This window comes from Trachypithecus francoisi, unplaced genomic scaffold (genome assembly GCF_009764315.1).
Source record: "Trachypithecus francoisi isolate TF-2019V2 unplaced genomic scaffold, Tfra_2.0 Lachesis_group0, whole genome shotgun sequence".
Classification (NCBI taxonomy): Eukaryota; Metazoa; Chordata; class Mammalia; order Primates; family Cercopithecidae; genus Trachypithecus; species Trachypithecus francoisi.
The window spans coordinates 85945412-86017500 of NW_022681453.1; the positions used below are offsets into that span (position 1 = coordinate 85945412).

Genomic DNA, 72089 nt, shown 5'->3' on the forward strand with positions numbered 1-72089 from the left:
AAGACCTAACACTATTACATCAAGTTGGCTGATATGTATGTAGTTTATGGTTCACTCCTACTGAGAAACATAGATATTTTCTTTAAAGCAAATCTGCAGAGAAAGTAATATGTTATCTAATGAAATACATTTAAATGCAGGACCATTTTAAATTTTACTGATGTGCTTAAAATTAGTTATAAGCTGAATTGAATAGGTATTTTGTTTTAAATATTTTGTAAACAGCATATATAAACACATATGTATGCTTTGCAAACACAGCTTTTGAATGATGACAAGACCTTTAGAGATGTCAATCTAATTACTTTTAAAAGGAGAAATAAAATTTTAGAGATGTAGGTTATCCAAGTTCATGTCAATTTTCTAGGATATGGTGTAACCAACGTGTAATGCAATATAGATTGTAAAATAAAATATGTGTATGTATAATAAGTTATAAAATATATTTATGATGAGTTATATTGTAATAAGAAGCTTGATTTAAATTATATATATAATGACTATTTCATAGATAATCATTTTAATTGGTGAATTGCATAGTTGTGGTACATTTTCTCTAGTTTCATTAAAATGTGATCAATGAATAAAAATTGTATATATGTATGGTGCAAAATGTGAAGTTTTGATATATGTACACGTTGTGAAATCATACCACAATCTAGCTAAATAACATATCCATCACCTCACATTTATTATTTTTTTGCAATGAGAACATTTAAAATCTACCTTCCTGGTAATTTTCAAGGAGACAATGTACTGTCATTAACTATAGTCACCAAGATGTACAATAGATCTGCAGAACTTTTTGTCTACTTGAAGCTTTGTAGATTTTGACCAACATTTAACCATTACCCACTCCCACCACATTCCCTGACAACCAACGTTCTATTCTCTGCTTCTCTGAGTTTGATGTTCTTAGATTCAGTATAGAAGTGAAACTATGATGTATTGTCTTTCTATGCCTGATTTATTTCACTTAATCTAATGTCCTCCAGCTTTATCCATGTTGTTAGCAATGGCAAGACTTTTGTCCTTTTAAGGCTGAATAATATTCTTCTCTCTCTCTCTCTCTCTCTCTCTGTGTGTGTGTGTGGTGTGTGTGTGTGTGTAACTTTCCTTTTTTACTTTTTTTTTTTTTTTTAGACAGGTTCTCACTCTCTTGCCCAGGATGAAGTGCACTGCTGCAAACATGGCTTACTGCAACCTTGATTTCCTGAACTGAAGTGATCCTCCCACCTCAGTGCTCCTGAATGGCTAGGACCACAGGTGCATACCTCCAGGTGTTTTTAATTTTTTGACTTTTGGAAGAGGTGGCGCCTTACTTTGTTCCCAAGGCTCATCTCGAACTCCTGGGCTCAGGCCATCTTCTCACCTTAGCCTCCCAAAGTGCTGGGATTACAAGAATGAATCACCATGTCTAACCACATTTTCTTTGTTCATTCATCTGTAGATAGACACAAGATGAATTCCATATCTTGGGTATTGTGAATAGTGCTGCAATAAACATGGGGCTTTTTTATGTAAACTGTTTCTGTTGTAGTATAACTTATATTCAGAAATGTGTTCATCAGATAAGTGCAAACTTTATACATTTTCTCAAATAGACCACATTGAATAATAAAACCACACTTAAAATAAAAGTCAGAAGATTATCAGAACACCAGAAATTCCTTCCTGCTTCTTTAGTGAAGCAACCCCATTCTGAATTCTAACGATATATATATAACGATATATATATATGTGTATATATATATATATGAAATATACATAAGCACTTTTTGACTGGATTTTTTTGGCTCAGCATGAGTTTCTGACATTCATCCATGCAGTTGCATGGAGTTACATGTAGTTGAAACATAATTATTTAAAACCATTTTACTGTTAATGAATATTTCGGTTGTTTCTAATGTTTGGCAATTATCAATAATGCTGTAAAAAATTGTACACCTGGCTTGTGATGACCACAGGTACACATTTCTATTTTGTCTAACTCTAGGAATAAGATGGCCTGACCATTGCCCTTGTTTTAGGTCACCTTTAATAGATAGTGACAAATGGATATCCACAGTACTATGTGACAGAATCCATTGATCTAAATCCTCGAAAAATACGATATTCAGTATCACACTGAATCAACAGGCAAACTTGAAAAAGTATCTTTTAAAAAATATTGAGTCTTCCTAAACACAAGCCCGGCATATGCTTTCATTTTTTTGTCTTTGAAATTTTCTCATGTTCCATAACTTTCACTGTAACTGATTTATACAGGTTTTATATGACTTTTTAAAGCCTTAAGGGTATTTTATATTAGAAATAGCATAATTTATGAATTTACATTTTTATTTGTTGTTGAAACATAGCAAATACAACTGTCTTTATTATGTGAACTTTTTGAAGATAATTATAGATTCAGCTGCATTTGTAAGAATGCAGACAGATTAATATATTCTTTACTCAGTTTCTCCCAAAGAAAACTCCTTGCAAAACTCTAATACAATATCACAACCAATATATTAGCATTTTTCAAGTAGAGGCATATGAAAGTTACAGTACCACAACAATGCTTCATGTTGCTGTTTAATAGCCACGTGCACGTCCCTTTCTATCTCCATCCCTTACTCTTAACAGCAAATAATAATCTGTTCTACATTCGTATAATTTTGTCATTTTAAGAATGTCATATACATTTCTTTTTTTTCTCTCTTTTTTTTTTTTTTTTGAGACGGAGTCTTGCTCTGTCACCCAGGCTGGAGCGCAGTGGCCTAATCTCAGCTCACTGCAACCTCCGCCTCCCGGGTTCATGCCATTCTCCTGCCTCAGCCTCCCGAGTAGCTGGGACTACAGGCACCCGCCACCTCGCCCGGCTAATTTTTTTTGTATTTTTAGTAGAGACGGGGTTTCACCGCGTTAGCCAGGATGGTCTCGATCTCCTGACCTCGTGATCCACCTGTCTCGGCCTCCCAAAGTGCTGGGATTACAGGCTTGAGCCACCGCGCCTGGACTCACAATTAAAAGAACTAGAGAGGCAAGAGCAAACACATTCAAAAGCTAGCAGAAGGCAAGAAATAACTAAGATCAGAGCAGAACTGAAGGAGTTAGAGTCACAAAAAACCCTCCAAAAAATCAATGAATCCAGGAGTTGGTTTTTTGAAAAGATCAACAAAATTGACAGACTGCTAGTAAGACTAATAAAGAAGAAGAGAGAGAGGAATCAAATAGATGCAATAAAAAATGATAAAGGGGATATCACCACCGACCCCACAGAAATACAAACTACCATCAGAGAATACTATAAATACCTCTATGCAAATCAACTAGAAAATCTAGAAGAAATGGATAATTTCCTGGACACTTACACTCTCCCAAGACTAAACCAGGAAGAAGTTGAATCCCTGAATAGACCAATAGCAGGCTCTGAAATTGAGGCAATAATTAATAGCCTACCCACCAAAAAAAGTCCAGGACCAGATGGATTCACAGCTGAATTCTACCAGAGGTACAAGGAGGAGCTGGTACCATTCCTTCTGAAACTATTCCAATCAATAGAAAAAGAGGGAATCCTCCCTAACTCTTTTTATGAGGCCAACATCATCCTAATACCAAAGCCTGGCAGAGACACAACAAAAAAAGAAAATTTTAGACCAATATCCCTGATGAACATCGATGCAAAAATCCTCAATAAAATACTGGCAAACCGGATTCAGCAGCACATCAAAAAGCTTATCCACCATGATCAAGTGGGCTTCATCCCTGGGATGCAAGGCTGGTTCAATGTTCTCAAATCAATAAACCTAATCCAGCATATAAACAGAACCAAAGACAAGAACCACATGATTATCTCAATAGATGCAGAAAAGGCTTTTGACAAAATGCAACAGCCCTTCATGCTAAAAACGCTCAATAAATTTGGTATTGATGGAACGTACCTCAAAATAATAAGAGCTATTTATGACAAACCCACAGCCAATATCATACTGAATGGGCAAAAACTGGAAAAATTCCCTTTGAAAACTGGCACAAGACAGCAATGCCCTCTCACCACTCCTATTCAACATAGTGTTGGAAGTTCTGGCTAGGGCAATCAGGCAAGAGAAAGAAATAAAGGGTATTCAGTTAGGAAAAGAAGAAGTCAAATTGTCCCTGTTTGCAGATGACATAATTGTATATTTAGAAAACCCCATTGTCTCAGCCCAAAATCTCCTTAAGCTGATAAGCAACTTCAGCAAAGTCTCAGGATACAAAATCAATGTGCAAAAATCACAAGCATTCTTATACACCAGTAACAGACAAACAGAGAGCCAAATTATGAATGAACTTCCATTCACAATTGCTTCAAAGAGAATAAAGTACTTAGGAATCCAACTGACAAGGGATGTAAAGGACCTCTTCAAGGAGAACTACAAACCACTGCTCAGTGAAATAAAAGAGGACACTAACAAATGGAAGAACATACCATGCTCATGGATAGGAAGAATCAATATTGTGAAAATGGCCATACTGCCCAAGGTTATTTATAGATTCAATGCCATCCTCATCAAGCTACCAATGACTTTCTTCACAGAATTGGAAAAAACTGCTTTAAAGTTCATATGGAACCAAAAAAGAGCCCACATTGCCAAGACAATCCTAAGTCAAAAGGACAAAGCTGCAGGCATCACGCTACCTGACTTCAAACTATACTACAAGGCTACAGTAACCAAAACAGCATGGTACTGGTACCAAAACAGAGCTATAGACCAATGGAACAGAACAGAGTCCTCAGAAATAATACCACACATCTACAGCCATCTGATCTTTGACAAACTTGAGAGAAACAAGAAATGGGGAAAAGATTCCCTATTTAATAAATGGTGCTGGGAAAATTGGCTAGCCATAAGTAGAAAGCTGAAACTGGATCCTTTCCTTACTCCTTATACGAAGATTAATTCAAGAGGGATTAGAGACTTAAATGTTAGACCTAATACCATAAAAACCCTAGAAGAAAATCTAGGTAGTACCATTCAGGACATAGGCATGGGCAAGGACTTCATGTCTAAAACACCAATAGCAAGGGCAGCAAAAGCCAAAATTGACAAATGGGATCTAATTAAACTAAAGAGCTTCTGCACAGCAAAAGAAACTACCATCAGAGTGAACAGGCAACCTACAGAATGGGAGAAAATTTTTGCAATCTACTCATCTGACAAAGGGCTATTATCCAGAATCTACAAAGAACTCAAACAAATATACAAGAAAAAAACAAACAACCCCATCAAAAAGTGGGCAAAGGATATGAACAGACATTTCTCAAAAGAAGACATTCATACAGCCAACAGACACATGAAAAAATGCTCATCATCACTGGCCATCAGAGAAATGCAAATCAAAACCACAATGAGATACCATCTCATACCAGTTAGAATGGCAATCATTGAAAAGTCAGGAAACAACAGGTGTTGGAGAGGATGTGGAGAAATAGGAACACTTTTACACTGTTGGTGGGATTGTAAACTAGTTCAACCATTATGGAAAACAGTATGGGGATTCCTCAAGGATCTAGAACTAGATGTACCATATGACCCAGCCATCCCACTACTGGGTATATACCCAAAGGATTATAAATTATTCTACTACAAAGACACATGCACACGTATGTTTATTGCGGCACTATTCACAATAGCAAAGACTTGGAATCAACCCAAATGTCCATCTGTGACAGACTGGATTAAGAAAATGTGGCACATATACACCACGGAATACTATGCAGCCATAAAAAAGGATGAGTTTGCATCCTTTGTAGGGACATGGATGCAGCTGGAAACCATCATTCTTAGCAAACTGTCACAAGAACTGAAAACCAAACACCGCATGTTCTCACTCATAGGTGGGAATTGAACAATGAGATCACTTGGACTCAGGAAGGGGAACATCACACACTGGGGCCTATCATGGGGAGGGGGAGGGGGGAGGGATTGCATTGGGAGTTATACATGATATAAATAATGAATTGATTGGTGCTGACGAGTTGATGGGTGCAGCACACCAACATGGCACAAGTATACATATGTAACAAACCTGCACGTTATGCACATGTACCCTAGAACTTAAAGTATAATCATAAAAAAAAGAATGTCAAATAAAATAATGAAGTATGTAGTCTTTCATTATTGAGTGTTTTATTTAGCTTAGTTTCCTGCAGTTGCATCCAACTCCTTGCACATATCAATAGTTTTTTTTTTTCTTTTTATTACTTGAATAATATTACATAGTAGGGATATACCCCACAGTTTATTTAACTAGTGACCCATAGAAAGGCATTTGAATTATTTCCAGTTTGGCGATATTACAAATAAAACTGCTTGGAACACTGATATGCAGGATTGTTACACATCTAATTTTTTATTTCCCTGGGATAAATATTCAAGAGTCCAATTGATAGGTCATATGGTATTTGTATACTTAGTTGTACAAAACTTGTCAAACTATTTCACTGACTGGTTGTACAATTTTACATTTCCACCAGCAATGTAAGAGCGGTCCAGGTTTCCCTGCATCATTGCCATCATTTGGTTTCGCCACTATTCTTATTTTAACTATTCTGATACATGCAGAGTGATATCTCATTATGATTTTAATTTGCATTTCCATAATGGCTAATAATGGTGAACATCTCTTCTTGAACCTCTTTGCCATCTCTATATACTCTTTGGTGAAAATTATTAACTATTAATAGCTAATAAATTAAACAAAAATTTATGTTTTGCCCATTTTTGAATTGCGTGTATTTTCATTTTCAAGTTCTGAGAGTTCTTTATATAATAAAGATACTAGTCATTTATTAAATTTGTGATTTACAAACACTACCAAGTAGTATTTAGCTTTTCTTTTTACCTTATAAACAAGGTATTTTCCACAGCCCATATTTTTGTCTTGTTTTTATTTCATTTGGAGTGGTGGAGAGCAGTATTATGATTTTAATTTTGTTTTCCACGTGTTCTTATTTTAGCACATAGAAATGTAATTGATTCTTATATGTGATCTTGTATCCTGTGAAGTTACTAGACTCCCTTACTAGTTCTAGGAGTGGTTTCATTTCTTTATTTGATATTTTTGTATTTTTGGACTTTGTTTACATGGAAAATCATGTCATCTTCAAATAGGGAGAGTTTTATTTATTTGTATTTTTAATATTCAAATATCTTCTGTTTCTTTTTCTTTCCATATTGCAATGGCTAGAACTTCTGACATTATGTCGGAAAACAGTGGTAAGACAATATATCTAGACCATTTTCCTAACGGTAGAAGTTCTTGATGTACTTGAGAAAGTTTCCCTCTATTCCTAGTTTACTGAACATTTATAATTATGAGTGGCTTGAATTTTGACAAATATTTTTATGCATCAATTAATAGTATTATTAATTTTTAATTTAAGTATGTTGATATGATAGATTACATTAATTACCTTTGAATGCTGATAAGACTTCATATCTGGATTAAGTCCCATTTCATTTTAGTGTATAATTATTTTCATAAATAATTTAATTTTATTTAATATTTATTGAAGATTTTTGTTCTGTTTTCATTAGAGTCTATGGTTTTCTTTTCTTTTCTTTTTTGCACTTTTTGTGGTACAGACTGTGTTTTGGTTTGGTATCAGGGTAATACTAGCTTCATTAACTGAGTTAAGAAGTCCTCTCTCCTGTTCTATAAAATAATTGGTAAAATTGATGTTAATTAATCTTTAAATGTTTAATAGACTTCACTGAAATATTGTGTCTGGAATTTTTTTAGGAGCTTTTGAACTATTCAATTTTGATATACAATTTCTTTTTTTTTTTTTTGAGACGGAGTCTCGCTCTGTCACCCAGGCTAGAGTGCAGTGGCGCGATCCCGGCTCACTGCAAGCTCCGCCTCCCGGGTTCACGCCATTCTCCTGCCTCAGCCTCCGGAGTAGCTGGGATTACAGGCGCCCGCCACCTCGCCCGGCTAGTTTTTTGTATTTTTTTTTTCTTAGTAGAGACGGGGTTTCACCGTGTTAGCCAGGATGGTCTCGATCTCCTGACCTCGTGATCCACCCGTCTCGGCCTTCCAAAGTGCTGGGATTACAGGCTTGAGCCACCGTGCCCGGCCTAATTTTGATATACAATTTCTTAATGTTTATAGGAATATTCAGATAGCAATTTTATTTTGGTTGAGTTTCGGTAATTAGTATTTTTCAAAGAATTGGTCCAAATTCTAATCAGGAAAATTTATGTACTTTTATTTTTAATGCCTGCAGGATCTGCAGTAGTATTTCCTGTATCATCCTTGAGGTGATAATGTCTTTTTTCTTTATGTACTTGTCAGAATTGTTAGAGTTTTGTTCATTTCATTAATTTTCCATAGAATCCGTGTTTTTACTAATTATTTTTAATTTTTTTTCTTTCTACTTAATTAACTTCTTTTATCTTTGTTACTTTTTTTCTTCTTCCTATCTCTGGGTTTATTTTACTATTTTTCCAGTTTCTCAGAGACTTAAATTACTGATTTGAGAGCTTTCCTTTTCCAATATAATTATCTAACGCTATTCATATCCCTTGTAGTACCTTTTTAGATGCAGCCCATCACTCTTTATATGTTGTGTTTTCATTTTCACTTAGTTCTATGAATTTTTAATATTATCTTTGAGATTATTCACTGACACATGCATTATTTCAATATGTGTTATTTAATTTCCAAAAGTTTGTAGATTTCTCCTTTGAATCCATTCTTGTCAGAACACATACTCTGTAATACAGCAATTCTTCTAACTATGTCAAGATTTGTTTTAAGGTACATGATATTGTTTATTGTTGTATATGTTCTATGGATACTTGAAAAGAATGTGATTCTATATTGTTGGGCAGAGTAATTTATTGATTGATGTGCCAATTAGTTTGTATTGGTGGATGGCATTGAGTTCTATATTTTTGCTAATTTCTTTTTAGGTGTTCTATCAGTTGTTGATAGGTAGGTGTTAAAGTCTCCAACTCCAGTTTTGGATTTGTCTATTTCTCTTTTCAGTTCTATCAATTTTGCTTCTAGTATTTTGAGGCTCTGTTATTTTGTGTGTACACATTCAGGATTGTTATTTCTTCTTGGTGGATTGCTCCTTTTATCTTTATGTAATGGTCCTCTTTATCTCTAGTAATTTTCTTTTCTTTGAAGTGCTATGTAGCCACTCCTGCTTCTTTTCTTTGATTAATATTTGCATGGTATATATTTTTCCATTCTCTTACCATCAAACTAACTAGTTCAGTGTATTTGAAGTGGGTTTTTTCAGACAGATTATTGCTGGATGTATTTGTTTATCCACTCTGCCAATCTCTGTAAATTGATGCACTTAGACCATTTAAATATAAGATATTTATTGCTATGCTAGTGCTTAAGTCTGCCATTTTATTATTTGTTTTATTTATCTTCCTCATTCTCCATCTCTCTCATTTTCCTGTCAGCTTTTCTTAATTCCTGTAGGTTACTTGGACATTTTTAAGGACTCTATCTTGATTTTTTGTATAGAATTCTTAAATATATTGCCATATTAATTTCCTAGTAGGTCTCTACGTATTGAGATATACATGTGTAAATTACTACAATCTGTTTTTATCTATGTGTTACAACTTCAACGGAAGTGTAAAACTTTTATTTTCCTTTAGGTTCCTTACCTTAATTTCAGTTATTATATTTTCAGTTCTATAAGTTTTACTTACCTTTCTAAATATCATCTATTTATTTGCTGGTATATTTTCTTTTTAGAACATTGTTTTAAGATAATTTTTGATTTCTTGTTAGAGTATTTTTATAATGGTTGTTTTAAAACTCTGGATAATCCCAATATCTGATTTAATTTGATGTTAGCATTTGTTGTCTCTTCTCATTCATGGTGTGATTTTCCTGGTTCCTGCTATGAGGACTGATTTTAAACTGCATCCTGTCATCCTGAATACTACATTTCTGAATCTTATATAATCATCTATTTTAAGCAGGTAGTTCTGCTGAAGTGCGTTTACAGCTGGCCAAATATGAATGTTCAGTTCCTTTCAAGCCCCAGGGATACCAGAGAGTGGGGAAACAGAAGGCTGACTCCTATTGCTGCACTGCGGCAAGTTAGAGGCAGTAGCTCAGCTCCCTATTAGTCTGTATGAACACCAAGGGACTGAGGGGTGGAAGCAGAGCACTCATAAGCTCTATTTTTCACCACCTGTTTTGCCTCATTGTTTCTGAGTTGGGGTGAAGTCAGCTCAACACTAGATCCTTGCTAACACTGCCCAGGCAGGCAAATCTGAGCATGCCTGCTTTGGGCAAGAAATGGAAGATCAGCGCCCTGCTCAGTCTTGCATATTCCACTTTGTTAGGGGTAATAAGAATACCGGCTGCTTCTTCTGGGTGGAAGATAGATGGCAAACTCCCTACACAGTCTGCCAATACTATTTATCTTACCAGGAGAATCAGGGAACAACCTAATCCTGCCAGCATTGGATGGACATCACCTGCCAGCTCAGTACTGCCAACACTAACCCAGCAGTTGATTTCCACTGACCAGAATATAGAAGGTTAGCTCTTTGCTTGTCACTAAGGACAAGTCAGGTGGTAGAATCTGAATGTTGTATGCTTCTGCCAACAGAGGAACAGAAGATTAGTTCCTTTTTTCATCCTGCCAAAGCCATTCAGTGGAAGGGGGGTATGGAGTAAAAGAACCAGTTCTAGCTTCCAGCAGTAGGTGGGTGGCTTGAAAGATCAACTCCCTACTCAATCCCACTGAAGCCATAGGAGGAAGGCGTGTTTTTTCCTTTGATGTTAGGCTGGAGGAGGGTGAGTGTTCCCCAAAAGGTCTTCTGCTGTTAGATCATTCCTTTCCCAGTGTTTTGGCTGGGAGGACACAAGGTTCCTTGAGATTTCTCTCGCACTCCACCATGCCTGTTGGCAGATCCAGGTTTGAGGCTTCTGCAGTGTCCTGTTTGGGATATATATGGAAGGCAGTAAGAAAACCCAGGGAGCTCATGTCTCGGTCATTCTTAGAGTCCAGGATCCCTAGGCTCCTGGCCTTCTTCATTGCATGTTGGTCTGTTGTGTTAATATCCAGGTATTGTTGTTTTTGTATTTTTTTCGAAGTTGTGAGAGGGAGAAGCTAGGAAAAATAAGGTTGTTACATTGGTAGAAATGGGGAATCTGCAATTGATTTTCGTATATTAGCTTTCTATACATAGACTTTCATAAACTTATTTATTCAAATCATTTATACATTGTTTTGGGTTTCCTATGTATTTATCCATTACATCTGCAAACAATGACAGGTTTTTTTTTTTTCTTTTTTGCTTCTTACTTAATCCATATTCTTTATTTCTTTTACTTAATTTTTTGTTGGCCATTGCAATAAAAATGACTAAAGGTGTTAGTTACGTTTATCTTTGTTCTCAATCTGATAATCTGTGACAGTATTTCACCATCGAATATGATGTTTGCTTTAATATTTTAAAAGTTTTAAATTTTAATTATTATGGATACATATTAGTTATACAATATGGTTATATTTATCACATCTATGTGATATCTTGTTACACGCTTACAATGTACAATGATCAAATCTAGTGTAAATGGGATATCCATCACCTCAAGCATTCATCAATTCTTTGTGTTAGGAACATTTCAAATAGACTCTATTAGTTATTTTGAAATATAATAAATAATTACTATAGTTGCCCTATTTTGTCACTCTTATTTTGTGGTTGCTGCAAATCTCTTCCATTACTAATTGGTAAATGGATAAGGTAATGCTATTTTTTAATATAATTTTTGTGTTAATGGGGTGAAATACATTGATTTTCCTTTTAGCTTTTGTCCTTTTATTTTTAAAGTATTATTTATATACAATAAAGTTTACAGTTTTGTAGGTAAAGTTTGTTGAATTTTGGTGATTGTGTATAACTGAGTAATCATCACTACAACCATAGAGCAGTTCCTACACCATAAAATGTTTTTATTCTTCCTTTGAAATGAATCTCTTCCTCCAAGACCCTACCTCAAGCAATTCTGATCTGTTTGTCAGTATAGTTTTGTTGCAGAATTTCACTTTTGCTACATAGTCTTTCATTGGACTTTTTCATTTTGAATGATGCTGTCAATTTACATCCACATGGTTGACTGTATTTTTTTGTTTGTTGCTGAATAAAATCCAATGGTATGGATATACCACAATGTGGTTACCTACTTACCATTCCATAGACATTTTGGGTTTCTTCTTTTGGAAGCCATAGTAAACATTCTATTATGAATATTAACACAGGAACTTTTTGAATGACAAATGTTTTCATTTTTCTTAGGTAAAGACCTGGAAGTAGAATGGTTGTGTTGTATACTAATGTATTCCACACTCTTTTTTTTAAGGTGACCGTACCTCAAATCCGTGAATCTTTCTTAATAAAATTGATATGGTTTGGATCTGTGTCCCACCAAATCTCATGGTTACATTGTTATCTCCAATATTGGAGGTGGGGCCTAGTGGGAGGTGACTGGATTATGGGGCTATATTCTTCATGGATGGTTTAGCACCATCCACTTGCTGCTGTTCTCCTGATAGAGTTGTCACAAGATGCCGTTGATTAAAAGCATGTAGCGCTTCCTCACTCTACCTTGCTTCTGCTCCCACGATGGGAGAAACCTTCGTACCCCTTCACCTTCTGCTGGAATTTTAAGTTTCTTGAGGCCTCCCCGGAAGCTGAGCAAATGCCAGCGTTACACTTCCTGTACAGCCTGAGGAACTGTGAGCCAATTAAATCTATTTTCTTTATGAATCACCGAATTTCAGGTATTTTTTATTGCAATGCAAGAATGAACTAATATGAAAGTATAAGACAGATGTAGTAGCTCAATATCTCACCAACACCAGATTGTGTCAGTCTTTTTTTTTTTTGTACCTTAGCTATCTATTCGTGTGTGTGTGTGCGCAGAGTTTTCATTGTACTTTCAATTTGTGTTTCTATGATAACTACTGATGTTGAGAATCCCTCAGCTTATTTACCGTTAATTTATCTTCTTTTTTGAGATACTTGTTTAAATATTTTGCTAATTTTTATTGGGTTATATATCTTCTTATTGTTAAAGTCCTTTGTATTTTCTAAATATAAGATTTTGGTGTATACATGTTTTACAAAAAATATTTTCTCTGTAACAGCATTATCTTATATTAACTGTCTTATAAATATCAAAGGTTTTTAATTTTGATGAAGCCTGTTTTATCAATTATCTTCAGGTATAGTTTGTGCTTCTAATATCATTTTTGAGAAAATGTTACAAAGAATTTCTTCTATTTTTTTCTAAAAACATGATAGCCTTTTATATTGAGAACCATTGTCAATTTTAAATTAGTTTATGTGTATGTGTAAAGAGAAGGTTGAGGTTTTTTATTTTATTCTATATAGAGATCTACTCGTTCCAGCAACATTTGTTGAAAAGACTATCTTCTCTCTATTTAATTGCTTTGGCACATCCATGAAAAATCAATTAACCATACATGTGTAGGTCTATTTGAGGACTCTCTATTCTGTTCTACTTGAGTTGCATTTCAATCATTATGCCACTATTACACTGTTGGGATTCATGTAGTTTTAGTTCTTGAGATCAGGTAAGGTAGGAATTCTTTATTAAAATTAATTTAGCTAATCTGAGTCTTTTGTCTTTCTCCATTGATGTTAAAATCAATTTGTTAATTCATTTAGAAAAGAAAATTGATAAAAATTAGCAAAGGCAAAGAAGATTCAAACAAAACTCTGAGTCCATCTGCTATTTATAAATCAATACTTCCAAAAACTGCAATTCAAGTTCATATATAATAGCTGTAATATAGGTCATATACTGGTTCATAAAACATGTAATTACTTGAAAACATTTAGATAGTACACAAATTTTAAATATTAAATGTCAATGACAAAGTAATATTTACTAAATCACCAAACATTTGGAAATTAAGCAACATATCATTTCAAAATAACCCATAGGTCAAAAAAAAGACATTACAAAGAAAAAGGTGAAGTATTTAAAACTGAATGATAATAAAGAGATAACATTTCAAATTTTGTGGAATACAGTTAAAATTGTGCTAAAAGGGAATTTCCTAGGTTTAAAGTTTACATTAGGGAAAAAAGAGTTTTAAAACAGTTACTAATAATTAGAAATTTAAAAGTTGAAAATTAAAAAAAATTAAAATAAGAATATGCAAGTAGAAAATAACATGGAAATAATAATACAAAAGTTAAAAATGGCTACTAATTAACAAGAGAGATTATCAACAATCAAATTTTGCTTTTTGATAAGGGAACAAATTGGTAATGATTGATAAACCCTAGGAAATTGATCAAGTTTAATCAAGAGAGAAAACACAAATTATCAACATTATAATTAAAGGAGAAAACATCTAACAGATATTAAAATGAAAATAAAGAATTTAAAAAGTGAATAACTTTGTGTCAATAAGTCAAAATTTTAGATTAAATATATCAATTCATTTAAAAAACTTACCGTAACTTATACAATGTAAATAGCCCTATTTTTGTTAAAGAAATAAAATTTGTAATTAAAATCATATCCACAAAGACAATTTCTGATTCATATGCTACACAGGTTAATTCCATCAAACATTTCAACAATAAATAAACTATTTCAGAAAGTAACAGAACAAGGCACACTTCCCAGGCATAGTTTTTTGAATCCAAAATAACTTTGAACCCCAAAACTCACAAGGACATAAAAAGAAAATAAATTCAAGACCAGTATTTTTCACAAACATAGATAAACAGCAACATTAGCAAAATATTACAAATCAAATCTAACGACATATATAAAAAATGCAACATCATCACTAAGTGAAGTTTATCCCAAGTAATAAAGTATTAGTTAGAAATATTTAAAATTACATTTAAAAATTTTTTCAAATCCTAACCAGATTAAGAGAATTAAGAAGAAACATTAATCATCTCAATAGATGTAAGAAAAAACATTTGCCCCGGCTGGGCGCGGTGGCTCAAGCCTGTAATCCCAGCACTTTGGGAGGCCGAGACGGGCGGATCACGAGGTCAGGAGATCGAGACCATCCTGGCTAACACGGTGAAACCCCGTCTCTACTAAAAAAATACAAAAAATTAGCCGGGCGATGTGGCGGGCGCCTGTAGTCCCAGCTACTCGGGAGACTGAGGCGAGAGAATGGCATAAACCCGGGAGGCGGAGCTTGCAGTGAGCTGAGATCCGGCCACTGCACTCCAGCCTGGGCGACAGAGCGAGACTCCGTCTCAAAAAAAAAAAAAACATTTGCCCCAAATGCAGCATAATTCATGATAAACTCATAATAATATATATACACAGAGTATTTTAAAATCTGATAAAAATCACCTATAAAGTTCAGCTAATTTAATAGTTAATATCATACTTAATAGTGAAATAATGAACAATTTTTTCATAAAAATCAGAGACAAGGCAAGAATGTACACTTTTGTCATATCTACTAAACAGTTCTGTCTTTCTTAGCTAGTTTATTAAGACAAGGAGGGAAAAATCTAAAGTTTGCAAGAAAGAAATTTAAAACTATTGCTATGGTATGAATGTTTCTGTCTCCTCCTACAAATTCATATGTTGAAATCTTAACTTCAAAGATGATGGGATTATGAGTTAGGGATTTATGGGTGGTGGTTATGTCATGAGGGTGGAGCCCTCATGATTAAGGTTATTGACCTTAAAAAAGATACTCCAGGGAGATAGCTAGCCTCTTCCATCATGTGAGGACACAAATAGAAGACTTCATCTATGAGAAAGAGGACCCTCACCAGACATTGAATTTGACAGCCCTTTGATTTCGAACTTTCTAGCCTCCAGATCTGAGAGCAATACATTTCTGTTGTTTACAAATTACCTCATCTAAAGTATTTTGTTATAGCAGTCTGAATGGACAAAGACAGCATCTTTATCCACAGATGACATGGTTGAGTATGCTGAAAATTACCAAGAATCAACAAATAAATAATTTAGCAAGGTCACTAGATATAAGTTAATAAATAACAATGAATTGTATTTTTAGTTTTCTGCAATAAACAATTGAAAATAATTTTTAGAATAACAATTACATTTGAATAAAATATATAAAATATTTGGGGATATATTTAATGACAGATATGGAAGCTCTCTACACTGAAAATTATAAAATCTTTTTTAGAGAATGTCAAATCTATAAAAAATAAAGTACACTAGGCTTGTGAATTGGAGGACTTAATTTTGTTGATATCAGTTATTCACAAATTCATTTATAGACTCAATAAAATTTTCATAAGATTTTTTGGAAGAATTGAAAATTAATTAGAAAACTTGTATAGAAATGTAAAGAACATAAAACAACCAAAATAATTTATAGAAACAAAATACAAGTTACAGCACTTACTATTTAATTTCAAGTCTTATATCAAGTTACATGTATTAAGACCATATTGAATTGAGCTAAATATAGATCAATAGAGTAAGGGAACAAATCAGTGATTTCAGAAATCAGATCACATATATACAGCCAACTTGTTGTCAGTGAAGAAGCTAAGTCAATAATAAGGACCAATATTATTTTCAATAAAGTGTGCTGGGACTAGTGGATGAACATTTAAACATATGAAAATACAATATTGATTCTTACTTTACATTACAGACAAAAGTTAATCCCTTAAAGTTGGGCCATAATTCTAAAATGTAAAAGCTAAAATTATAAATTGTATGGAAAAAAACACAAGGAAAATATTCATGTGAAGTTGGTGTAGGGAAAGATTTTTAGGTAAGATAAAAGTAATAATTCATAAAAGAAAAAAATAAACAACCAAAATTAAAAGCTTCTGTTTATCAAAATATAAGGTAAGAAAGTAATAAGGCAAGCCACAGATTGGAAGAAAATATTTACATTATAATAAAACAGAGTACGCTGAGAACTCTTACCAATCAAAACATAAAATATGAGTTAAACTTTCTCTCATATCCACACAAAATGGTACAAAATGCTTGAACAAGCAGGCATTCACAAAAGAAGATATGTGAATTGCCAATAAGACTATGCAGTAATGTTCAACATCATTGATAATCTAAGAAACGCTAATGTAATTTTAGGGAATTACATACCACTATAGATAGAATGGCTTAATTTTTTAAAAAAACAACAATATCAAATATTAATGACAATTTAGATTAACAGAAATTCATATGTTTCATCCAAGAATATGAAATAATATCACTTTGGAAAATTGCTTGGAAGTTTTCAATAAAACTAAACATATGCCTATTATATGACACAACAATTCTACTCTTAGAAACTCATTCAAGATAAATGAAAACTTACATTCACCAAAAACTTTACAAGGATATTCTTAACAGTCTTATTCATAATAACCAAAATCTACAAACCACACAAAGGTCTATCAACAGCAAAATAGTTAAACAAATTGTGGTATATTCATAAATAAATAAGCAACAATAAAAGAAATAGACTAACGGCATGTACAAAAACAAAGGTAAATCTAAAAAACAATATTTTGAGTAAAAGCCCTCAGATACAAAGACCACATGCCATGTGACCCCTATTTTCATACAATTCAAGAACAGGTAGAATTTAATCTGTAGGGACAAAAATTATAACAGTTCTAGTCTCTGTGAAGTGAAGGAGACATTGGCTAGTTAGATGCTTAGAGAACTTACTGAGTTGGTGGTAATGTTTATTATTTGATTTGTGTGATGATTACATGGTGGTTACATTTGTCAACCATCTTAAAATGATTTGTATGTTTTGCTGTATTTTAATTAGGCCCTAAAAAACAAACATTCAAAGACGATGGGGATACTTTGTAAACAAAAGAAGACTTGGAGTTCCTATCATTTTATTTCATTATCCATCATAGGCTTAGGCTACTTTGAATAATATATAATCGAGGATATTATGGGGAAATCATGGGTTAATAAAAGTTAAGTCACTGTTACCTGGCAAACCAGATTTGCTAGAATTTGTGTTATCAGGTTGGCACTCTTGCTCTTGTCTAAGGCTGAGAACTTATATTTGCTGGAATCCTTTTTCCTATATGGTTCTAGGTTAGAGTTAGCTGATTAGAAGAACTCATACATGATTTTAAGTCATCTGGGAGGCAGAGGTCGTTTTCCTCAAATGGTTTTGATGGTCATACATGGCGATGAACAAAGTAGTATTCCCGTGTGAGCCTTACCTTGTTCCTGCTCTCCTTCTACCTCATGTCCAGCTTGACTTTCTGGCTACTGGCCCTGCTGGCCAACAGCAGTCCCAAATTTACAACCAGGTGCTTGACTGAGAGCTTACACAGGCAGTGGTTCCCATGGGTCGTAGTTGCCACAGAGGCAGCAATTTTCATTTAGTAGAATTCACGTAGGTGGTAGTTTCCACAACTCTCTACAAGCTCCACTTTTGCGGCACCACTTGAATATCTAGACTGGAATCATTTTTTGAGTTTTTCTTCCAGGTGTATTTTGTCTGAGCATACTCATATGGCGTAGATAATGATTATTTTTCTGATTTGTTGATTCCCACCGCTACGTATTGACTGTCTCATCTTCTCCCACATTCAAGTAATTTGTAATTCCCATATTAAAGCTCTGTTTTCTTTAAACTTGTATGACTATTCTTCTGACTGATACTTAGGAGAGAGAGGAGTACATAATACTAACATTATATTCTATGTTTTATGAAAAAACAATAATTGAGGGTTTTGCATTGTTGGAATTTGCCACTTGTTAGTGGAATACATTCTTAAATGTGGTTATATTATACACCATTTTAATGGGCATTTCTTGCTTTACGTTTTTTTGCTAATGACTTATTACTTGCTGTTTATGTTCATTTTAGACTATGGAAATAATGTTACGCAAAAGCATATTCAAGCAATTTTCTCTATTCAAGTTCAAAATGGGTGATTAAACAGTAGAGTCTGCTTGCAACGTCAACACAGTTGGCCCAGGGACTGCTAACGAATGTACAGTGTGGTGGTGGTTCAAGAAGTTTTGCCTCAGAAGTGATCCAAAAAAAAAAAGAGGTTTTGCAGAGGAGACAAGATCCTTGAAGATGAGGAGTGTAGAGACCAGCCTAGAAGTTGACAGTAACCAATTGAAAGCAATCATGGAAGCTGGTCCTCTTACAACTACACGAGAAGTTGTGGAATAACTCAACATTTACCATTTTGTGGTCATTCAGCATTTGAAGCAAACTGGAAAAATGAAGAAGCTCAGTAAGTGGATGCCTCACAGGGTGAGCAAAAAAAAAAAAAAAAAAAAATTGTTGTTTTGACTGGGTGTGGTGACTCATTCCTGTAACCCTAGCACTTTGGGAGGCCCAGGAGGGTGAATCATTTGAGGTCAGGAGTTCCAGATCAGCCTGGCCAACCTGGTGAAACACTATCTCTACTAAAAATACAAGAAAAGTATCTGGGTTTGGTGGTGTAGGCTTGTAATCCTAGCTAGTGGGGGAGGCTCAGGTAGGAGAATTACTTGAAGCTAAGTCATAATAAGGAGCAATATTATTTTTAATAAATCAGGAGACAGAGGTTGGAGTGAGCCGAGATTATGTCACTGCACTTCCGCTTGGGCAACAAAGCCAGACTCTGTCTCAAAAAACCAAAAACCAAAACAACAGCAACAAAAAATTGTTGTTTTTAAATGTTGTCTTCTCTTATTCTACCCAACAACAATAAACCATTTCTTGATCAAATTGTGACATACAATGAAAATTATATTTTGTACGACAACCAGGAATGGCCAGCTCAGGGGTTGGACTGAGAAGAAGCTTCAAAGCACTTCCCAAAATCAAACTTACACTAAAGAAATGATCATTTTCACTGTTTTGTGGTCTGCTGCAGGTCTGATCAACTCCAGCTTCCTGAATCCTGGCAAAACCATTATATCTGAGAAGTATACTCAGCAAATCCATTAGATACACCAAAAACTGCAATGCCTGCACCTGGCATTGTCAACAGAAAGGTCCCAGCTCTTCTCCATGACAATGCCCAACCACGTGATGCACAACCAACACTTCAAATGTTGAATGAATTGGGCTACAAAGTTTTGCCTCATCTGCCACATTCTCCTGACCTCTCGCCAATTGACTATGACTTCTTCAACCATCTCGACAACTTTTTGTAGGGAAAATGCTTCCATAACCAGCAGGATGCAGAAAACGCTTTCCAAGCATTCATCAAATCCCGAAGCATGGATTTTTTTTTGCTACAGGAATAAACAAACTTATTTCATGTTGGCAAAAATGTGTTGTTTATAATCGTTCCCATTTTGACTAATAAGGATGTGTTTGAGACTAGTTGCAATTATTTAAAATTCACAGTCTACAACTGCAATTACTTTTGCTCCAACCTAATATTATTAGCAAGATGGCTATTTCAATGTAAGTATAAGCTGATAGTAAGGATAATGAGTCATTTTACACATCTCTGAAATAGCTAAGGGGTGTTTTAATTAAGTTAACATTAGGTTAACATTTCTGTGAATTGTAACACTAGGCAGTCAGTTAATTTTTGTATTTAGACAAATGCCAATATTTGTGTTTCAGATTAATAGTGGGGTGGGGTGGAGGCAGCCTATACTCCTGGCTATTATTCAAGGATATAGGCTTACACAGGATTTTACACCTTCACTACATCAATCCCAGTTTGCAGTTGACATTGACATATACCTTGAATATTAAAGATGAAAGAGAATGGAGAAATCCGTAATCTTCTTAACCACATTGGCTCAGAAATTAAACCCATCACTTTTGCTCCCACGTAATTGGTGACAACAATAACCTCACATACTTTCAATGGTCAGTGGATGGAGAAGGCTGGAAATATAGTTGACTGCAATAGGTTTCCAGAAAGAATTGTAGTCCATAAAAAGAGGCATACATTTTTTGATAATGGCTATGCATCTATCCCAAATCTGGTTACCAAATACCCACGGAAAATCTTCCTCCCCTCAGATCAGAATCCCAGCAACACACAGGGAAGACAACCCAAAGTCACATCTGCCTAATGTATTCAGTTCAGTGTTCATATTCTCAATGTGAGGTTTCTGCACTGAATCTGGAAGAGATTCCTTCTATTCCTGTGATCTATGAAAACAGAAAGGAGTACTCCTCCCCTTATAGAGAGTTATGTACTTGGGATTTAAAAAAAAATTTCTATTATGTTCCCTGGGAAAAACTCACTTGTCCATTGTCTTCCCAGAACCCTGCTCCCAACTCCAAGAACTTCATCTATATCCTCAATGACTACATCTAACATGGGTGTTTTGAGAATTTGTAGCTTTAACAGCCTGCATCCTACTCTTTCAATTTTGTACTCTAGTACTATTTTAAGGCTCAATCATTCGTATAATTTTTAGATCAACTTTTGGAATTTTTTGACAATGCCAATCCTTCAGAATCACAGCAGGCTTCTGATTAACTTCCTTCCAGAGAAGCCTCTGTGCCATAAACACAGTTCAAATTATTTCCTTGGCATAGTTCTTAAATCTGTTTGATTTCTTTATTTTTTTTGACACTATGTTTTCTTCTCAGAACTCACATTAGGTTCACAGCTGCCCCTGGAAACAGGATGCTGCCATTATCCCTGATTCTCTGCAGCACTGAATTCTAAATAAGAGCATTACTTAGCCCAGGTCATATGACCACAGACTAGCTGCAGAGGAAGATAAGAGAGTATCTACCATTTTCAACTTCAGTCATGGCAGTTTTTGCCCTTCCCTAAGGCTCCCAAGGTAGGGAAATTCCTAAAGAAAGGGTGCATGTATGCTAAGAAGCCTCAAAAGTGAAGAGTTCCCCTACATGAGTGTATGACATGATTTGAAATTTATGCTTAATAATATTCAATCATAGCCACTCTTTCCGCTATCATCTGAGTATCTATTTGAAGCTGGTAATTATTTCTCTTTAGCTATTCTACATATGCTTTAATATTTATCCCAGCTCTGGTTTAATTTACAGAGGCACAAACAGCCACATATTTTTCAGGAGGAAATGCAGGCAGAATAAGTTCAAAGACACTACTTTTATAAAAATCATTGTGCTCCATTTTCCGTGGGAAATCGTTTGTCCCACTGGTGTTTTGATGTGTTCCTACTTGAAGCATTTTCTTTCCTAGCTCCTTTGGAAAGTAAAATACTGAAATTTTAAAATATCGAATACTTTTTCCGTTTTCATGCCTCTTAGTTGTTTTTCTAAAACCAGACAATATGCATTTAAAAATAAAAACTTGACACAAAGAATTCTGTGGTGGTAATAAGAAAGCGATATATAGGCCAGTTAGGTTTGCATGGTCATCTTTTCTTTGATTTAAGCATCCCAAAGGGAGGTTTATAAACAGAGTATCTTGTTAGTCTTTCTGTAATTGTAACCTGTCTAGTTTGACCTCTAGCCTGTCCATTGCAATATTTGTTGTATTTTTTCAAAGAGGCACATAACTGTTGCCCATGCCAATTGTTATTGAATATTTAATAACATGCATTTTATCCTCATGTATCTCTTCCTTCGTTTTCTAAGGGAATTCTCCTCAGGTGCCAGAAATGTATGTCAGTGATACATTTTGTTCATAGCACAAAAAATAATTTGGTGTATTTTGACAAATATTTAGTTCATTGATTGTCCAAATTTAAGCTTTAAATGTGGTATAAAATAACGGAGCTAAAAAAATTCATGTAGAATGAGATTATGCATATTATCAAAATATGCTCTCCTTAATAAATGTTTCCACAAATTTGTTATTTATAAGCACAATTTCACGTCTAGTTATCTGGGCAAACAGAACAAGAAGATCTGGACTATATAGCTATTAACACCTGAATTAATCATCAGTAATAAGTAACTGCTGTGAGAAAGACTCATTATAGGAAGCAAACAGGTTTTAATTCTTTTAGAAGCAGTAACCCCCAAATCTTCAACTGCATATGACATCCAAGTATTTACTGAATATCCTATATATAGAAGCCCTGAAAAAGTCATCTGAGCTCTGATTGTAAGGGTCTATGATCTTATCAAGGACAAAAGTGAAATGAAAAAAAAAAAAAAGGATTTACAGAAAACACTTGCATATTTTCAGAACATTCATTTATACTTAAAAAGCTTCAGACATTCAAATTGGAAACATTGAGATACAAAGTGATGACTCTTGTTAGTTTATCTCATTTTTAATAGAAACAGGTACTTTCCTGTTCACTACAGAAACAACCTCAACTTTACAAACTCTGTTCTTCCCTCTTTAGCTCTAAAAACATGTTAATATATATGAGAAGTGCAATACTGGAATGCCTGCAAGACAATGGCATTGAATTTTAAGAAAGCCTTACAGAAATATTTCATTACATGACATTGGTAAAGTACCGTAAAATGGAATTGAATACTGGCAATTGTAATTTGAGCATTGTAAGAAGAACCCTGACTTTTCCAGTGTACTTTATCTCCTACTCTTTTGCCTCTTATTCCCCCTCTCCAATTCACATCATACAATATGTTGTTATTAAGTTAATTCTAATACATTTGATGTTTTAATAAAATGATCACTAAAAAATTAGAATTACTTCTACATAGTCTACCACTGAAAGACTTTATTTGCTGAGAATTTTCCACCAATAAAAGTTTTGAAAATACTATAGAATGCATCTAAGAAATTATGTTGTTATGCAAATGATCAACTGCTTTTAGTTTGTACAAAGAAGATTTGCATGCTTTATAAGACTGAAAAAATACCAGAAGTTGAAAACAATTTTGTATTTCTTAGGCATCTAGTATATGATTTTTAAAATTAATATTTAAAATTGTATACAAGGAAGTAATTTTCTCAATTGTTTATGAAAGTAAATATACTTCACTTTCTAGTCAGGACAATAGACAGTATTCTTTAAATAGATGGAAATGACTTATAGAAGAAATATTACTGCTAATTGTAGCAGTTAGTATTTTAAAGCTTTGATTTTAGAAATTTCAACTGTCTGATCTCATCTGTCAGTGTCTGATGGTGTCTCTTTAAGAGAGAGCATCCTTTTTACCTGAGCTTTCAAGAAATTAAAATATAAGGAATAAGACTGATGGAAACAATCATCTTTCTTACTAATAAAATGGATGTGGGAAAAAGTGGCTACCTCTGACCTAGTAGGCTTACTGATACTGAAAGATGCTCCAGCTCAGTCACTAGTAGCAATGGGTCATTCCAGGCCCTCCACTCTGAAGAGACACCACAGAACTGAGAGCACTCACTTGGGAGCACATACCCCATGCAGGCAGATAACTTTCCAGAAAACGAGGAGAGAGAAAAAACCATGGCGAAGTATGTTCAGTTCCTCATCCCAGTCAAACCAGTAAGATAGGTAACTCCTCCTTCCTGTATCCAAATAGTTGATGGAGCTGAATGAAAATAGAACTTTTACATGAGGAGATTTCTATTCATCAGGAGAAACCATGAGGAATTGAACTAAAGCATTCCTCAGTCTCGCCCTGTATTGATATTTTACTATAATGTAATAATCATTTTAAATTATTTTTGCAAATAGAATTTTATTAGTGCCTAGTAACATCTCTGTGAAAGGTGATTAAAAATTCACTTAACAGTAAGGGAGTAGGAGTCACTCCACACCTGCCTCTTTGGGGGAGTGAAAGAATGGATGGAGCTATTAACCTTATTATTTACTGGAACAATGCCAGTGGAATCTTGTTGCTATTGAGCATTTGAATTATGGCTAATGTAGTTAATGGACTAAACTTTTATTTAACTTTTTGTTTTGTTTTTTGAGACGGAGTCTCATTCAGTCGCCCAGGCTGGAGTGCAGTGGCCGGATCTCAGCTCACTGCAAGCTCCGCCTCCCGGGTTCCCGCCATTCTCCTGCCTCAGCCTCCCGAGTAGCTGGGACTATAGGCGCCCGCCGCCACGCCCGGCTAATTTTTTGCATTTTTAGTAGAGATGGGGTTTCACCGTGTTAGCCAGGATGGTCTTGATCTTTGACCTCGTGATCCGCCGGCCTCGGCCTCCCAAAGTTCTGGGATTACAGGCGTGAGCCACCGCGCCTGGCCATTAACTTAATTTTTATTAATTTAAATTTAACTGAGAGAGTCATATGTAGCTAGTGGCTACTGTATTGCACAAAGCAATTCTATATCTTCAAGAATAGCAGAAATTCTTAGCCAGAAAATATTAAGACTAATGCAAAGAGTGATGTAATTAAGATTCATGATCAGAATCTGAAAAGAGGAGGGCTCTGAAACACTTCCCTGACCAACATGTTGTGTTGACCAGGCTTAGAGTTTGGCTGATGAGGCTTGGCTGACAGGTTCTGAGAAGCTTTCTGGTACATATTATTAAGAATAGGTTGAGAGAATTTGAAGCATTTAAGAAGAAACTCATTAGTTTCACAAAAAGTGACTGTATATAAGTCAATGTTAGAGAGAAAAATATGGATATTTTAAAGGAGGTGACTGTGAAAAGGAATAAAGTCAGATAAAGAGTTGATTCTGGGACAAGTTTGGAGAAGATCAGCTCTCATATGTATTGATAAAACTCGCCTGTGAGTACCCACTTGGGTACCTGTGAGTACTCTGAGGCATCCTATTTGACACACTCCAGGGTCATATGTTAGAAGCCGAGTCTGACTTATAATCGTGTTTTTCACATCCCCTGTACCTGTCCTACACACATGTAAATAAAAATAACAGATAATGTTGGTCTTCAAGGAAAAGAATGAAAGAGGGAGCCTCAGCAGGGTTTTAGTCTCTGGGTTGGGCCATTTGTGAGGCCCTACTTTGGTTTTAAGAAATAGACATATAGGTATAGGTACAGTTATAAATGATATAGATATAGATAACTTCTTAAGACATTTATCTTTTTATTTAACATATCTCTATGAGTTTCTTGCTGGCAGAAAAACATTGCATTGATGAAATAAATTATTACTCTATTATTAATTATTTCTGTTTGTAATGTCTATCTTGTAATTCCCTAGATAGTGGAATTCAATTTATCTTGTAAGAGCTAGCTTTGTACATTACTTCTTTTTTTTTTTTTTTTGAGACGGAGTCTAGCTCTGTCGCCCAGGCTGGAGTGCAGTGGCCGGATCTCAGCTCACTGCAAGCTCCGCCTCCCGGGTTTATGCCATTCTCCTGCCTCAGCCTCCCGAGTAGCTGAGACTACAGGCGGCCGCCACCTTGCCCGGCTATTTTTTTTTGTATTTTTTAGTAGAGACGGGGTTTCACCGTGTTAACCAGGATGGTCTCGATCTCCTGACCTCGTGATCCACCCGTCTCGGCCTCCCAAAGTGCTGGGATTACAGGCTTAAGCCACCGCGCCCGACCTGTACATTACTTCTTTTGAAGTTTCCCCTAAGTCACAAGACTGCTCTTCTACCCACTTGTTTGTCTAGTTTATAATAGCCCTTAGTATCTACCAGCGGTGTATTCCTTTAAACTTCTTCCAGTCCACAGATTTGCTGAACATCTACTATAAACCAGACACTGTGCTAAGTATAGAAGGTATACACAGTATATATAATGTGATAAGAGCTAGTAGAGATTTGTACTTGCTACTGTGCCACCTTAGAAGAGCAAGTAATTGATCCCATCTAGGGAACTCGGAAAGCTCCCTTGCAAAATTTTACATTTGAGTTAACTAAATACAGAGTAAGAAGCTATCCAAGCAGATGAGGTACCTGGCTGGTCCTTATGTATAATAAGAATTGAAAATAAAGAAATTGAATGGAATAATAAAATAAATGGAAATGGGAATTGAAAAGAAATAAAGGACTAAATATTCTCCACATCCCATTTTGAGAATTTGGTAATATGGGCCTGTAGGCAACGTGGAAGTGTGAGAAATAAAGAGGGAAAAGGAAGTCACACAGGTTAGGAAAACACGTGGGGGCCAGTTATGAAAATCTTTAAATGCCTCTTGTCAGACTCTGATTTGTTAATTAAATATATTGCCTCCTCAACAAGACTCTGTTTTCATATTTTCCCAACTCGTCAGGTTTTTAAAGCTTATAGTTGAATTCTTTCTAAATGGACCATGGTGTTGGGAGAAAAAAACACAGAATTGATACAATGGGAGCTTCCAGCTTTGCAAGGAATCAAAGGATTTTCTGTAGCACTAGTAGCAGCATATATCACTTGAGACTTATCCTAAAAATTGTCTGTCTAGAGTTAAAAAAGGAGTTTATTATTTCTTTGATTTAAATATTGATCCTTTTTCCAAAGTCAAGCAAAATTTCAAGCATCGTGAAGTTAGATGAGAAATACATAAGATGAATTAATTTATTTAGATTGGATGGAGAGAATATTAGGCACCAGTACAAAGGGTATTAGGAAGCATTGCAAGATAAATAAAAGGTATTCAGGACAAGAGACAATTGTTACGTACATCAATTTCCTCTAAAAGCTTGGATAAGTGAACTTAAGCTACTGGGAATGAATAAAGTGGGATCCAGAGGGGCATTAATATTTCATGAGTTTTTAGTAATTATTTTCTAGGGAATTGAAAAAAAGTTTGGTGGCAAGAGTAGGAAAATGAGAAGTTAGTCTATTCGGAAAAACATAAAAGGATGATATTGCAGGGAACCTTAAATTTGACAGTAAGAATATGTAATTAAAAATAACCTAATATAGTATTCCAATCTGTTTCCAATTTCTTTTTCTCACATGGAACATTATTGTGTCTATACAGAGAAAGCATATTTTTAATATATGCACACACACATAAATGTATATGTACATACACATATACATAACTGATACACATATATATTTGTATATGTATGTATATGCCAGTATGCATATTAATAGTAAAGACAAAGTTTCGTTGCTTATGCCTCTATATTTTGTTCTATCAGAATCAACAGTATTAAAGTTTGCTGTAGGAAAATGTTTGACAATTCAATGTTCACTTCTCTCCTTCCCTCTTCATAAGAGAACTCCAAATGTGCTTAGGGATTCCCCTCATGTAAGATAACACCAGTTCAAAATTCTAGCCAATCATAAAATTCCATTTTTCTTCATTGGGATTGTTTTGGATATATGAAACCCTGAGGAGCATCTGCCAGACGGTAGCTGAGAATGAGTCCCTGACTCTTATAAAATAGACACTAGAGGTGAAAATTCCTTTCCTTTGTCTGATATTGTGCAGGAAACATTTAATACAGCATTCCTCAATTAATCAAATACTGTACATTTTCAACAAGGGCCTGTTCTCAAGACTGGCCTGGGTTGTCTTCTGATTACTGAGCTCTGAGTCCTTGGAATGTTCTCCCTGATAAGAGTTTTTTGTATGCCTGAGGCCTTGGGCTGTTCTGTACCAACTTGACAGGATGGTTAGTTAACAGTGGGATTTATGGTGAATACCTGTTTCTGCTCAGGATGTCTGGAGTCTGAGAAGGTAGTGTCAGGCATGTTGGTGTGCATGGCCTACATACATGATCCCCAATAGGATTTCTTGACACAAAGCCACAATGGCAACACTTAGAGTGTATTGTTACTTATTTGAACTGAGAAAATTAAACACATTATGCAGCCCCAAAGAGAGAAAACACCTAGAAGCTTGTTCCTGATGTCTGCCAGATTGTGCCCCATATGCATTTTTCCTTTACTGGTTTCAATACCATCTTTCCAATGTAATCAACTCCAAGAGTATGACGGCTTTTGAGCTCTCTGAGTCCTTCAAGTGAATTATTGAACCTGTGGGTGGTCTTAGGGATCCCTAACACAGATATGATGTCTGACACAATTGCAGTCCTCTTGAAGGCACCAGATAAATCAGCCTTGAGGTAAAACCAGTGCTAATACAAATAACAGTTTAACCAGTTATCACTTTAAAACATTTGTTTTCCTAAGCCTAGATTGTGAAAACCTGAACACAAATGGAATTGATTTTTTAACTTCTTTTACGTGTACTTGATTTCTCCCTTTTTGTTAAGAGAGCCTAGAAGATTAGAACCAATCACAGGGAGTTCAACTGTAAATTTCACAAGAGAATTTTCTGCAAATACCTTTGATTATAATATGATACTTACTCGCTATATCTGATAGTAGTATTTAATCATTAATTCAGTACTATAACAAACATTTCCCCACAACCCCAGAGTGCTTGTTACATAATTAATACCCAGAAGGATTAATTTCCCCCATTATTAACATTCAGGGTTGATAGTGAAAATCATTACAAGTACTTCCAAAATATTCTACAAGAGCCAAGAAAATAAAAGAATGGTGGCTACCTGGTTAATGCCAGGAGAAAAATAAAATTTCTGAATGTAAAATGAAGTTTGTCTATAATATGTGAATGTAATTATCTTTTTGGGATAACGAGCCATACAGTCTTTAGCAAACATTGGCTGGATCCTCCATTTTAATATTTCAACTTAAAATGATTTAATAGGTCAGTAATTCAGTTAAATTGGTTCAAAGCAATCCATAACAAATGGGCCAGATTTTATTTCCACTACCATTCCCAGGAGCAAATTTGCAAGGATGTAGGCATAAAGGTGCATGTTTTATATTTTAGGTATCTAACATCATTCTATGATAGTAAGGATCTCAGTTCAATGAAATGATTAATTTTTGCTTTAGAATATCCTCTCCCTTTGTTTCCACTGTCAAGTGGATAATTTTTATTCCAAAACATATATGAGAAAAACTGGTAATTTAGATTTTCTTCACAAGATCAAAGCTGTGCATAATAAGCCAACTATAGAAGCATCATGCTCGCTACATTCTCAGAAATAAGCCTGATCTCTCTTCAGAATGGGGCAGTTAATTTAGTAGCTCATTAGTAAATGAAAGTATTTTATGGCACCTCTTTTATTTTCAAGTTTCAGTTATTTATTAATCAGTGTAATATCCAGTAGATTATATCAAAATGATTTCATGCATTTAGAGGAGAAATATTTCCTGGTTAGGTGGAAAACTGTGCAGATGGTTACTGGAAGACCTTCATTATAAAGCAGCTTTATAGTGAAATATTTCATTTCACTATAAAGAAAGAAACCTGGACCTTCTTTCTTCAGTTTGCTGTAATCCACATTCACTGAGTAGAACTTGTATTGATCACAGGGACCCAGTTCGTTTCAGGGCTCTGGGTTTTTCTTCCTGTCCCAACTAATATCTGGATTGAACAATGCCAGACACAAGAGATACAGTGCTGCACCAGTACCTCTAGCTCCAATAAATACAAAGAGGGCATCAAGCTTCGATGCTTCTTGACCTGACTGATGATATAGCGGGGTATGTCTGTGGCAGAGGCCTCTGATTGGAAAGGAGAGAACCAGCTTAACCACCAGGCCCCGGGCTAAGTAGTATGTGCATATGTTTTTAAGTGCCACTTCTCATGAGTAGCAAAGGGCAGAAACTGACAACTCACAAACTAACCTAAGAGTGGCTTTAAAAAAATGGGTGTTTATATAAGTCTGAATCTTCTCCTGAAATTATTGGAAAATCTATCAATATGTCACATTCTTAAAATTGACTGAGTCTGAGTAACAGAGGCTCTCCTCCTATCCCAACAAAGGGCCTGGACTTTCCATCTTGCAAAAGTCCATTTTTTCCTTAGTGTCCCTCTGACACTGACTTGTAGAGTCAAATTCCTTTGCACTAACTCACCTCAGTGGCTTATTAAAATTGTCTGAGTCGGCCGGGCGTGGTGGCTCAAGCCTGTAATCCCAGCACTTTGGGAGGCCGAGACGGGCAGATCACGAGGTCAGGAGATGGAGACCATCCTGGCTAACACGGTGAAACCCCGTCTCTACTAAAAAATACAAAAAACTAGCCGGGCAAGGTGGCGGGCGCCTGTAGTCCCAGCTACTCGAGAGGCTGAGGCAGGAGAATGGCATAAACCCGGGAGGCGGAGCTTGCAGTGAGCTGAGATCCGGCCACTGCACTCCAGCCCAGGGCGATAGAGCGAGACTCCGTCTCAAAAAAAAAAAAAAAAAAAATTGTCTGAGTCTAATGACTATTCTAATTGACAATCTCTAATTAAAATCAATATTCTTTAAACATATTGTAGGAAAATACTTGTTTGATAATGTGAATTAAATTTTAACCTCCATAGAATGAAAGTGATTTGAGTGTTAATGGCAAGAGATATTGTATGGGATATCCAGATAGACTATAGACTTTGTCATTATTTTTAAATCAAATTCAGGGTTGTTACTCAAACTCATTAACCCAAAGCCATCCTTCACCTACCTAGTGTGAGAAAGTAATAACCAGCACCATATAGATAAATAAAATAATTAAATAAATCTGTAAAATAATGATCATGATTACATTATGTGCACATTCCGATTTGTTGACTATTAAGAGAGATATCATGTGGTGCTTATGTTGACATTAGAGAAGAAACTTGTTTTTCACAAGTCCTCCATCATCTTGTCATTGAAGCAGAAATGCTCAATGATGATGTGATTCTACTGTATTGTTCGTTAGATACAAACTTTTCTGAGAAAATCTACTTGGGCTCAGGTCTTGGTCTAGCCATTGTACATCTGAATGCATTAAAGTGAATTTCTCTAACAGTAACTTTCACTATGCTTGCCACATTAGCAATGTATGACTAAAAAGAGGGACAAAGAGCTAGTAAAAAAGATTTCTCCAGAAAACTTGAATAGAGATTTTATCCTGATGTGCATTTTCATCTTTTTTTAAAATTAGCCTGGAAAGGTAAACACAAAGCTACATCTGAATTTTATTAAGGCATTAGCACCTCCCAACTCAGAAACTAGATCTAACAAGATACTCAGCATCAAATCAAAAACAGCAAACTTAATATCAATTAGAGATGATACTGAGTGCAAAATCAAATAACCCAAAATGTCATGCAATCATTGAGAATTTCATCACTAAAGGCTTTGCCGGCAGAGTGATGTCCACGTGTGCAAGGTAATTTATATGAAATGCCAAAAGACCAAGCTGTTGGGAAAAACAAGTTTTTGGAAAAATTGAAACATAAGCGTTCAATATTTTAAAATACACCCACGTCTTGATAAGCAAACTAACCAACTCCACATTGGGAGATAATTTTCCACGGGTAATTTCTCCATTGTCTTTCTGTGCGATGTTATGCACAGAGACACTTTTGTTTGGGACTATTTTTTCGGGAATGTCTATATTACAAATGTCCTTGGAAAATGGAGACAGTGTGTCCCTGCCGGAAGCAAATATTGGCAGGTCTGCTTACAGCCCAATATAGAAGATTAGCATTAACTATCCTTGGAGTTGCTCAGGTGTGATGCAAACTCACTGAGTGAACAGCTTCCACCTCAAATGCTCTGTCTTGTCTCTATAGAGTTTGAGGAGCAAGAAAAACGGATCTGAATGTAAAGCTTAGGCTGCTTGCTGTCCGATGACGAAAAAGTCCTTTTCTCTAAACCAGGCTTTTAATGTCTTCTGCTTTCATCAGTGAGATTTGGGAAAGCCTTCACTGTTAGTGTTCGATATGGTAATATCTCAGATCCCTCATAATTTTTGACAATACAGTAGAGCCTAAGGTAATATTTTTATGTTGGTAATTGGATCTAAGTTTCCAAACTTTGTAATTTCTGACTTATAAATGGAAGTTGATTTTAACAGTCACCAAAAGATACAATTCTAGAAGCATTCATTCAATCTTTGTTTTCTGGTAATAAATTCATCTCATGGCCCAGTTCATTGATTAAGTGGTATAACTAAAACTTACAAACATTAATTACAACCCCCCCTTGCAGACCCTCTGCACCTCTCTGCTTATAATATAAAATTAGTCAACAAAATAGACATTAACTAAAATAAGAATATTGGGTGTGATTTCTTCTAAGTCAATAAATTTGTGACTTCTGTCATAATCTAGAATACAACACTGACAGTGATTTTTCATTAATGCACATAACAGCTTCACGGCTGACTTTTAAATTTCCAAAGATGAAATCACCTGTCTGAATTGACCTAGCTGTCTCTGTTTCCTGTGCTTTCTTTTCCATGCTTTCTATGCTCCTCCTTTTTTGGGTATTCCAAACCATCTTTAAAATTGTGCTGTTAGAGACAGGGCTGTTTCTTTTTCTTTTTTTTTTCTTTTTTTGAGGCGGAGTCTCGCTCTGTTGCCCAGACTGGAGTGCAGTGGCCGGATCTCAGCTCACTGCAATCTCCGCCTCCCGGGTTTACGCCATTCTCCTGCCTCAGCCTCCCGAGTAGCTGGGACTACAGGCGCCCGCCACCTTGCCCGGCTAGTTTTTTGTATTTTTAGTAGAGACGGGGTTTCACCATGTTATCCAGGATGGTCTCGATCTCCTGACCTCGTGATCCGCCCGTCTCGGCCTCCCAAAGTGCTGGGATTACAGGCTTGAGCCACCGCGCCCGGCCGGGGCTGTTTCTATGATACATTCACACCATTACAGTTTATGAGATATATCCACAGACTCCATTGTTTTATTCCTGCTCTTAGTTTTTGATTAAGAATAGCCCAAGTTTTAATTTCTTCTGTATTCTCTACAGTTGTGTCAAAATCGCATTGGAAGATAATATCCATGTGAAACAAGCTTCTGAAAATTAATGATATCTAAAGCTCAAAATAACTGCGTGGTGCTGTTTTTCACATAAATACAATGTTTTAAAATATATAACTCTTCTGACATATTCCCTTATAAAACCATGTTAACAGTGAAAATGACCCCAGATCTGTTTGTTCCTTATTCATCAAGAGCAGTGAAATAGCTGGCTGGTAGGTACTATATGATATTTATCTTTTCTGTTAGGTTTTAAGGAAAATAGTTTATATGGCACAAAGACCCACCCAAACTTTATTCATGAGTTTCCCATCCTAATACTAATAACAGAAGAGTTATCACCTTTCCTGTAAGACTCTTGACATGCAGTTCATTAAATATAAGATTTCGGAGAGCACCCAAGTCTCTGAAATTATCTATATGAAGACTTAGACATGAAGATGTGAATGAATTTGTCCTTGGTCATAAAGTCTATCAAAGGGAAGACTGCAATTTGAACTAAAACATCTTGATATAGATGTTAATGTTCATGTTCACGGTTCATTGCTCCTCTAATCTACCACCCTCATAAAAATTTTCCACTTTTTCTTTTAAATTTATTGCTAATTTTAAATAAACAATAGAGTTGTAGACTGCCCAATGTACAGAAAATCAAAAAAAAAAAAAAGTCTAGACATGAGATAAATTCCTGTATTATCAGCTCAAGCATCATCCTGTCTAGGAATGTGTCCTCAACAGTATTTAAGTGCTAGGCCACCCCATCCCTAGCCAATCTCTCTTGGATACCTCCTTTCTGTTCCCTGTAGTTCCCTAGGTTTTTCTCAATCAAAACAGGAATAAGTCAACAACAAGTGTAACTTTCTATTTTAGACTGATAACTCCTTTTGTCTAGTGATTATGTTGTATCATTGCATCCTCATTATGGAGAACATTCTGTGCCACACAATTGTATTGATACAGTTGTATTGTATCAATTGCCACACATGTATTGATAATGACATGAATAAGAATTTTCCACATCGTCAGCACAATAATAAATATATTTGGAAAACTACAGAGTGGTAGATTGGAGGGAGGAGGGACACCAAAACCCCAGAATCTAGGGCAAATTCAGGCATAAGGAAGGGAGCAGGGCTTATTTCTGTAAGGACAAGCAGTCATCAGATAACCAAGGGAAGGTTTTAGAACAGAGAAACAGAAAAAAATCCCGTTAATTCTCAGTTTTGAGACTTGAGATCAAAATCAGCTTGTCACAAAGAGACTCCAGAGCTGGGGAAAGGAGAAAAATAGGCCATAGGTATCAATCAGAATCTGGCACGTGGAAGGCAAAATGCATGCATGAGAGAACGCTCCCAGAGCTTCTACATGACAACTCTTCATTTACCTGAAGGATATAAAAGCTAGGATAGGAAATCAGCCAAATTTGTGTCCATATATACAGTATCCTTTTTATTTATGTAGTTCGTTTTTTTCTTTTGTGAATCAGACCCACTCAGGCACTTTTTTCTTTCACACATTCTCCTATAGTTTAACTGGCCCCAAATGTTAAACATCTGAAATGTGACTGAATTGGAAGATTGGTTATTTACTAACTCATGTCTAAACTACAGTGAACAAAAATTCTGATAGTTCACGACTAATTGGAATATGTCATGAACAAGAGACGTTATACTGAATTAAAGAAAGTGGATTTAATTGAAAGTGAAAAATTCTCTGATTCTTGCTACCTTTGTGTTGTAAACAATGCATTGGCACTTGGAACATACAGGAATTAGGAAAATGTCTCAGTACCTTTGGTCTTACCTACATCGTTGGTATACTAAATTAAAATTAAATGCCTTCAATGATAATCTTTATTAATTTTTCTCCATGTAGATAATGACAGCCAACATGATTAATTCATTATTTTAGTAATGCAAGGAGAGACAAAACTGATAAACATTGATCTAATGTGAATCTTTAGAACTCAAAGCTAGTTTCATGAGTAGGAAGAGGACGCAACTATTTTTTGGGATTATTTTAACATCAATAAGAGATCCATTCACACAGTAGTGTGAATAATTGATATTGTTTGTTTTTCAAATTTTAAGCTATAAAGTGCTATGACTAAACTGAATGTAATAATATCTTAAGACAATCATAACTGAAAAGACTACTGGAATAAAAATAAACTTGACCAAACACAATTTCAAGTAAGGCTAGACCTGAATATATTGCAGAAAGAATAACTTAAAGATCTAATCTTTACAGGATATATCGAAACTCTGTTATTTTAAACTTTCTGTCTCCAACATAGACAACAGTACCAACAGTACCGTCATATATTCTCTCCATAAAGAAAATTCTTCTAACCTCCTTCTAGTCTACAGGGAAAAATTTGAATTTGGCATGACTGATGAATAGAGTTACCTGGGTGAAATCTTTGGCACACAAATTATCACCCTTGTGACTGATTTAACTGAGTTGGTGTCTCAGTTCTAAAATCTGAATTTCTTCCTTGTTCCCAGAATAAATTTTGCTCTTTAACCTTCTGTTGAATTTCTCCCCCTCAAGGCTTAATGGACTTCTCTGCAGCCTTTTAAAACTATTTTGGAAATGTAAGCCTGTTATACTGCAACATATCACATTCTTAGCAAGAAGTGTTGAACAAAATAATAACATTTAAGTCTCTATGTTTGAGGGACACAATTAGACATGAGGCAGTAGATGTTGAGATCAGACAGTGTCATATTTAATCTTTGTAGTAATGATGTGACAAAAACAAAGATTATTTTGTTTAACAATTGACCTACTTGACTTTATATACTATTGCAAGTAATTTATATTTTAGTTGCATTCCCTTCTCTATTACCACATTCAATATTCAGGCAATGCATGTAATATACATTATGATGCTGAGGAACAAAATATGAAATTGTGGTGAGGGTCATGTTTCTTTATCCTACTCCTTTTCATATTGCTCTACTTTTCTTTGGATTATTTTTTATTCTCGCTGGAGTCGGCGTGCTTTTGCTGATTACTTATTGGTCTATGGTATATTGTTATATTTTCATAGCTCCTACAAGTCTCCAATGCACCCCTCCAAGAGTGTTTTAATAAATATGATTCTTGGGGTAGTAACCAAAATCAAGTATCCCGAGGACCTGGCAACAGGTTAAAATTATTTTGGAATAAGTCTATCAGGGCACAGGGTCATATATGCAAATTAGGTCACACGAAGTGCCCTGAGTATTCCATCGTTCCCCAAGGTAGATTTGCAAACTAAACTCTAATAGATACTGACCCTGGGTTAATTACATAAAACATGTAATCTATTTATATTTTGTCAGTGTATCTAGCTGCCTGAAACTTGAATTTAAAAAACAAGAGCTTACCTAGAGTAAAATAGAAGTTCAGATTTCCAAATATCTCCCTTATTGTTGCATTTGATCCAGCAAACATCATATATAAGAAATGTGTATAATCAGTTATCAAGTACTTTTTTATCCTAAAACTTTATATATATGTTAGACAAGAATACACAAAAATAACAGTAAAAGTTACTGATGATTCTGTAACTCCAGGGCAACAGATTTTAATATCTTTGCATAATGTCTTCCTAAATTATATATCAATGCAAATAATTAAAATTGAATGTATAATAATATACTTTTGTCTCATTTAAACAACCTGGTGATACATATTTTAATATCAGTTTATGACGCCGATATAGTAAGTGGTTATGATCATGAATCTTGGAGCCAGATTGCCTGGGATTTAATCTCTGCTTTGTTATTTATAAAAATATGTGACCTCAGACAAGTTATTTAACTTTTCTACGACTAAAGCTTATAAAAAATAAAACTGAAATAATAATAGCATATTTCTTGTAGAGTTCTTGTAAGTTTTTAATGAGTTAACACAAATAAAGTGCTTAGATTAATACCTCGAATATTAGTAACCGTATAAAAAAGTTAGCCACAATTATTTAATGTCTGTATATTATTATACAGTATATTATATATAACAACCAAATTGTCCTATTGTTTTCTAATATTGACAGTTTTTCCAATATTTTATAAATAAAAATGTTGAAAAATCTTTTTATAAAAACATATAATGACTATAAGAATAATTTTCTTTAAAAATAGTCATACATGTGAAATTATTTAGCCAAATACAGAGTTCAAAGATGGTTCATACATTTTGACAGATTCTTCCCACCCCAGGAAGATAGTACAGTTTACAAAAGTGATTTATCATCATTGAATAATATACATGCTTATTTATTTTAATGGTATCACAATGTTCATTTTAATTTGAAATTTTTTCATTATCTGCTAAATGGAGTTCATATTTATGTGTTTACAATCTTCTACAGGTTGAATTTTCTTTCTCCCACATTCATATGGTAAAGTTCTAACCCTAAGTTTCTTAGAATGTGACCTTATTGAAAAATGGTGTTATTGCCTATGTACTTAGTTAGGTCAAGGTGAGGTCATACTGAAGTAGGGTGGCTCCCTAATCCAATATGACTGGTATTCTTATACAAAAGCAAAATTTGGATACACACCCCCCAACCCCACATACACACACACACAACGTTGTGTGAATATAAAGGCAAAAATCAAAGTGATGCAACAGAAGTCAAAGAAAATTGGCTTCTAGAACTAAGAAATAATGAATTTCTCTTGTTCTAAAGCAACCAGTCAGTCTACGTTGCGAATCATGTACTACATCTGGATATTTTTTCCTTAATAAATACAGTGTATGAGTTATTTGCCTATCAAGATTCCTATGCTTTTCTTTTGTATTTAGTTTGCTTTCTTACATAGCGGTGAGTCATATCCCTTGCTAATGTGTTAAATGGCATTATATCTAGAATGGTTTTTGGACCAACTCTTTGGTCTCTTCTTTTCAATTTTCTAGTTTCAATTAAGCTAAGCTTCCATTACTGTACTTTTAAAAAGTAGAATATATTACTTGGGATGACTAGATTTTTCATGTTTTTCTCCCTTTTCAGAATTTTCATACTATTCTTATATAATTCTATTCTCATAATTTTCTTGTTATTTCTGTTTTTAATTAGAAATTGTGTTTCAAATTTGATTAAGTATTTAGCCTGGGGTGTTTATACAGTAAAAGAAAACCAGATAATCCCTTTCCTGAAAGGGAGTAGGATCAGAAACGAAAGAGGAAATTATTTTATTACATTCACTTTCACACAAATGTAAAATCAATTTCATGATCATATTACAGTTTGACAGTAGTGACAACTACACCTGAATTTAAAGTGAAATTATAATATAATTTTGAGAGAAAATCTCAGTGGCTTAAAATGAATGGTTAAAAAAGAGATGACCTATCTATTTACATTTTCAAAATGCACGGAAACTTAAATTAGTTGCAAATGGATGCAATTTTTCTTTATCTTAAACTATTTAAAAACTACATGCCAGCCAATTCCCTATTCCCTGTATCTTTCACCTATGTGAGATTTAAAACGTCTCACTCTATGTAGTGACTTAGTTGTTATTCCTTCTCGTTAAGAGCATTTTCTGTTTGACTTCAGTTAGAAGGAATGAATGACAATCTGTGGTTTGCTTAAGGGATAAATCAGTCTTAATCCATTTTTGTATAATCCCCTAGGCCTTGGAAAAGTAATCTTGCTTCCTGCTGAAGTTAACTACAAGGGGTTTGATTACCCATTATGATGGGTAGATGTGTTACAAAATTTGACTCTCCTTTATCGTTTCAAGTGATTAATTAATTGAAATGTGAAACTTAAACTACAACTTATTTGAGAAATGTACCTACAACTGAGTTTGGATTGTCAAGAAAATTTTTCTAATAAAAATCATTTTCAAATAGTGAAGTCAATTTACAAAACAGCAACCATTCAAACAATTGATATACAACGTGTAATGGTTTTCAATAAAAGCCCAGATCAAAGACCAATCAATCTATAACTTACAAAAGTGAGGATTTTACCAGAAGTTTCATACTATGATACTTACTTATTAAATACATGTCCTGCTGAAAATACTGAAAGTCAACATTTCAACAGAATATTTCTTTTCCGTGGCATGGGTACCTAATTTCTTTCTAAAGCTTTTAGTTTTTCAACTTGATATGATCTAATGAAACCTGGCTTTTTCCCCTCTCTCTCTAATAAAAACTATATCCATTCTATATACAGTGATATATTATGTTCAATATAAGACCCGAAAGGACAAAATGTACACCATCAAAAAGTCAATGAACCAAATTGGTTTATGTAGCTGTTCCAAACCAATATTACTAGAAAACTGCAGACTACAGTGTACGGTGATTTTTTTTGTTTTTTGGTCTGGTGTGTGTTTTCTCTCCTTTGGTTTTATTACATTTTCCATTTTGACTTCTCTTTTAATACCCTTCAAAAAGATATTTGTAGAATCTTATTATTAACAATAGATATGAAGGATGGTGTTTGAATTTATTTTTCTTTAATTTTGAAAGGAAATTGTCTAGTGACCCACCGTATTATCATAGAACTTGTTACAGTCTGTAGGCCCCTTCATCATTTTAACTGAAATATACATAAGATATTTATATTACTCCAATAGTCAATTTATTGGTTTCATGCCACAATCATCTGGATTGCTGTAAGTAGAGGGATATCTGATATTAACTAAAGTACCTCGGGTTTCTTCCATTAATACTAATACACGTTATAAACCAAGGGGAACACTGCTGCAGTTACTGGTGGTTTAGGAATCTGCTTGCTATAGTAACAGGACTAATACCTCCCTATATAATAGCATAATAGTATAACAGTGTATTGTGCTATCATACATCATGAGGGATGGAAATATTATGGACATGGCCAGAGAAATATTCTCAACCTATTCTTATCCAAGGATAGAATGACTTAATTTCTGGCCACTTTGTCCTCATTTCTAGTTACCTGTCTCCAAAATATCTTGTTTGTTATTGAACTTCATCAGTTTTTGCAATCTGAATCTATGAAAGCTAGTGGAGGTTATTCATATGGGAAATGAGATTTTGATTCTTTTATATATGTCAGACAACTGAATTTACAAAATTGTTCCATTCAACAAGGCAATCATTAAGATGACAATGGCCATATCAACCAGCTTAACTACTTACCAAAGCCAAAGAATGAGGCTGAGCAGTTTGTTTTCTCTTGTAACTCTAGAGGCCCCAGTAGTATTGTACATATGGATTTTTATGATGCTGTCTGGATAGAGACTCCATTACTCCTCGCTGATAGCTTTTTCACTGAAGCCAGATCTTAAACGAGTTTCACCTGTTTTTACCTATAGACATGACAGTGCAGGAGACTTGTAATCACATGTGTGTGGAAAGTCAGGCTACGTAATGTAAGGTCAATTTTCAAGATGCCACATGGTTTCTTGGCATCTAAAATAATATACTCATTTCAAAATCTATCATGTTGGCAAAATTGATCAGTTGTAGTTCTGCATTTGAAAGCATTCGGCGATTATTTTCACTCACTTTATTACAGCATCTCTATTACTGAATTGTTTTTTTTTAAATTTATTTACTTCATTACATTTTTTGGCAGTTTTCCACAAGGAAATGATGAGTGCTCTGTTCCCTGGATTTTCCAAATACATACATGTCTTTCAGATTATACTTTAAGGACAATTTTACTTGGAATATAATTTGTAAGTCCCTCACTCCCACTTCCCTTAAACTTTGGTAGAGAGTATTTTATTCTCTTTTGTGTTGATGTGGAAATGGCTGAGGTCGTCTTGAGTTTTTCTTTTTTTACATGCCTTATTTTCTCTGCTGCAGACCATTTAACATTTTATTCATCATAAAAATACAGTAATTTTGTCCATATATATGCTTGAGTAGATCATTCTGCAGGTTTTTTTCTATTATACTTCTGTGCCCTTTCTGTACACAAATTCACTTTTCTTTCTTTTAGAAAAGTTTTGCTATATTATAATTTGGAGGGTTTTTAGAAAATTCATTTGTTTGCTTTTTCAGGATCACCACAGTAAGCTAAATTGGTCTACCATAAACATTTTTATCTTTATAATTATTTTATAATCACTGTGATTTCCCATTACATTCTCTCTCTGTGATGTGTTCAAGTCTATCCTGGTGTCATTTGCTGTGTTTTTGCTCTTTTTTCTACTTCTGTTTCTTTAATGTTTGTTTATTATTATATTTTTATCTTCTATTTTTTAAAAAAATATGCTAGTTTTCTTCTCAGATTTTTTTTGTCTTAGAATATCTTTCACGAAACTTAGAAAGCTTGTTGCTATCTCTCTCTTAGAAAGTGCTTGTGGCTTGTGAATTGAGACTAAGTGATATGTTTCTCTAATATCTTCCTCCATTTCTTGAGTCATTTCTCTGATGATTCAGCCATTGCTTGTGTTGCTTTATCTCCTTATGTGGTAATGGGTAGACAGAGTTTCTTTTTTATCCCAAGTCATAAAAATATTTTATCAGAAAAGTTTGAAAGTGGAGAAAAGGAGTGAGTTGATGTCATCTGCAGATACAATTCTGGCTTTATTTTTAACTTTTAGAAAATCTTTTCCATTTTCTCTGACTGCTTCTCCTCTCCATCTTTGGTATTCCAAAGGTTTGCTTTGGCTCACAGAAAACACTTTTGTCATAGTTTACTCTATTGTTATTTAGCTGTCGCAGGATGACATAAAACACGGCTTGCTCTTCTGGGTGCAATGATTACATAGTAAACTAATAAAAAAAAATATATGTCTACTTTTACTTTTTACATATATTCAATCTACACAATAATAAATTACATTTTCTACTGTTTAATTACTGTTTCATACTTCCTGTCTCCACAGGTACAAATGTCCTGCGGTCATGAAGCCCATTCGGTATATGGGGATTCTTTGTGGAAGTCTCCTAACAACATTGTGAAGTCAGAGTCATTCCTGTAGCCATGAGGCCCTCCAAACTCTCTCCCCTGTGTCCCTTTTCATCTTGCTTTCTACTCCTCTAGCTTTTGTTCATTCTGTTTCAGCCACACCGGGCCTTCTTCCTGTTTTCACACACCCACAGAATGCCTCTGACTGAGGCATTTTCTGTTCTCTCTTTCCTCGACTATTCACGTGGCTCACTCCCCTACTCTTTCAGATCTTTATTTAAATGGGACTTTCTCAATGAGGTCTTCCCTGGCCCCCCTGTTTAAAACTGCTATTTACCACATCCCTTTCTAACCAACAGCAGCACACAAACTTTCATTTATCTATATCCTGGTCTTATTCTTCTTTATAGTAGTGAAGTCCTTCTAATAGTATCTATTTTATTTTTTTAGGTATCTGATTCCACTCAATTGAATTTATGATGTTTGGTTCATTGCTACGGTCTAAATGTGTTTCTTGAACCTAATAGACACTCAATAAATATTTTTGAATGAAAGAATAAAGAACAATCAATAAAATAAATGTATTTATTGATGGCTAAATACAGTGCTAATACTGTAAAGATGAACACACAGAGTTGACTTTTTTTCTTTACTTCAAGGATAAGCTCTTTATCTGCCTTTTTACAGGGTAACATCAATCACAATCTGATGAAATGCAGCTACCTAAAATTATTAAGATTACTAATTGAAATGGAATTTATACATCGTATGTTGAACAGAATATTATGTCCTATCCTGTCTCTTCAGGTTGCATTGTAAAAGTCCACATATAAAGTGGAGATAAGGACTTGTAAATCTGATTCTTGTGTAAAACCTTAATTCGAATACTAACAGTATAATAATAATAATAACAATCAACATTTGATTTTCATTTATTATATAGGAACAAGGTACTGAGATTTTACATGTATCCCTATAATATATGTATAACTATTATAAAGCTGAAGAAATTGAAACTGAAAGAAGTGAAATCACTTGTTCAAGTTCATATACCTAGCAAATAGCAAAGCCAAAATAAAAACTCTGGGAATCCTGATTACAATGTCCATATGTCTAAACTCTTCAAAAATTATCTTAGAACATAATACCAGTAAAAACAAAATATTTCTATAGTAACTAAAATACTTATAAATTCATGAAACAAAGTCAACCAATAAATTATTAACAAGATGATTTTCTAATGGCAGACACATTCTTATAACAGTTAAGTATATCTAAAAGAAGTTGACATTATTTTACTAGTATTTTATATATCTAATAAAGGTAAAGAAAATGTAACTTCAATGTTTTTCACTTTGTCAATTGATAACAAACACATTCTGTAATAAATCTTTTGGTCAAGTGTTACTAGATTAGTCGCAAAAAACATTTTATCAGCCACTGTAAGCACCTATGTAAATGTGAAAACATATTTCTGAATTCTTGTTAAATATGTATCCAATTACTGCTAATATCTTCTCAGAATAATGTATTAGTTTGCTGTTTCTCCTTTCAATATCTTGATTTGAGCTAAATGTCCATAATGACATCACTATTCTGCCAAATGCCAGATTTTTAAAGTGTATTTTAAACTAAAACAAGAAAGCTTCTCATGATTTTCCATGTCATCAAATTATAATTCACAAGGACTGTCTACATATATTCTCTTCCACACTCATCTCTTAGAGCTTCCCATTCATTTGTATATCAAGTAATACTGAATGACTTTACTTCACCTGATATGCCATACTGTTACATGTCTGTGCAATTTTACATTTCTTCTCTAAACAATACATTTACAACTCGGTTCTAATAGGCAAACTGCTCTTCATGTTTTCTGTAGAAACTTGACTCTTATGACAGAGTCAAAGTCGACCACATTTTGGTGACCTGGAAAGCTAAATATCCTTCTCTCAGTAGAGTCACTCCATTATTAAACTTTTTGAGAACAGGAGCAATGTTTGACTAGGTTTGCATCCCGAGAGCCTAACATAATACTTGAGTTGTACTGGACATTCAATACTACTTATTAAATTAAAATTTAGTTCCTGTAGCTTTATATGTTTATATTAAAATTTTCTTCTTTTGGGACATTTATACTTCAGGAATACTTTATCACTAGAGTTGGACAAGTTGTTACTGATGAATTAATATGTGTCTTCATCACAGTTTAACTTCCTGTAATTGGATTTTGGAAATAACAAATACAAGCAAAGCAGAAAAATAATTTTATTTTTAATATTGCTTTTCATGCCTCTGTGGGCAAAACAATAAGAAGATCAAGTCACAATTTTCAATAATGTTTTTGTTAGGAAAAATAACAATTTTATTGGGATTTATAATTATCTGTAGTAATGTAACTGAATGAGATTCATTACAATTCATTGTCACGTCTCTCTAACAATAATTTTTGTTAATTTTGAAAGCCAAAATGCAATTTTGGTGAAAGAAAATACTTGCATGATATATTAACTTAACTTATATAAAAGATTTAATGGCACAATAAAATTATCAGAATGCCAAGACCAGCTCAGTTGGGGAGACCCTAACCTAGTGGCGCTAGAGGAATTAAAGACACATGAAAGAGATCAAATGAAGAGACTAAGAGGCAGAAATGAAGTCCACAGGCAAACAGCCCGGGCGGCACCCTGACAGCCCGGGCGGCACCCTGAGCCTAGTTAAAGATCGACCCCGGACCTAACCGATTAAGGTTATCTATAGACTCCAGACATTGTAAGGACAAACGTTGTGAAAGTCTCTGTCCTGCTCTAATTACCAGTGTCTGCCACATATCTTAGTCCTGGGCCCAGTACAAACAATCCTCTATTTTGTCCCAACTTCCTGAGCCCCATATGCCTGCCCGACACAAACACATGAAGAAAAACAACACCTGGGGAAGCTCCAATAAGGTTACAACCCTTTGTAAAAGCACAGGAACCGATAAGAAGGCTGCTAAAAGCATAACTTCACATTAACATGTAAACCAATTGTAATGCTGTAGCCTAGAGAAATGCCTTGTTCCTCTGTAACCTGACAAGTCCTGTTTACCTCGAGCTATAAATAGCAAGCACACGCATTGTTTGGGGCCCTCTTGTATGTTGTAGAAGGGAGGGACCAAGTTCGAACTTGCATTAAAGATCCTTGCCGCTTGGCTTTGACTCTGGACTCTGGCGGTCTTCTTCGGGGAATAAACGGTCTGGGCATAACACACATACATACAGAAATATAGAGTGTGGAGTGGGAAATCAGGGGACTCACAGCCTTCAGAGCTGAGAGCCCTGAACAGAGATTTACCCACATATTTATTGACAGCAAGTCAATGATAAACATTGTTTCTGTAGATTATAGATTAATTAAAAAGTATTCCTTACAGGAAACAAAGTGATGGTCCGAAATAAAGGGATAGGTCTGGCTAGTTAACTGCAGCAGGAACATGTCCTTAAGGCACAGATCACTCATGCTATTGTTTGTGGTTCAGGAACGCCTTTAAGCAGTTTTCCACCTGGGATGGGCCAGGTGTTCCTTGCCCTCATTCCGGTAAACCCACAACCTTCAACGTGGGTGTCACGGCCATCACAAACATGTCACAATGCTGCAGAGATTTTGTTTATGGCCAGTTTTGGGGCCAGTTTATAGCCAGATTTGGGGGTCTGTTCCCAACATGTCCCCCTTATTTGTTTTGCCAAGCAATGAAAGCAAAGGCAGCTTTGTCACGGCAAGCTACTTCTCGCAGGAGTCAGGATCCACATCTTCAGATCATACAAAGATAAACAACACAGATGAATAACACAATCATCATTGAAATCGTAGAGCTTCCAAGTGTTTTTATCCATTTTCATGGGTTACTAGCTGCTAATCTGTCTGCAGTTCCTTCAAGCACTCCAGTTCCTGGAGTGTACATGCATGTATTTAATATTCCATATAGAGAAACACAGTAATGTGTTTAATATTCCATATAGAGAAAAATGTAGCTAGAGCTTGGTTATTATAGACTAGGGCATTATCTGTTTTAATAGGAGCTGGCATTAAGGTCAAGTGTGTCTGGGATGCTTTAAATATTTCTTCTTTTAATTTTGCAATATCCAAAGACAAGTTTGTAGAGTGTCCTTCTAGATGCTTGTTTATTCTTTCCCAAATTTTGATCTTATTAAGAGCCATTAATGGTTTCCACAAATCCTTATGTTAGCTCCTGGAACGGGCCATATCATTTGAGGTTGAGGTGCCACTATACTGCCATGGTTCCAGATAACAGGAATTCTTGCCATATTTATTATCATTTCTACCATCTAACCATTTTGTTCAGACCAGCTGAACATAGTGTGGCCATGGCATGCAGACTGAAAGTACAATTCAAGCTAAATGTCTCCTTAGGGGAGCAATCAATAATGATTCCATAGGAATCATTGTGTAGCACCTCTGCCTGTTCTGCAATGCAATCTTCCTAAACAAGTATGTTCATTTTTTTTCTGGCCATGTTCAATTTTGTTTACAAATAGGTTTTTGAGGACAGTATGCCTTAATTATAGGAGCAGATTCATTATGGTAAATATTGAGATCAGAAAGCACGTGTAACTGTGTCATAGAGTGATTACATCCAGGCATTATTGCCAGCCAAAATTGCTAAATATGCCCAATAAGTATAATTGTTCTCTTGTCAGCCCTTGTTGAAGGAATCCTCACGGCAATGGTGATTACTGCTATCATAGCTAACATTAAATTACTCATTGTGACTCATTGTCCCACTTTCCTCAGGTTTTCTTCTGCCATCTGTGACAGCTTCTTGATCTGTCCCCAGGTGGGTGGCTGTGTTCAACGAGTGTTGCTTGTGACAGTTGGGGTCCTCCTTAGCATGTGTCTTGACATGGTTGTAACTTGAGGGGGGTCCTAGGGATCCTCACAGAATCTCTTCCTTGGCATCTGGCTTATGATAAGGTTTCAGGTGTATTGATGGTATCCAAATTGGCTACTTGTTCAGTCCTGGAGAAACACAAGGATAACCTCTACCCCAAGTTATTATTTTACCTATTTCCCAACTTTCTGTTATTGGATCTCTCCACCAAACCAGTTGTTTTGCTTCTGTCTTTGCAGCTGGTTTCTGTAGATGCTGTTCAGCTGCTAATAGCATCTGGCCTTTAGGCAGCCTCAAAAAATTTAAAGTTAAAAATGCTAGATTCAATTGCATGTGGCGTGTTCCATAGTCCCTGTTTTCTCCCCTCTGCTTTTGCAACTGCTGTTTCAGGGAGAAATTCATTCTTTCCGCTATGGCTTGTCCTTGAAAATTATATGGGATACCAGTAATGTGTTTAATATTCCATATAGAGAAAAATGTAGCTAGAGCTTGGTTATTATAGACTAGGACATTATCTGTTTTAATAGAAGCTGGAATGTGCATCATTGCAAAACACTGCAAAAGGTGACATTCAACACAGGCAGAAGACTCTCCCGATTGGCATGTAGCCCACAAAAAGTGAGAAAAGGTGTCCACACATACATGTACACAAGCTAGTCTCCCAAACAGGGGAACATGTGTGACATCCATTTGCCAAAGAGAATTAGGTTCCAGTCCTCAAGGATTAACTCCTCCTGTGAAAGATGAGAAACATACCATTTGGCAAGTTGTGCATCACTGGATAATAGCTTTAGCTTCTTTCCAGGTAATGCTGTATCTGTGTTTGAGACCAGAGGCATTAGCATGGGTTAAATTGTGAAAGTGTCTAGCATCAGATATTGCAGTAGCAACTAGGCAATCAGTCATTTGATTCCCTGCAATCAAAGGTCCTGGAAGAGGTATATGAACCCTAATGTGAGTCATGTGAAAAGGGTACCTTCTACTCCTAACTGCTGTTTACAATTGGGTAAATAAAGTCATCAGTTGTTTGTATGAAATCATAACTGAGCATTTTCAATTAACTGTGTGGAATGAACCACATATGAAGAATCAGAAATAGGCATTAATGGGCATATTAAAGCAGTTAATACCCGAGCTCCACTTTTTGAGCTGAAGTATAGGGCATCTGTAAAACTTTACCTTTTGATCCAGAACAAGAAGCTTTACCATTACTAGACCCATCTGTAACAACATTCTCAGCACCTTCAATTGGTTTAAATTTAGTTATTCTAGGGAGGATCCAATTAGTTAATTTCAAAAATTGAAAGAGTTTTGTTTTAGGAAAATGATTATCACGAGTACCCACAAAGTCAGCTAAATGGGTTTGCCAAGTAAGACTATTTATAAAAGTTTGCTATATTTGTGCCTTCATGAGAGGGACAATAATTTTTCCAGGATCATATTTATGTAATTTGACATTCCGAGTTCTCCCATTTCCTATTATAGTAGCGATTTAATCCAAATAAGGAGTTAGAGTCCGTGGATTAGTATGTGGAAGTAAAAGCTGCTCTACAAGATCTTGCTCTTGAACAATTACACCAGTAGGTGAATGCTGAGTTGGAAAAGTTAGCAAATCTAGTCTTCTCTGGATCTATTCTATTTATTTGAGCTTTATGGTCTTGCTTTTTCAATTAGCTGCAGTTCTGCCTCAGTTTCTTTTGTTAATTGCCAAGGGCTAGTGAGAATCTCCTCTAAGAATAGATAATAGATTACTCAAGGCATAGGTAAGAATGCCTAGAGCAGGTGGTATCCAATAATGGATCCCCTGGTAATTTTTGAAAGTCATTTAATGTTTTCAATTGATCCCTACATATGGTTTCTTTCTGTGGCACAATGGTAGTATCATTTGTTAAGGTCCCCAAGTAGCAGTAAGGAGGAGTAGTATGAATTTTGTCAGCAGCTATAATTAAACCATGTGAGAAATCAAATTTTGCAAGTGATCATAACATTGGAGCAATATTTCTTGAGTAAGGGCAGCACAAAGTATATCATTCATATAATAAATAACGTAACACTGTGAAAATTTTTATAAGTAGGTTCAATTGTTTGCCCTACATATGTCTGGCAAATTGTTGGACTGTTTAACATGCCTTGTGGCAACACTTTCCAGTGAAAATGATTAGCAGGCTGCAGGTTGTTTACTGCGGGAATTGTAAATGCAAACCATTCAGTCTTACCCAGCGAAGGGGATAGTAAAGAAACAGTCTTTTAAATCTATGTTGATTAAAGGTCAATTTTTGGAATCATAGCAGGAGAAGGCAAACCTGGCTGTAATGTCCCCCATAGGTTGTATAGCCGAATTAATGGCTCTAAGATATGTCAACGTTCTCCATTTACCTGATTTTTTCTTAATTATGAAAACTGGAGAATTCCAAGGGGAAAATGTTGGAGCTATGTGGCTTTTTTTTTCTTCTCTGACTTGTTCAGCAAAAAAGTCCTCTAAAGCCTCCAGTTTCTCTTTACTCAGCAGCCATTGTTCTATCCAATTTGGCTTATCTGTTAACTATTTTTAAAGGTATAGATTCTGGAGGCTTAACAATGGCTGCCATCAAAAATGATATCCTAAACCTTAGTGGGAACTTTGTCTTTCTGCTTGAAGTGGTTCTTTCAAAACTTGTAAAGTTTTTCCTAGTCCCATACCAGGGACATACCCCACTTCATGCATCATATGTTCACTTTGAGGGCTATATATTTGCCCTGGAATTACAACTTGTGCTCCCCATTGTTGTAATACATCTTTCTCCCATAAATGTATAGGTACAGAGGTTATAATTGGTTGAATAGTCCCAGGTGGTCCATCAGGCCCTTCACAATGCAAAATATAACTATTTTGATATACTTCAGGGGCTTTACCAACTCCAACTATATTAAATTGAGTGGGTTGAATTGGCCACGTGGACGGCCAGTGCTGTAGAGAAATGATTGAAATGTCCGCTCCTGTATCTACCCAACCTTTAAATTTCTTTCCCTGAATAGTTATTTCACAGGTAGGACGTTTATCAATAATTTGATTCACGCAATAAGTTGCTTTGCCTTGTTTATTTATGCTTCCAAATCCTCCTGTTTGTTTAATTTCACTTTTCCCCATTTCCACATATGGCATAATCAGGAGGTGTGCTATATGCTCTTCTGGCTCTGCCTTCCAGGGCACAGAAGTAAATATAACAGTCTGAATTTCCCCATTGTAATCTGAATCAATGACTCCTGTGTGTATTTGTACTCCTTTTAAATTTAAACTAGGCCTTCCTAGAAGTAATCCTATCATCCTTGCTGGCAAAGGTCCACAGACCCCTGTTGGAACTTTTTGCGAGGGTTCCCCAGGCAGAAGGCTCACAGCTTTTGTGCAGCATAAATCTACTTCAGCACTACCAGCTGTGGCGGGGGACAGGCATTGTACAGGGGTGACAGAGTGGGCTGAGCCGGAAATGCCCCGGTTTGGAACGCAGCCCAGGAAACCCTCATGGCTTTTCCCAAAATGGGGTTCCCATCTTTATCAAACTTGCACTGATTAGCCCCGTGTTTTCCTTTTTTACATTTTGGACATATTGCAGGATCAGCAGTTTTCTTTTTTCCCCTATCTGGCAGCCTGACTCACTAATTTTTTTCTACATTCTTTTTTAGTATGACCATGCTTCCCACAGTTAAAACAAGCTCCAGGAAATGGAGCATTTCCTTTACCCACTCTCAGTCCTGCCATTGCCTGGGCTAGCAGAGTAGCCTTATGCAGATTACATCTGATACCATCTCAGGCCTAGATATAATCAGCTAAATGTGCTTTCCCTCTAATAGGTCACAGAGCAGCCTGGCACTCGAGATTAGCATTGTTGAAAGTTAATAACAACAACACTGTATCCTAAGCAGCCGAATCTGCAGTCACCTTTTTAAGAGACTCCTGTAACCAAGCTGTCAAATCTGCATACGGTTCTTTCAGTCCCTGCTTTACAGCACTAAAGGAAGGGTATTGTTCTCCTCCCGACGTGATTTTTTCCCAAGCTCTAATGCACACTCCTCTAAGCAGCTTTATGGCCTCATCCTGCATGACCACTTGTGCATCTAAACCAGCCCAGCTGCCGACCCCCAAAAGTCGGTCTGCAGTTATATTAATTCGAGATTGAGCCTGGGCACTGCGAGCAGCCTGAATGGAAGCTTCTTCTGCTCACCAAGTTTTAAATGGTAAGAACTGAACAGGAGTTAGACAAGCTCAAGTAAGAGCATCCCAGTCAGTAGGAATCATCTGACTGGAAACAGCAACATTCTTTAACAGCCTCATTACAAAAGGAGAACCTGATCCATGCTGATTTAAAACTTGTTTAAATTCTTGGAGTAATTTAAAAGGAAAAGGCTCAAATGTAGCTATAATATTTCCCCATTGATCTGGGAGGGGAGTGTATTCTAACAGGGAGCTTGCAAGCCTCTATATCACCCTCTCGTCTAGCTTGCTGAATTCCTGCCTGAATAGAACCCAGAGCAGTCACTCAAGGCGCTGGTTGAACAGTCACTGGGGCAACTACTTTTTGCCCAGTGTCCTCTGGAAAAGAAAGATCTGAAGGGCCAGGCCACTCTTTTTCTTCAAAACAAGGAGATGGTGCAGAAGAGTAGGGATGAACCTCTCCCTCCTTTTCCACTTTAGCTTTAGCTGGCAAACAAACCTGTTTTGTTACTTCTTCTGTTACTTGGTTATACTTTCCTTCCTCCTCATCATTAGTGTGAAAAGGTTCCAAGGTGGAGCGAACCAGAGCTCACACTTGCCCCATTGTTACCCTGAGGCTTCCGAGCTCACCTTACTCACCATGGGGATTGCTTAAGAGTACTCGGGTGTCCTCCAGCTTAGTTCCACATTCTCCAACCATTGCTCTGGCGACCCTTCAACCCGGGTTCGAGCCCCAGGTATGGGCACCACTTGCCAAGAACAGCTTGGTCATGGAGACCCTAACCCAGCAGCACTAGAGGAATTAAAGACACACACACAGAAATATAGAGTGTGGAGTGGGAAGTCAGAGGTCTCACAGCCTTCAGAACTGAGAGCCCTGAACAGAGATTTACCTACATATTTATTGACAGCAAGCCAGTGATAAACATTGTTTCTATAGATTATAGATTAAAAGCATTTCTTACAGGAAATAAAAGGATGGGCCGAAACAAAGGGATGGGTTGGGCTAGTTACCTGCAGCAGGAACATGTCCTTAAGGCACAGATCATTCATGCTATTGTGTGTGGTCCAGGAATGCCTTTAAGTGGTTTTCTGGCCTGGGTGGGTCAGGTGTTCTTTGCCCTCATTCCAGTAAACCCACAACCTTCAGTGTGGGCATCATAGCCATCACAAACGTGTCACAGTGCTTCAGAGATTTTGTTTATGGCCAGTTTATGGCCAGATGTGGTGGCCTATTCCCAACATAAGAAGTATTAGTGTCAATTTACACATACAAAGCTAAAAGCATTAATATTTTTCTCATGTGAGTGATGACTACAGAAATATTGGTTCTGATATGGTGGTAATAACAAAAATCCAATTAATTTCATAATAAACAATTGCTCAATAATTGTACACCCCATAGCTTTTATTATTTTGACCAACTTAATTTATTCTAACATTGAGTTTTATTTCCTTCCAAGTAATTTACTGGACATCATACAGAGCTCTATATAAGTAAGGCATTTTTAGCTCTCAAAGTGTTTATAATCGAAGAGTACAAAAAAATTAAAATGCAAATATCAGTAGATGTTATAAAAACAATTCAAAAACAAAACCTTTTTTAAAAAATTGAATAACATAATTATTAAATTTAATTACTATAAGTGTTTGAAGTTAAATGATAGAAAAATATATTTATCATCCAGTAAACTATTAAAATTAAAACACACTATGCATTTTAACTACATTTTTTCAAATAAGCATCATAAATATTGATAACTATATTTATCTAATTTTTAAAGACTGTAGGTGATTTTTTTTATGATTCCAGTTTTCTAATGTGTGTTATGAAATTTTTATTCTCATAATATATGAACTTAGTAAAAAAGACAAAATTAATCAAAAGAGTTACATATCTAATTTAGTGCTTAAGTAGGGAATTGTAAGTAGCTTCTCAAATCTGTGATTTACCAGATATGACAGATATTACTGCTAACTGCCAGGGTAAATATTCCATTTCACTTTTTGTTTTCACTTTTGATCTATTTTTATTTGATTGTCTTATATTTTAGTGTGTTGATTTAAAAAATTTATGAAATAAATAACACTAAAAGTCACATATGCTTACACCACAAATCCTGAAAGTAGTAGACTAATGGCTAAAATATGGCCTTAATTTTCTTTATTAAAAAATTCCTAATACCTTAGATTACAGGTAACTTCCACTATCCTCATTTTGTTAGCTTCTTCAGAAAGGAACAATTAGAGAATTCCAGTTTTAGGCAAGATGGTGAACTACCATTATATGGGCAAATATTTTATCCTGGGTACCTAGACTTACTGCATAACATATAACAACAACAATAAAAGCAGCCACAAAATACATTATGGAGCTCACCAATAATAAGAAAGGTAATCTCTATGCTCAGTAAAGAAAAAAGAAAGTAAAAAAACAGAATGATTAGTGTTTAAACGACTAAATACATGTTCTAGTAATGTGTTGGCCACAATAGCCCAAGATTTTGGGGTTTTATGGCTACTTGAAAGCCAAAGACCAAGCTGGACATCTGAATGAAGGCAGAGGTCCCAAAGATAAATGCATTTAGTGTAAGTGTGATTACAAAGTGTTGTCCAACAGGCTATGGAGACAGCAAGCAAGCTTTGGCTGCATAAAACACAATCCCCAGGGAAAGAAAATCCTGACCTATGTCCCTTATATGTCTGATGATCACATTTACTCTTCCTAATTTGTTTAAGAAACCATAAGCCAAGAATGTAACATAAAATTTATTCATGAACTATAAACATCACTGAAGATCTTGCAGACTCAACTTGAGTGAAGGATATAAGGATATATCTGGCCTAGTTATATAAAACCTACCAAACAGAATAGTGCCACTAAAAATGAGCTCACATATGAATGCACACAATCATAGCACACAATCATATGGAGAACATTTACCATTAATAGGAATCATTAGTAAAAATAAGCTAACAGATAAGTGTCACAACCATTTAAGACAATACAATAACAAAATAAAAGGCAACATTGTGTTTAAGTGATTAACAATAAAGATGAAAAAAAACAAATAATTTTTTTTTTTTTTTTGAGATGGAGTCTCGCTCTGTCACCCAGGCTGGAGTGCAGTGGCCGGATCTCAGCTCACTGCAAGCTCCGCCTCCCGGGTTCACGCCATTCTCCTGCCTCAGCCTCCCGAGTAGCTGGGACTACAGGCGCCCGCCACCTCGCCCGGCTAGTTTTTTGTATTTTTTAGTAGAGACGGGGTTTCACCGTGTTAGCCAGGATGGTCTCGATCTCCTGACCTTGTGATCCGCCCGCCTCGGCCTCCCAAAGTGCTGGGATTACAGACTTGAGCCACCGCGCCCGGCCAAAACAGATAATTTTTAAACAACATTAAAAATTACCAAGGATAATTAAGGGGAAAATTGGGAAATAAAGCCAGAGAAAATAAACAAGTATATAAAAATATAGCAAAATATAAATAAGTATTGGCAGTATAAAGCAACAGCAATAACAATAAATTTGGAGGGACAGCATAATAATTAGAAGACAAGAAAGAAATTGCAATGTTAAGATATGAGGGAATATTCAGACAAAGCATTCTAAAGATTTGCTGTTATTAAGAAATAGGATAGAAATATTGATCATCTTTGAAATATATTTTGGTTTATTTTTGGTATGTTAAATATTTCAGAGTAATCCCTAAAGAAAGAAACATGGAATATGACATTTTCAACTCAGTAGAGACAAGAAAAGATAAGTAGAAACCTTAATCAATAAAATATAAAACAGAAAATAAGAAAAATACACTCTAAATGGATAATAAACAAAACACACAAAATAAGATTGTATAAATGAATGAAATATGTCAACAATCACACACAAACAAATAAATGAAAAAATGTAACTCACCACTTAGAAGATAAATATTTTAAGAAAAATAAAACAGGTATATGCAATTTAAAGGAGTTACACCTAAAGCAAAATATAAGACAGAAAGGTAGAAAGTAAAGAAATTGAGAAACATGATGTTAAAAACTAAGGGGTAAAATACAGTTAGCTGTATTAATAATGCACAAAGCAAACATTAAGCAAAAATATTTTTTTTCAGCATAAAAGCTATTTAGACAACAATAAAAGAATCATAGTGTCTTATTATTTATCTGGCAATATGACATGAATTTTATACTCTAAAATACATTAAGCAAAAACATAGAATTACAATAAGAATGTGCAAATCCCCTTCCACTAAAAGCTGATCTTTATAAATCAGCAATAGCTCAAACAGACTGGAAGAATAATCAAAGTATAGAAAATATGAATGTCAATCTTCCTCTAAAGACACAATAGAACAGTGCACCCGATACTGAAAGAACATACATTCTTTTCATGTACGCACAGAACATTTACAAAAATTGCCAATGTACTGAACTATAGTAGGAGGCTCAAAAAATGTCAGTCAATACCACAGAGATTACATTCTCTGATTCCAATGGAATAGCAAAAAGATCACATCAAAATCCTTTTTATTTGGAAATATCAACACACGTTTCTAAATAAGTAATTGGCAGTGGAAATCACAATTGAAATATTAGATTGGTGAAAAAGTAATTGCGGTTTTTGCCATTAAAACTAGTGGCAATAAAACACAATTACTTTTCCACCAACCTAATAAAATAAATAATTACAATGAAGAAAAATTAAAGCACTGTACATTCATACAGACACTAAGTGAAAGCTAACTTGAGGGAAAGCCATAGCATTACATTTATAAATTACAAAATAAAATATAAAGAACGGTTTAAGCATTTAGCTCGTATAGTCAGAAAAAGAACAAAAAAGCAACATTTTAAAAATAGAATGATGAATATAAGAATATAAGGGTTAGAACCAATAAAATAAAAGCAATTAAAATAGGAGAGAATTCTTAAGACCACAATCTATACATTTAAGAAGGATAATAACCTATAATTCTGGCTAAGAAGGGAAGAAAGCATAGGTAAGCAAAACTGGGATTGAAAGGATAGCATGATGACAGATGAGTAGAAAAAAAAATTGTATAAACAACATAGTGCCTATAGTAATAAAAAGCAAGGTAAACATTTACGGGAACAATTTGTCAAAACATTTGTAATTGCAAATAAAATAACAACATAAAGAAAGCAAATAGTAATTTAAAATCTAATCACAAGGATATAGTTTTTTTTCAGATGAGTTATATCAAATCTTCAAGAAACACACCAAACAGTAGTGTATTTTAGAAATACAGTTTATATTGTAATATATGAAGAAGCAATGAGATGAATGCACTAAACTCTATTTCTGAGAAGGGAAGAGCACACAAAGAGATAAAGGATAATGCTTTGGCTGTATTGTTAATGTTTTGTTTCCTAAAAAGAGAAAAATAAACATCTAAAAATATGAAAATGTTTGTATGTCTTTAATCTTTGTGTTGAGTATGTGAGTATATTTTCATTGTTTTTCTGTAATTTGTGTTTAAAGATTTTATTTAAAAGGAAATATTTAAAAACAGAAGAAAACAGTGACTAGAGTATAACTAGGAATATATGGTTTTTATCAGCAGAGTGCTTAAGAAAATGTTAAGCAAGGTATTTAACCGTAGAGTCAAAGATTGAAAGTGCTATTTTTCTCCTGAACATGGATGATGAGCAGCTTAAACAAAAATTCATTTTGCAAAGAAGCTCAGATCATTAGGTGTTAGAGAGGGCAAAGGGCAAGAGAATTTTTGTTTCTCTCTCACCATCTCTCAGGCATTGAGCTTTCTATGAGCTTGACATTCATAACATTTAACCTTCACTCTACATCCATAGTGAGGTAATATACCCAATATTCAGGAAATGTATGACTCAGAAAAAAAGAGAAATCATCTGCCTAATTTCATACAATAGGTAATTGGTAGAAGAGGAATTTGAAATCACACCTGTTTAACCCCCAAATGTATACCCTTTCACTACAGCTTAGTAACAACTTATTCAAGATCACGACGGACAACACTAAGTATTACAACACTATGTTTTATGCACTAAATTAACTGTCTGGGTATAATATCTCAATTAATTATCAAACAAGCTTTCTCCCCTCAGTTTACGCATAAGGAATTTTAGGTTTAGAAAGATCAAAACAATTTCTGACCGTGCCAATCTTAGCGTGCCTCAGTGAAGCCAAGGCTTGTGACATTAAACACTCCATTAACTCTCTACTAAAGTGATGTAGAATCTGTTTTAGGTGAGACAGAGCCAGATTTACTTTATTTGCCCCACACAAGACAGTATCTAGAAGTTTTCTTTCCAGACTTCCACTACAAGAAAACCGTACTTAGGTGATTCCACAGGGAGATGCCATGGTTGAAGCTCCTGTGCGTGGAAACGCCGTACTGGACTTGGACTACAAAGTGTGTGAAGCAGAGTATTTCACACAAAGCCATTTAACGTTTGTCTGACCGCCCTTTATCTCAAGTCCTACTACCAGACCCTGATTTACAGCTGACAGAAACAGCGGCAGCTTTAATTAAGTCATGTCACGTTTTATTTCTTCACAAAGATCTATAGAATGTTAATGAAACAGGACATGCTGTCAAATGGAATGAACACCAGATCATCTTCCATCTAAAGACCTGAGTTCCTTCCTTCTTCACTGCATGTAGGAAATCTCACACAGAGGGTGCTCAGTCTCATTGAATATCAACTTCCTCATCGTTAACATGGTAACTGAAGCTATAAGGCATATGTGAAAGACCTACTGTAAACAGCGAACTATCATACTGTTACTGTTACTGTAATGTTTGAAGACTTGTGTATTTTTATATATTACTCTCCCTTCGAGAACTATCATAGTTCTTCTGCCTTTTTCCCCTGTGAAATTCTTACTTTTAAATAAAAAGAGGGGTAGAATTAAACTGATGACTTCAGCACCTAGTACTTGTCCTTTCCATATTCTGTTTCATTCATCATTAGAAAGTCAATTTCAAAACAGCAGCCCTTATATTTGATAGAAATGGATTGCAGAATTGGAGAGCAAGTGAGAGCCATATTTGGGAAATATATACTTAGAGAAAGTATTGGAAATTGTGAAACAGACAGGGTTAGAAGAGAAGATGAAAGAGGAGAAAGGAAAGGAGGAAATGGCAGGATTGATGAGAGGAAACCAAAGCAGAGCAGAGGAGAAAAGCAGGGAAAGGAAAACACTGGGCATTCTATATAATTACATGGTTTTAGAAGGTAGAAGAAGTTTAGAAGATGACAGAAAAAAAGAAGCAACTAGAAACTTAACATGAGAATAAAGAGGAGATAATTGTATCAATCAAATAATATCAACATAAAGTAAATAGCAGCCAAATCTTGATGATCTAATAAGGCCTGTGCTGCTTAATGCACATATCTAATTAATCATAGAACATCTAAGGCCAGTTAAGCAGGGATCCTTAGGTTGGTACTGATTTACTCAATGTGGCTGGAACAACATGGCTACATATTACAAACTGAACACTATGGGTTTGCTGAAATATCTCAGAGAAGGGCACATCATATGCTTCAACTAGGGAACCAGTAAGATACCAAAACTAACAATTAGATCAATTTTTAAAAGATTTAGCTAGTATTTTTGTGGTAATTACATGGTTGGTATAGATGAGCTATAACCATAACTTTAGCAGTTATTTCTAAATGTTTATAAATGAAAACCAACATGACTGTTAGAGGATTTTTCTGGTAATAGTGACCTACCACTAAAGGTCCAGTGAGCGTGCAGAAATGTAATCAACTCTCAAAGACTCAATATCCATCAACCTTTACTCCCTCTACTCCTCTTCCTTCCACCCCTTTCTCTCTCTTCCCAGAGACTCTTCTTTCTTGTTTACTTACGTTCAGGAATATTGAGAAATAGTTATTGTCAGGAGCACGTTTTATTTTTTAATTCACCAACTCTTATACCAGGTTCAATAGAATATACATTTTCATAGACAGGCACTTATCATGTAATTTTTATCTCTCAGTTCTTATTAATTAGATTATTCTCTGACTACGTTTTCTTCCCCTTCAGGATATTAAACCTTCACACAACATAATCAGTATGAAAAAATGGCTAAATCTGTATTGAATATGGTAGTTCCTGAGCCTCTCGTTGCTCTGACTACTAGCTGGAGTGGCTAATACATATATGGAATTCGATATCAGCATACGACAAAATGCTGTGAGTGACTAAAATTCCTTGGAATAATGCAGAGAAAGGAATTTAAAAACTTCAGGAAACAGAAATGCTGCTTGATGTAGTTTATCATCTGTGTTGTACAGCTTCTGAGACTGCAAGAGATCTAAGAAAAGAGGTTACTAATTTCTACTTTCAAATAAAGCACACACACATATGTGTACATATTCATATATATTTACTATATTTGTTTTCTGTTTATGTGCATATTAATAACTTATACATAACATATATAAATATAGATAAAATATATAAGTAATATATCACAGTTTGGGTTATCCAGAATGCGAGGAGACATAGAGTTGGGGGTCCAAGATGTTTATTAGGATTAAATATCTTTAAAAGAAAGGAAATGGAACCAGGATTGTTCAGAGAAAAAAGCTTGAATAATGATACAGGATTGACCAATCCTCAACCAACCTATAGGGGATATCAAGAGAGAGTATTGCCAAGAAGAGTGTCCATGTCAGGTGAAAACATCCTCATCTTTTTAGTCCCACCTTGCCCAGGCTACCTAAGAAAGGGCATAATCTGGGAAGAGGTTCTCTGCAGCTAGAAGAGACTTTGAAGGAGCTCACAGAGCCTGTTGCTAAAGAGTCGGAATGAAGAAAATTACTTCCTACGTCTTGTGCTTCCACAAAATATCATTCTGGAGTTAGTACTTACAAAATGGACGCAACATATGTATTCAAGGATATTATGACAAATAGGAATTTCCAAATCCTTCCCTTGATTAATGACTTCTCCCTTCAAATCTCTGACAAACAAACCAGGGCAAATTAGCTCTGTGTTACTAGGTGGAGCTCAAGTCTCCAATATAAAATCACAGTAAACTAAGCAGACCAAATTGAGATTTCCTTTCTTCCGAAACAATGCAGGCCTGAGGGATTACATACAAAGTAGGCCTTTCCTCTGGCATACTTCTCAATGAATAACCAAACCTGAATCCAATGTTATTTTATTATCTATCCTGAGTAAATTTATAAATGAGAAGATTCAGCAGAAAAATAAAACTAATCCCAGTGCTTAGTGCAGAGCTCATCAGAGATTTTTTTTTTTTTTTTTTCCCTTAGTCTCATTCACTGGGATCGCAAACCAAAAAGAAAGCTGATTAAGTGCAACCATGCTCATAGACTTTTCCATCATTAACTCCTTGTAGAGCTCTAGCTCCTGAAGGTAAAGTTCTCAAGCTAGGGAACCAAATATACCTCTCAGACTTGCATTTTGGATCTATGAGTCCAAAGAGAAAAGAGTGAGAGAAGGAAAAAGAAGTTCTTTCCAGCAAAGAAAAAAGCCAGCTCCATATCATATTTCTCTAAACTTTGATTCATCTTCCTAAACCATGATCATTAACTCATTGAAAAGCTAAAAACCCTATAATTATAGTGCCTTAAATTATTCTGACATTTGGCCAATTTAGATGTGCAGTTCTAATCTATAGTCATGAGGTAGGGCCAAAATAGGGCAAATGCTTCCCTGCTTGAAGATCTTAACAAGATTGTGTGCAATTAAAGAGAATATGACTTTCTAACAGACATTTTAATAAATTACTGTAGTCTACAATTTTTCTGAGCATTCCTGCTCTTCTAAAAACCCTATGCTGTTATGTCATGGTTGCTAAAACTTTAAACTCTAGATACATTTGCACTTCTCCAAACACTGTATTTCTACTTGTCAGCCACCTAGATATTCTAAATGAGTTATAAAGGTTAAAGATGGTTTTGTCTTTTTTTTCTCCTTTAGGCTGAGAGAACAAGAAGTGAAATAGGTAGAATTATGACCCCTTCAGTTAATTTTTTTTCCCTTTTTAACAGTGGTCTCTGAAGATCTTCCAGTGCCTCTGACAAATTCTCAAAGAAGTGGGATTTCATGTCAAAATAGTAACTGCCAGGAGAACCTCTGAGAGCTGGAGTATGTCGGGTCCCGATAGTTTATAGCTGTTGGCTGTCAAGCAGATCTTCTTGGTCTTGTGCCCACAGTACAATAAAAGGCTGTAGGTTCTAGACAAAAGCATAGTTTTGTAATATTACAAGCTGGAAGCAGGTTGAAATTCAAAAGATCAGTCCTAGTCCAAGATCATTCGCTTCCCAATGATTAATATAACCAACTAAGTTTTTATATTTTTAGAACAAAACTAATGTAAATGGGAAGGCATTTGGAAGCTGGAATAGTGCGGGCTTGTGTACATGTGTGTGGGAGTGTGTGGGGTGTGTGTGTATGTGTGTGTGTGTGTGTGCTCATGCCAGTGGTTGTTGAATGGGGACAGACAGCAGTTATAGCATGAGGAGTATAAATTGATATCTTGGAAGATTTGAACCAATGAATATGGAAAGAGCCTCAGATTTGATGGTAGTTTCATGAATTAGAAACCAGAAATGACTCCTTTGCTGAAGACCAGGTCAGTGCAAACAGAAAGTGTCAGTGAGTGATATAAGAGACTAGATGCTTGAGGGCCCACTCCTGAGACAGACTCCATGATATGGGCTGTAACAAGTCGAGCCAATCATCATAAGCATTAAATGTTGCTAAAATGACGCTCAGAAATCAAATGAAGTAAATTATTGTTGATATAATTTGGATGTAAACTCCACAGTGAGTATCAGAGGAACTGCTTTGGAGGAATACAAGAATGGGAGTCTAAGAAGTTGCACATAGGGTAGAAAAGGACAATTTTTAAATGCAAGAAATACTGCCTACCATACACGGCTTCAAAGCATTTACTGCTGCCTCAGACAACATCCTGAAAAAAACTTTGAACACCTTGTGACAATTAATGTTTGCTTATTCTTTCGTATATCAGCCTGTAAAAATATATTAGGCCACAAGGAAAGAAAATCAGAAATAAACCTCCAAGAAATGGAATAAGCTCTTTATTTTTCCTCATTATCTCTCCCTTTCACTCTCAGAATTTTATTGAAATTTGACTGTAGTAGCAAGATGTTTTTATTTTATTCTTTTTCAGCATGGATATATACAATTTCACTGAACTTCCTCTAAGAGAAGATTGGGCACAGTCTTCAAAAAGACATCAAAGAAAATATGTAGGCTGTTGAGGGTCTGGTAAGACTTTGAAAATTTATAGATGTAGATGCAGATATGCAATTTTAAATTTAAAGTCTACATTGGCTAATCTCATTTCATACAGTCAAAAATTAGAGTTTCCTTCAGATAGATATGTGTTTCTGTCTTCCTTGGAACTCTTGTTAAAGGCAACATAGCATAAATTGAAAATCAAAGGGTTATACACTGAAGACACTGGTTTACTGCCATTTCCTGGCTTAGTGACGTTGCATAAATCATTTAAATTTTCTGTTTCTTTTTCAGTAAGTTGAGTATCAAAATACTTATGAGATTTAAATAAAGTAGTGTGAAGGTAATTATAATGAGTAATACAGCATTATATTATAATGAATAAGACAGTATTTTCTATAGCATAAATTATTTAACACTACTCAACAAAATGAGAACTTACAAGTAATATACATTAAACAAACATTAATATAAACAATAACTAATGTATAACATATTTTTAAAAATTATATAAATAAAAAATATATAAAATTTCTACATCAAATTCATTTATCAGAGATGTTAATTATTAGCAGCAGAAAGTGCCTCTGATTGCTTTAAGCAGACAATGATTTTTTTTAAAATGAATACTGATTGGCTCTCAGAATCACTGAAAGGTTCTCTAACCAGGATCAGAGGCTATAGGACCAGAAGTCAAACCCAAACACAGGGTATGAACCAGTGCAGTGGGAACACCACTGGAGAGCACAGTAATGCTTTAACCAGCCAGGTATCACCACCAACAACTTTGACTGCCCTGCTGCCCCAGAAACTTAATTTTTCTATAACTAAAGAATCAGAAATGATTTTCCTTGGTCTCTGTTCTGTTTTCATTAGTTCCAAATTCAATCTCTGGGTTTGATCTATGTGGTTGGGGTAGCCTCGCTGCCTAAGTCCTAGCTGCAAGAGAGGCTGAAAAAGTGAGTATCTGTTATATACAGCATCTAAAACAGGTGATGGGCTCTGTCATCTGGCAAGTCATGAGAAATACCTTGAGTGTAGGAGAGGGCTTCAATCATGACATGCAAAATAAAAAGACAGGAAAAATTTATAAGGGATAGTATCTGCCCTAGTTGATATTCCTTTTTTTAAAAAAAGATCTGATTCTCATTTGTGTGTTCTCATTAAAATTTGTGATAATAGTCTATACTAACACGTCATCTTTTTGTTTAAGTACCTAATTAGTAGTTACAGAATGTTTCTAGTCCCATACAGTTTCTTAAAATTTATTTTATGTGTACTTTTTTATCTATTAATAGCTGTAGAGTCTGGCTAAATTCAATTAACTCTGCCAAATAATGGTTGCACAATTTGCATTTCAACCTAGGAATGACAGCGTTTTGTAGCCTCACTGACTTTGTTTCAGTGTTTCCCTTGAATGTTTTCAAAATATACATCCCTAGGACCGCTCATAAATTCTGATATATTAAAACCCTAAGATGATTCTGATACAGCTGGGCATACCCAGTAATTTGAGAAACACTACTTAATATTGAGTGCCCACTATTCTGAGTGTCTGTATAAATTTCTGCAATTGTGGAGGAATATTTCTTTGTCGGCATCGAAGCTGCAAATATATTCTACCTTAAGAAAAGAAACATAAAATCTGTTGGTTTCTGTGTAATATCACCAAGTTCCTCCCACTCCAACATACAATGCAGGAGTTTGTTACTTGCATAAGTGATTCTGTCCAGACTCCTAACAACATATTTTTAGTCAAAAACCATATATTGAATTTGCATGTTATATTGTAGAAGATATAATTTTTAATAAAAATAGATTTATCATTTTCTATGTCATGTCATTAATATGGTTTAAAATTGTACTTTAGTTATATACCAATGAAATGTAGTATATATTTTTTCATCCCACCCTCTCTTAAGACAGTGCATGAAAAAAACTCAAAATAATATGAAGGTGATGACATTCCAAAGGTCCCCCAAAACATTTTCTTTCTGAATATTGATATATATTTCTATATTTTGATAGCTATTTTTATTGCCTCTCACAGAAAATCATGAAATTGAAATAATAATCTACTAATAAGAAAGAACAGTAAGAATCCAGTGATATATCCCTTTTTTCTATTTAGTGAAGTTCTCTATCTATGTTGTCTATTGTTTTCAAAATATTTCTTCAGCATACTCTCTAAAAAAGATGATTTCCAAAGGTGGTTCAGAGTTTAAACTGTGAATTCTTATCTTACACCTCTCTGAGTCTCTCAAGTCACTGACAGTGTTCAGAAACGAAAATTTTATCTGGAGTGTCTGACGCTCCCACTGTAGTGACCAAAGTTAATACAAAATGTTAGTGGGTACAGAGAAGTTTGGGAGGGCTGCTTCTCAGATGTTAACACTTACAACATAGAAACTAGACATCCGTAATCCCAGCACTTTGGGGATCTGAGGCAGGGAGATCACCTGAGATCAGGAGTTCAAGACCAGCCTGTCCAACATGGTGAAACCCCATCTCTACTAAAAATACAAAAGTTAGCTGGATATGGTGGCAGACACTTGTCATCCCAGCTTCTTGGGAGGCTGAGGCAGGATAATCGCTTGAACCTAGGAGTCAGGGGTTGCAGTGAGCTGAGATCCCACCACTGCACTCCCGCCTGGGTGACAAAGTGAGACTCTGTTTCAAAAAACAACAAAAAAGAAAATAGACTAGATACAAACATCTGTTGAACTGATAGAAATGTTTAGAGTTATTATGTAAAATGTATTAATTTACTTCTTAACATCTTAAGACTTCAACTATATGTGCACTTGTTGTGGCTTAGTGCACCCCCAAGTACTTCATATTTTTCATCATGAGAAAAGAAAAAAACAAATGGGCAAATAAATGATCAGGAGAATAATAAACATTTCTTACAATTTGAAATCTTATAGAAATTACCCTATACCACTTTATTTCTCAAATATCTACAATACATTATTTAACAAAAATAAAACTGTCTTAGTCTCTTTAACAGTTTCAAACTTTTAGCAGAGGTGCTGTGTTCTTAAAGTAAAAACAAACAAGCAAAAATGTTTACTTTAATCAATTTGACTTGTTCTGCAGCTCCTTTCTTGCTATAAGATAAATATTTTACGCTTTGAAACAGTACTGTATTTCAAACATATGGACAGTCTTTCCTTTGGTACCACAACAGAATACATAGCTTTGTCCACAGCACCAACAGAACAGAAAACAATATAAATAGGGAGCATTACAATTCTAATGATGAAGACAGTGTCTTTATTAGGAGAAGGAAAAATAAACTATTTGTAAAGGCAGAGATACAGATTCATGATCAGGTTTGAATTTGATAGTGCTAAAAAGTTAAAATCCAGCTATCTGGATTGCATTGTATCTCATTCTGTCATTTCTTTCTCCAGTTAAACCCAGATTCAGAGGGCACACAACTGGAAAGAAAATAAAGATTAGTGGCTGTGGAGTTAATGCTCAACAGATGCGGAGGTTACCCAGTTACTCCACTGATCTTCCAAAGAAAGCATGCAAAGAATTTGAAACAATTCAAGCAAACAAGTACTCAGGCTGAGTCTATCCAGCACCAAGTAGAGAGATGGCATTTGTATGAGTCATTGACAGAGTGAAAATGATTAAACTAAGTAGTTCCAACTCCATAGATTTCCTGTTTTTGTGGTGTTCTCTCATATTCCATGCATATTTATGCTTTATCTTTTTGTTCACTATACTTTATTTTTTTTCAGCAAGTTTTAGCTAGGCTTGGCTATATATATCTGAATTCTTACATTGAGTAGATTTTAAAAATATCTCATTGCCTTTCCTTATTTTAGTCATAATTGGTTGACATGTTTGCTGAATAAAGAGTTTACTGATTTTTGTTTCTTTTTTACCCTAGTGTTGAAAACAGCTTTCAGCAAAAGAGTTGAAAACTCTTTCAGCACTTGCAAGTTTAATATTTATTGCTTGCCATACTATTGCCCAACAACACACTTTATTTTGGTTTTCTTTTGGTTTTGCTTTTTATATCTGTGATCTGATGATCAAAATATTTTTAAAATAAAATTACTTATACAGGCTAGACGACATAACACACAATTTTAAAACCCACAGCTATTACCAGTATCTACCCTGTGAATACACTGCCATGATATTTAATTTTAAATGCCATCTTTTGTTGATATATAATATTTGTACATATGTAGGGGGTACACGTGAAATATCTGTATATAATGTGAAATGATCAGGATAATTGAGATATTCATCATCTCAAGCATTTAACTTTTCTTTGTGTTGGGAACATTACAATTATCTTCTAGATATTTGTCATTATATGAAAATTTATTGAATGATACATTCGTATTTTTATTTTATACAATAAAATAATGATACCTAGAAGAAATTATTTTTTCTTCTATCTAGGTGTCTTTTTCTACTACTTAACCAAATTCTCTCAAATAACATTTTAAGACTGGTAAAACAATTTACTTTGGAGAATCAGAGATTTTTAAATATACTTGCATAGGTGATTAAATGAAAAAAGGACAAAGACAGAAAGAGAGAGAGTGTATATGAGGTAAGAAAGAGAGAAAAGGAAAAAAGAAATAAATCAGTTTTGGCTAGGATTATCTCTTCCTTGTGACAACTGAAAATAAAGAAAAATTGGAAAAATTATAGCCACAACTGCCACATCTGGTGTAAAGAAAACAATTATAGTTCTTCTCTGCAGTTCATTTTAGATTTGCCTCAACCTGGGCTAGTACTTCTGATAGTCTAAGCAACTTACAAACTTACATGATGAGGCAACACGAACTGTTTTCTCTGAGGGACCTGATTCCTGGTCACTATGACTTTCTCAGGTCATGAATGCTGTACTTGTTCATTCTCTATAACATTTTTGGAGAAGCATAGGAGATATCCCTATGGGTTGCCTTGTGCTTAAATTATTCTTCCTGATTCCCATTGTATAATAACAGTTTTATTCTTTTTTTTTTTTTTTTGGAGATGGAGTCTTGCTCTGTCGCCCAGGCTGGAGTGCAGTGGCCAGATGATTTTGGCTCACTGCAAGCTTTGCCTCCCATGTTCACGCCATTCTCCTGCCTCAGCCTCCTGAGTAGCTGGGACTACAGGCGCCCGCCACCACGCGCAGCTAATTTTTGTATTTTTAGTAGAGACGGAGTTTCACCATGTAAGCCAGAATGGTCTCAATCTCCTGACCTCGTGATCCGCGTGCCTCGGCCTCCCAAAGTGCTGGGATTACAGGCATGAACTACTGTGCCCAGCCAGCAGTTCTATTCTTGATGTTCACAGTCAGCTAAACTTGCTAGGATATCATCTCCAAGATGACACCTCAGGTGCACATCCCAGACACTGTTACATTACTATGAGGCTGGTAGTTTCTGAATGATGCAATATGTGATAGAAATAATGGAGCTCAAGGTTGCTGCATCTCATTTGCTCTAGAGTCTCATTTGCTCTAGAGCCCATGGTCTATTGATGTTATTTAGGACCCCAAGTGAATGGTCCAAATGCCACCTTAAATAGTGGTATTTATTGAAGCACTATGATAAAGAAAAGTAAATGTATTCTAAATATGTATTAATTCTTATCACTCCTTTCCAGAGTGGATGATATCCAATGCAGTCAACTTATCATCAAATGACTGGTTAGCATACTTGAGGGTGATTCATTAAACTATGGTGATTCTTTATTAAGGAGTAATATTTTGTTTTCATTCTTTATAAGTTGGCTGGCTGAACCTTTGGTAGAAGTTGTTCTTAGATCAACATTGGTGAATAAGAGCCTTAGAGTAAGGCTAATGTATATCTTCCTGTCTTCCACAATGGTTACTTTATTCACTCATCAATTTTGCCAGCACTAGAATGGCTGATAACAGGGGATTGATTTGAGTCAACTTGAGGAATAATTCTCTCTATTAAGTGATTTAATGCATTTTCACGAATGGATCAGTTTTGGTAGATACAAAGACCTTCACATTTTGTGCCTATTCCCATACGCCTATCTACATGGCCCCTTGTCTAGACGCTCTTTTATCTTTTTCCTTCCTGGCCCTGAAACTACACATTCCAGTTATACACTGTTGACAGTGTTTGTCTCATTCCATACAAAGTAGATAACAAAGTGTATCAGCTACTGCTCTGAACATTAACAACTTCCTGTCATGACAGTCATTTACCGCTATCTCTAAGTGTGACTGTCATACAGAAGCACCCCACTTTTGGTTTATGTATATTGACTCTCCCTTCCCATTTTTGAGCTCAGGATAGCTGATATGGTTTGGCTGTGTGTTCCCACCCAAATCTCATCTTGTAGCTCCCATAATTCCCACATGTTAGGAGAGGGACCCAATGGGAGATGATTGAATAATGGGGTCAGGTCTTTCCCATGCTGTTCTCATGATAGTGAATGGGTTTCATGAGATTTGATGGTTACATAAAAATGAGAGTTTCCCTGCACTAGCTCTCTTCTCTTGCCTGCTGCCATGTGAGATGTGCCTTTCACCTTCTGCCATGATTGTGAGGCTGCCCCAGCCATGTGGAATTGTGAGTCCAATAAACTTCTTTCTTTTGTATATCGCCCAGTTTCAGGTATGTCTTTATCAGCAGAATGAAAACCAACAAATACAGTGATTGTTTGCCTTATCTATCATATGGTCACATTGATGCAACTCATATGCCACATGGCTGTGACCTCAGATAAATACACCAGTTTAACACTAGTGGATGACATGGGGGTGGGAGCAGACTCTGAGCCACATGATCATGGAGTTTAATTGTGAAACCCACCCAATTTTATTTGTATCCAATCAATCTTCTAATAATTTTCTTTAGAAAGGCCTGGTTTTGATTTTATGGGTCTGATAGAACCTGGTTTATGATGAGAAATTCTGACCATGTGGTAATTTGATATTCCATGGTCAGGACCCACTAGCACATAAGGAGTGGTTTCTTCAAATGGTATGCAATTTTTTTGTACCAACATCATGTCCTTGTTCAAGAGCCTTACATATCTACATTACACTACTATTGATGTTTGCCATCTTTTCCACCACTACTAATCTAATAAAATAGGGTCTACTCGGCCATATGGCCAAAAGGTCAATGTTTTTACTGTAGACCTGGACAGCTACTAAGCAATTTTCTGCTGCCCTACAAACTTGGCTTCCTCACCCATCACTCAGTAAATGGGTAGAACCGTATTAGCCAAGTGAGGAAAATGCCTTCAGAAATCTACCTGAATTAAAAGGTGTTGTATTGGAAAGTGTAAGATACAATAATTTGTCTTTTATGTCAAAGAATATGTCACAGCATGTCCCAGTCCATTAGACCTTAAAAACTTAATATATGTGCAAAACTCTTAAATCTTCTGAGGGTTTATCTCTCACCTTATAGAGCACTTAGATCTTACCAAAACCTCCGACATACTTAACATTTCTTGTTCACCTTTTCATTAAGATGATGTTATCAATTAATTGATTCATTATAATGTACAGAGGAACAGTTCGCTTTAGATTATATTATTACCTAAAACAAAACAAACAAAAAAATTAACATAGAATATGGACAAGAGTGTAAATACATATTGTTGTCTATCTCAAGTTTATACCAAATGTTGCTATCTCTTAAAAGGTATTTAATTATGAAATAAAGAAGGATATATTTAAGATGTACACATGATGATTTGTACATGTTTGCCACAATCAAATTAATGAACATATCCACTGCCATCCATGATGTACATTGGAACCCCAGCACTAAGTGACAATATACAATATTTGTCTTTTGGTATCTGTCTTATTTCACTTAAAAATACATTCATAAGGGTCATCCACGTTGTGGAAAAAGGAATAATTTTCTTCTTTAATGGCTAAATAATATTCCATTGTACATATCTATAATATTTTCTTTATTTATCCTTGGATAGATATAAGTTGTATTTATTCATAGCTTAGATACTGTGAATAATGTTGCAATGAACGTGGGAGTGCAGGTATATCTGCTACATACTGATTTCATTTCTTTTGCATATCTACCCAGAAATTACATTTGGATTCAATATGTTTTATTTTTAATTTTTTGAAAAGCTTTTGTACTGCTTCTTCATAATGGCTGTAGCAATCTACAGTCCCATCAACTGTGTGCAAGGGTTTTCTTTTCTTCACACACTTGCCAACACTTGTTATCTTGTGTCCTTTTGATCATAGCCATCCCAACAGTTATGATATAATAATCCATTGTTGTGTTGATTTGAATTTCTTTGATTATTAGTGACGATACCACTTTTGAAACTACCGTTTGGCCATTTAAATGTCTTCTTTGGGAAAATGTCCATTTAGGCTATTTTTGTTTTGTTTTGTTTTTTTGTTTTTTTGAGATGGGAATCTCATTATATTGCGTAGGCTGGAGAATTAGAACTAAGCTGTTGTTCAAATTTTACCAAAGTAAGGCCTAGAAACAAAGAAGACTACTTTCAGGAAGACTGACTGACTACAACTGACAGCTTCTATCTCTTCTACTATGTATTTTTATCTGTAAGATTAATGTACTATTTAGACAATGTCTTTTTTTATGAGAATCATTTGCAATATTTTGTTTTTTTCTTTAGTTTTTTTGGAAAAATTATGAGACTGAGAATTAACAATATTTTATCGTATTCTTTATTTTCTGGCTTATAGCACAGTATCTCAGACATAGAAATTCATTAATACATACTTGTTGAATAGATGAAAATATGATTACAACTAAACACTCATGCACAGATAATAAAGAAACAGGCAAAATAAACAGCAAAGTGTTTCTTCACATTATAGAACCAGAGAGTACTGCCTTACCCTCCTCCTTACAACAGCAGAGGATACTACTCCCAGCAAGAGGGGCAGCACTCTAAAGAAGAAACAGTATTTAATTGTAAAACAATATGCTAGAAGAGTTATAAATTCTTTAAAACTAGCTTTCATCTTTGTTCTCGAATAGATCTGTAACAGTACATGGCACTGCTATGTCAGAGATAGGAGAGTTGAAACAAGAAAATTAAACAAATAAAGACTACAGAAGAAAATGACAGAACTTGAAACAAATATATATTTGATAACCATTTTAGCAAAACTGAGCAGACATACACAAAAAAACAAAACTAAACTGAACTAAAACACATAGTACAAGGATAAGAATATAAACTGCTGCTTACATATGTTTAAAGTTGTCCATTCAAAGCATTGTTTTGAAGTGTACATTTTTATTTCCCCTTCTACTAGCTGACAAGAGAATATAACTTGTTAAGGTCTGAACAATAATATTTGAAAATTATCTGTTTACTGACCACATAAAATAAATACCTTATGAAATCTCCATGAAGTAAAGAT

General features: G+C 35.1%; 1 pseudogene; it reads right to left on the reverse strand.

Moving 5' to 3' along the window:
- Window positions 1–29895: 29895 nt before the first annotated feature.
- LOC117078333 lies at window positions 29896–32994 on the reverse strand (annotated as a pseudogene).
- Between the last annotated feature and the right edge of the window lie 39095 nt (window positions 32995–72089).